This window comes from Populus alba, chromosome 19 (genome assembly GCF_005239225.2).
Source record: "Populus alba chromosome 19, ASM523922v2, whole genome shotgun sequence".
Classification (NCBI taxonomy): domain Eukaryota; kingdom Viridiplantae; phylum Streptophyta; class Magnoliopsida; order Malpighiales; family Salicaceae; genus Populus; species Populus alba.
In genome coordinates, this window is record NC_133302.1 from 11,681,153 (window position 1) to 11,745,960 (window position 64,808).

The following is a 64,808-nucleotide window of genomic DNA, read 5'->3' on the forward strand; positions in this document are numbered from 1 at the left end:
ATTTATCATTAATAGCTCATTATAAATTATTAACATGATCATATTAATTATCTTATTTTACATAACACCAAACTTTTAAATATTGTCAGGAATTCATGATGCTAACTTATGTTAACAACAAATCAAGTTCCTTTCATAGCATAGGTGTAGGTAATACCATACAGTTGGGCTATAAGAGTGCCAAGCATTTGTTGTACCAAGTGTTATACAACACAAATCTAGATTAACCATTTAACACGCAATATATTAAGAATTAGTAAGATAAAAAGATAAGACATGTTAATATTAAACATTAAGGTCCATGTTGAGTTTACACTATACTTATTCTTACACCATTAGTGTAACTTTTTCACCTTGACATAATAAACTTAGCTAAACATAATGAAGAAGAGAAACATAAATAAACAAAATAAGGAAATGAAAAACATAAACAAGATATTAATGAAAGCAAAACTTAAGAATTACAAAAAAATATATAAAGAAAGAGAGCAAGAGCAAGTTCTTGCTCTGAACAACCAAACCCCTAAATGCATGGCAAATGCCTCCTTTTATAGGCTAAAATTTAGAACTATTGATTCGATGACTAATTATTGAGTGGGTGGCCAACTCTTGACTTGGTGAAAATCCTTATCTTCTTGTCTGAATAAAATATCATTGCTAGCACCAAAACTGGATCCACCTTGCTAACATGATTACATTAATTATCTGATTCGAGTAATGCCAATACTTGTAAATATTATTAGGTATTCATGGTGATAACTTATGTTAACAACAAATCAAGTTCCTTTCATAGCACAGGTGTGGGTTATACCATACGGTTGGGCTATGAAAGTGCCAAGCATTTGTTGTACCAATGGTTGTTCAACACAAATCTAGATTAACCATTTAACAAGCAAGGTATTAAGAGCGAGCAAGATAATAAATATAAAACATGTTAGTATCAAGCATTAAAGTCCATGTTGAGTTTATACTATACTTATTCTTACACCATTAGTGTAACCTTTTCACCTTGACATAATAGATTTAGCTAAACATAATGAAAGAAAGAAACATAAATAAACAGGATAAGAACATAATTATAGAAATAAAGGAAAGTAAAAGAAAAGCATAAACAAGAGATTAATATAACATAAAATAAAACTTAAACTCAAAATACAAAGAAAGAGAGCAAGAGCATGATCTTGATCTGAACACCAAGATGCCTAAATGCATGGCAAATGTCTCCTTTTATAGGCCAAAATTTAGAACTATTGGTTTAGAATTAAGCTTCACCCTCTCTTTATCTTCACAATTTCAGTAGTTGAATTCATCAATCAATCCTTTGATTTATGTGATAGGCCTGCATTTAAGATGAACATTTACCATATATTAAGGCATTTTATAGTATCAGACTTGTTATTATAAAACATGCTTTAGTTAAGGAGTTATTGATACTTCAAGTGCAAAATGATGATATAAAACCTTGATAAACATGCACTTTTAAGTACTAATCAATATAAAATTCTCATACGGGTCAATTCATTGTACAAATTATCTTACAAGCACCTATATATTAGTTATAGGTATCTCTCATATCTGAGCTTATGAGAACAACTGCTTTCTTTCATAAAAGAATATAATATGTATCAGTCTCAATAACTCTAATTAATATCCAGTCCTAGTAGAGCATTTACTAGGAACATTTAGTAACAATACTTTGATGTAATATGAATCTCATAATTATAACAACTTTATAATTTTATTTGTAAAACATTTTTGTCCTAATGACTTCTTTACTTTAGATTCATTAATCAATTATTTGATGAATATTAAAAATAAATAAGCCTTTATTAGTAAAGATAATGCTTTGAAGAATAAACCTACTAAACCAACTGACACTATCAAATAGTTGATGTCTTATCCCAAGTGTAGGAGTATCAAAGTAATAAATAACTTGGCAAGACCGGGATCGATCCACAACGAGGTTAACTATATAAATTATAAATAATATACATAATTTAACAAAGAGATATTCGAGATGTGAGAATTAAAAAAATGATAAAAACAATTGTCAAGGTTAGAGGATCCACTAATGATATTAGAAATAAATATAGTATAAACTCTTTTTTTTTACTCAACTGGAAACCACACACAAAAGAGGTTCCAATCGAATGATTTATCCTTAATAGTTCAGTATAAATTTTTAACACGATCATATTAATTATCTTATTTTAATAACACCATACTTTTCAAATATTGTTAGGAATTCATGATGCTAACTTATGTTAACAACAAATCAAGTTCCTCTCATAACAATGATGTCGGTCGAAGACTATGAAGGATCGAGCATTTATTGTACCAAGTGTTATACAACACAAATCTAGATTAATCATTTAACAAGCAAGGTATTAAGAATTAGTAAGATAAAAAGATAAGACATGAATAACATACTTTCTTGGATATGTTGAAGTCCATGTTGAATTTATATTATACATATTCTAATACCATTAGTGAAACCTTTTGATGCGAATCAGCCCGACACCAAGCATAATCATGTCAGCGACCAATTGGAGGTGCCAATTAAGCCAATCACAAGAGCTAGGGCAAAGAAGCTTAAGGAAGCATTGAATGTGCTTGTTCAAAACATATGGAGCAAAATGAACCTAGAGGGGCTTAAGACATTTGAGGAGCATGAAGGACAACATTTAATTCATCTAGTTCAAATCCAAGAAGAGCCCAATTCATGTGGAACAAGGGATTGACGTGTCCGGCCCAATACCAGCCTTGTTAGGCTTCTTTTTTTCCTTAATGCTACAAGGATAAAAAGTCAACAATTTATTCTCCTAATTAAGCAAAGAAGTTGGCCATATCTTATTCCTAAAGAGGGGAGGACTATTTAATGCTTTTCCTAACTTAGGAAGGAAAGTAATTAAATCAGCAACAAATGAGGAAATTTGTTTTCTTATTTGTCCAAGTTAAACAAGGAAATCCAAGCTAATCAAGGACATCAAATGAGGGCAGTAACACAAATTTTCCAAATCAGATTTTTCCTAGTATATGTAGGATATCTTAAGGGTGACAAGTCCGATTCTAGCATATTTAAAATGGTAATTTTCATATTTTCATATTTTATTATTTTCTTCTTAGTTTTTGGGTTATTATTACTTATTTGGGTCAATTGTAAGTGGGCTTCATATAAGTCCACCTAAGGGGGGGTCCATTAGGGTTTCTTTAAGTCTAGAGTCAATATAAATAAATGCATAACCAAACATGTAAGGTTACACAATTTTCTGATCAATAAACTTCTTTGTTGCACTTGTTGTGTGTTGTGGGATAATCTCCCTTCCTTGGTTCTCTAGAGCACTGAAAATAACTTATCGAAGAACAACTATCTTCGTGGCATCATCCTTATACTTCTCGTTCACGAATCAATATTCGTTGGGTGGGGGTCTCCGTTTCCAATAGTGTTTATGCCTAGGTACAAGTTATCCTTGTGTCATACTCCTATCAAACCTGATTTACTTGGTTTTCCAGGAATTGATGTCTTTGCGTGTGGCTTGTGTGACCATGTGATCATGAGGTTTGCATCATTTGGTTTCAGAGCTTGGCTCCATTAATCAGGTTATATCCTTCTGAGATTTTCGTTTCTTGTTGTTTCCGCAAACAAATTCCTTAGTGTCCAATTTCTTCTTCTCCTTGATTTTTGCAGCATATCAAAAAAAAAAAAGTTATTTTGTTTGGTTACTGTCTAAATATATCAGTAGCATAAACAAAAAGAAAAAAAAAATCATTCAAAGAGACGTTTATTGGTTTTCTGCTGCAGAAAGCTAAATAAGGGAAACTTGGACCAAATCAACTTGGAATTAGCTCAAATTTTACACACTTATTACTGGGGCTCTAATCACATGAAATATTAAGTTTGGGGTCAATTGGATATTGTTTTCTTTGGTTTTGAATTTCGGGTCTAATCACGTCTAATTTATATTGTTTTTGCGTCAGTATATCAAAACTTATCATAAATTGCTCAAACTTCATATTCTATCTATTTGGGTTGATATCGCACTATATCTAAAATTGTAGCTCAATTGGACATCATTGACTTTAGGTTCCAGATTCGGACTTAACTCGTCGTAAACGAGTCTATTTTGCGTCAACTTTTGAAATTCGCTTTCTTTCTATTGTTTTATTTTCTTGCAGTATATGGTCAACATATCCAACATATTTGGGTGTTGTTTCATCATATTTTTCATATTTCATTTCTATTTTTATTCGAGTCTTCAATTTGTTTTGTATTTCGGATAGATTTGCTTGCTACTCGCAAGACTATCATCGCTTTTCTATTTTGTTTTTGCTTGTTTTCTAGTTTTTATTGCTTCTTGAGTCATATATACATATTTGGATTGCGCTGCTAAGATTGATTCTATTTGGTGTTGGTTTCAGTTCTGCAAGAACCACAAGAATGTGAGATAAGAGGTGTAAGCGTGTAAGGATATTAATAGTGTTTGAGTGAAGCACAAGCGATGTAAGGATATTTTTTTAACCATTAACCAATTTTTTGCAGGTACTATCATGTCGGATCAAAAACAACACACCACCCCATCCCGAGGGAGAACTTAAATTCCAAATGCAAGCCATGACGCAGATGATGGAGAGGATGAATTTTATGATGGGAAATGTGTGTGTCAGACTTGATAGGGTGGAGAAACATGGTAACATGGCTGGTACAAGCACCTAAGACATGAGGAAGCTTAGGGCTGAATGGAAAGCAAACAATGGCAGTAGGGTCGAAAGGCCAAGATGGGTTGATTATGATGATTTTAAGGAGGACATTGATGATATTGGTGATGGTGGTTTTGAGGATGAGGCCATAGGCCATCAAGAAGGTTTTCGGCAGCCTAGAAACTGAAGGGATTTTGGGAATAGAACTAAGGGCTAATTTGGCCAAAGGGAAAATTTTTGTGGTGTTGGGGGACATGCTGATTTAGATGGTGATTTGGATGCTATCAAACTGAAAATACCTTCTTTTCAAGGTAAAAAAGATCCCGAGGCATATTTGGAGTGGGAGAAAAAAGTGGATTGGATTTTTTATTGCCATAACTATTCGGAGGCAAAGAAAGTGAAATTGGTTTTCATCGAATTCACGAATTATACACTAATCTGGTGGGATTAGAATGTGATTAGTAGAAGGAGGAGTGGAGAGAGGCCAATAGCGTTGTGGGAGGAGATGAAAGTGTTGATGAGAAGGCAATTCGTGCCTAACCACTATTATAGAGATTTGTATATGAAATTTTAAGGTCTGAATCAGGGTTCTAGGTCCGTGGATAAGTATTTCAAGGAGATGGAGATCGCCATGATTCAGGCCAATGTGATTGAGGATCGGGAAGCTACTATAGCTAGATTTCTAAATGGGTTGAATAGGGGCATTGAGAATGTTATAGAATTACAACATTATGTGGAATTGGAGGACATGGTCCATATGATAACGAAGGTGGAGAGGCAAATAAAAAGAAGGGGCAATACACATTTTCAAACCAATTCGGCTTCATCTTCCTCAACATGGAGGCCAAATTTGAAGAGAGAGGGGGTTGTCCAACCAAAGCCTTATGCGAAGGCCGAACCACCTAAGGCCAAAAAGGATACTCATATGGTGGGAAAGGTAAATCTGAATCTCAACCTACTCGTGAATGTCAACCTAATTTTTATGCAAAAGGATCTCAAATCAAATCTGCGTTTTTCACTAAGAAGTTGATGATCTTACTTATGTATAAGAAAGCTTATTTTAACACTAACGATCTTGATTTTGTTATTCCTAGTGTGGCTGTTTCTTTGATGCAGGAGTTTGATGATGTGTTCCCTAAAGACATCCCTAATGGATTACCACCATTAAGAGGGATTGAACATCAAATTGACCTTGTGCCCAGAGCTTTGATTCCTAACAGTCCAGCTTATAAAAGCAACCCCGATGAGACGAAGGAGCTTCAAAGGCAAGTAGATGAGTTGATGATGAAGGGGCACATTCGTCAGAGTATGAGTCCTTGTGTTGTGCCAATGCTACTTGTGCCCAAAAAGGATGGAATATGGAGGATGTGTGTTGATTCTCATGCTGTTAATAATATAACAGTAAAGTATCGACATCTTATTCCTAGGCTTGATGACATGCTAGATGAGTTACATGGATCATGTATTTTCTCTAAGATTGACCTAAAAAGTGAGTGCCATCAGATTAGGATGAAAGAGGGTGATAAGTGGAAAACTGCATTTAAGACTAATTATGGTTTGTATGAATGATTAGTGACACGACCAAAAGTTTGATGTCTTCTCCTAAGTGCAGGAGTGTCGAAGTAATAAATGAATCATTTTACAAGTTAAGGACTCAAATATTTATGACAATCCTTTTACACTAGGGTTAAAATCAAACCCACCAATCTTATTTGCAGGACAAACATTGAAACCAATTGAAATTACAGTAAGAACAAGGTCAAACCCAATACAATATTTTGTTTTATGGAGATAGACCAAAAACCTATACAAGCTCTCACATAAAGGCTCACAATTGAAACCCAAGTGGTTATAGTGTCACTTAAACTTTAACAAGAAGTTTCACTAAAAAAAAATGAAAACAAATGCTCCTACAAAATATATTATAAAGAAAATGGACTTAAGTTTTTAATGTGTGATCTAACTTTTAGGTGAGGTAGGTTGTGCAATATATACATAGAAGAATAATCAAGAGTAAGCTTAAATAAGAAGATGACAAAAGTTATTTGTGAGGTAGGTTGTGCAATATATACATAGAAGAATAATCAAGAGTAAGCTTAAATAAGAAGATAACAGAAGTTATTTCATGTTATTAAATGAAAAATCATCTCAAATAACAAACATATATAGGCTACCCAATTCATGCTACCAATTAAAATAACATACCAATGAAGACATAATACCAATTAACCTACAAATGTATCTTATTCTTTTGGCATCACAAAAGAATCCATGTAAACTAATATCATATATTGTGTATAAACATGAAAAATCATTAAATACCAAAAAAAAAAATACATGCACAAATAAAGTTGTTTATGATAGACAAAAAATACATGAAATAAAATTGATCAACAATGATAATTGGCAAGCCACACATTAATACTAGGCATTAGTCCAAATATATTAATGAGATATTCTTAATCCATCTGTTCATTTGAACAATACCCATTGTTCATCTAAAGAAAAGGTTTAGTTTCTCAAAATACATAAAAAAAAAAACAATAATTTTAAAATCTTTCAAGAGTTTTAAGAATCAAGTTAGACAATTTAGAATTGTTTAAGATTTATATAAAGATTACTTGGATATCATTCTTTCTTATGGAGTTAAATAAACTATTCAAAGTTGGCTTGTCACAAACCATAAACACTAAAATTATCCTACCTCTAATAGTAATCTAAACGAACCACTTTATCAGAAATCTCCATAACTATGTCATGCCTTGAGTTTTAACTCTCTTTTTTTCTCTCTATTTTGCCTATCTATATAGGTGCATGTAGAGTGTGTTTGTGTGTATGGAAAAATATAAGGCATGGTAACTAGTAGTGAAATAATTGTAATCAATTAACAGAAAAATACCACTTTTCTTTTTGAAAAATATCACATATTATTTTAGGACAATTTTATAAATGTATGCCATTAAGTTCATTCTTGAATTTTCTAGATCTAAAATTATAATCCTCTAAATTAATTGCATTTTAATCCGTAATTTCTAAAATTTATTTACAATTATGTCTTAGTTAATTAATCATCATAGTTTAATTTATTACCAATGATTTGTAATGTGTGTGACTTAATAAGTTTTTAATATAATGACTCAAATATAAATTATAATCTTAATCATAATTTAATTATAAATACTAATTTATTTTTATTTTAATTAAAAATCATCATGAAAAAGTCTTACTTGCTTACTCAATAAAAAAAAAACTCTTTTATATTAGATATATAATAAAATTTATATTTATGACATTAAATATGAAAATGTAAAAAGAAAAATAATTTTAATGTTTTAAATTGTTGAAAAACTCGTAAAGAAAAATTATGAGGAATCTTTTAAATATGTTTTCCAAACTTAGTGTAAATTTAAAGAGTCGTCTAATTTCAACTTTTTCAAATAATTGAAGTCCTACTCTGTTTTTGAAAAATACGCTCCAACATGGAGAAGTGGAAAAAAGCATCAAGTACCGTTTAATAATAAAATAAAATAAAGTACAATCATTGCTAGGTAGATTGATTATAAAATAAAATAAGAAATGAAAGCGAGACATGTGGTTTAACATTTTGGACTCCGCTATGGAGATGGAAAAATTACAATTTAACTGATTAAAATATCAAGTTAACTTTTAAAATTTTATAACTTTACGGTTAACATATATTTAATATTTAATATGCTAAATCAAATTAAAAATTTAAAAACCAGTAAAATTAAACTTAACTCATATAAATTCAGTAAATTTAGTCCAATTTTACAAATTTATTAAATTTATAATATGAACCAAGTCAGCTTCAAATTTAACCTTAAAATATCTATTGATTAATTTTGTGAGATTGAATATATTTTTTAAACCATATATTAGATAAAGCTGAAATTTTACAGGGAAATATTAGATACATGAAAATATATTGTGATAAATTTTGAGGTTAAATGGAGTTAGAGAACAAGGATCAAAATTAATAAACTAATATTATCAAATATGTCAAACACAACCTTCATGTACTGTTTGGGACATATCTAGATTACCAGTGGAAATTTATTTTGATTAAAGTTGGGATAGAAATTAGACATCTAACTTTTCAACTATATATTGTAGGCCCAAAAATTAGAGACGTTTGAAATTATGACTCAAATCTGCCAAGAAATATGCAAAAATTGAAGATTCAGGCTACATAGAGGAATTTTAACATAATTTTTTATTATTATTCTATTTTATTTCTTTAATTTTAAATAATTATTTTTAATTTGAATTTTTTTTCTAGCGCATAAAATATTATTTAAGGGTTTATTTCATTATTGAATTTATATTAGTTAATTATTAATTTAAACTCATTAACTTATAACCCAAACAAGATCTATCAAGACTTATTGTGATGTGAATAACCAGGTTGTCACTAGGTTTATGTGTATTTATTATTTTTCAGTGATTTCTTTATATTAAGAAATTTTGTTTTGAGAAGTTTTATTTCTCATTGTTATTAATTTATTGCTTCATATTATTTATCTCTCTCATTTTATTTAAATCACTTATTAATTATAATATTATTGATTCATTTTATTAGATTTTAATGTAATTTAATTTCTTAGCTAGAATTATTAATATATAATTAGTTAATAAATAATTATTTATGATTTTACAATTTAAGTTTATAATCTAAATTTATGTTAAAAATATTTTTAACATTCTTGACACTAGCAGGGAATTGATGGCAGGATTCTTTTTAGAATCATCTTTTAGTTTATTGATAACACGAACAAGAGAGACAGACCAGGGAGTACAAGGCAGATGCGCCACCTTTTTTCTTGAATTCTCATTGCACGACCACAGCGCATCTAGCCGCTAATTATAACTGCTTCGGGGAAGTCTTGCCCTTGGCGCATGTCTGGCATTCGAGAAAAAAATAGCCAAGAGCAGGAGCCATGGCTATCAGTACGTCTAATGATTGTTAATACCAAACTATATATTCAAAATATTGTCACTGATCTGAGCTTCTCTGACTTCAATAGAAAATGAAAAATAAAAGCCTGAAAAAGCATAAGCTTATATAGAATAAAATATACACATCTATCTGAATTCCAAGCTAGCTTATACCATCTGCAATAAATTTCTAATCTTTTTTTGTGCCTAGTGAAAGCTCCGTTGGTTGAATACCAGGGACACCGGTGCCCAGGATAAGGTGCCACGAACAATACCAAAATAGCAACACTGCAAATAAATGTTTTTCTTGAAAACCACACCATCTAATTCAAGACACATGATCCTCACATTGCCAATTTGACAATGTATTCAGCTTTTTGGTGCAGATATGGTAGTCAGAAAGAGCAATTTAGCAATTGTTGCCTGGACAGTATTAGCTTGCCCATATAACAACGTACATGTTATCTATCAAGGTTCCCTATCCCCATCCCTGTTCAAGACCACCGCCTTAGTAGCTGTGGTTGATGGTGGCCTATTGATATTCTCAAGCAACCTACTGAATGCTAACTTCACAGGTATGCATGCAACTGTAGTTGGCCCAGATGTCTCAGGTTTGATTAGCCCATCCATTTTACCATTACCCGTATCTTGTACAGAATTCCTAACAAAATTCTGCTTAATACCAATTGATGACAGGGTTCTTGTTTTTTGATTAGATGGTAAGCTTACTTTCTTTGGCATCTTTCTAGGGAACTTCTTTTGTGCCGAAGGCTGGGGAACATGAGGTAGGCTCTTCCTTGCCAGGTTTGCCTTGTAACTGAAACTGCCCCCACATGATTTCCTAAATGGAACTCTTTTTTCTTGATCCATAAATTGAATATCCTCAGCAGCAGCATCGGAGCCTGACAATGATAATAAATGTGGGCGTGGTACCCTAGAATTGGTCCTTCTTGCAGTCCGCCATGCTGGTTGAAGTGATGTACTTTCATCTTGGTCAACTGCTTCATTGCTATAATAATCATTTAAAGGAAACTGATCATTTAAAGGAAACTGAGTTTCTGATGAACCATCTTCCACAGCTTCAATTGGTATCGGATGTCCGATTATTGCCTTCCCATCAAACTTGCTGATGAGAGAAACAATAGGTACCCGATCTTTTTGGTAGCTTGATTGGACCTTCAAATCCACATCTACTAACAAAGATCTCGCCCTTCCCCCAAAATGGTGCTGGCCAACAAATATTGGATTGGAATGCTCCCCCATGTCTTCCCAATGTCTCCTGAAAGTATGTTGATCCTCCAAACCCATGCCTTGCCATTTTATCATATTACGACCAGTATTATTTCGATCTCTGGACACGAACCTTGATGGAAAAGAGCAACCTCTATTACCAAGACGATACATTTTGGACCCAAAATATTTTCTGCCCAAATTGGCATCATGGGCACCAAATGCCCTTTGGCTTGAGATACTTCCTTTCATCCCATGGAAGGTTCCATGAGAAGCTCCATTAGAAACTTTTCCATGTTCCATATTGACAGGCTTCTGTGTAAGACATCGAATGTTCCTTTTCCCCTTCAATTTCCATTTGGACACTGCTTCATGTGCAAGAAAATGTTCATCATGGTAAAGGTCATCCATGTCATCAGAAGATATCAATCCATCAGACTCCTCGCTGCTTGTACTAGCATGTTCTAATGTCGCTTCAGGCTGTCCCAGAGCATCATGCTCAGCTTCTATAGGGAAAGCAACATCTAGACAGACAAATAAATAAATAAACACTAATGAGACAAAAACAATAAATAGTGACTTCTGAAGTAGAAGAGATATTATGAGCCATGACTCAGACAACTGAGATTTGACACAAACAATTAAAATTAAACTAAACCATCAATTTCTTGGTCCATAGAGAATCACAATATTTGTGAGAAAGGAATGGTAAATACTTGACCTGAAAAAATAACCATTTCTTTGTCTACATCTGGTTCAGTCTGAGAAGAATCAGACTCAGATTCTGATGAATTAGATCCAGACAAATAAGATTCAACATCTTCCATAAATCCAGATGAAGAGTCTTCTTCATTTGAAGAACCAGGATGGGAATGCAACTCGGCTTCAAAACCAGAAGGAAAGAACTTATTCTGGTTTGGAGGAATGTCCTTATCATCCATAGAATCACTAGAATCAGCTGGCAAGTAAACACATCTAGTCCTCTTTGCCCGGAAAATAGCTCCCATCTTCTCCACTCCTGAAAGAGAAACAAAACTAGTCAAATTGCAATAGCTGAGGGATTCCAAATTTTGCATAGTTTTCCATACTTCAATAAGCAAGAGGGCACCATCACATCCCTCGGCTAAATATCCCCCAACCAACCCTTGTGACTAACTTTATTTTCCTAAAGAATGTTTTACCATTTGCATGAGGGGTTATTTCCACATGAGGGAAGGTGTCAGGAGGATCTTCATATTTGTTGTCTGCTACAGGTCTTCTCCAAGAACCATCTAAATTAACAGAGGGTGAAAATTTTCTCTTTAAGGCAGTCCTCCGCCCAAAGTCTTGCGAACCTCTCATCCGCAGCATTGCCTCACTATGAAATTCCGAGACTGACTGACCTCCATCCTTGGCTTTCAGTGGAATTAGTGGGCTGCCTGGAATCTCTATATCAACTCCTCTCAAACTTTGGTTCAATTTAACATCCTCGGGTTTTCCACTATAATTTATTGAGCCTTCTGAAAATGCACCCAGCTCAGTCTTCACAGACCCAGATGATTTACTTCTTGGGCAATCAGAAGCAACACCTGATGCTCGGTGCTTTCTCAAGAGTTGCTTTTCAAGCTCAAGGGCATGTAGAATTGCATCTTCTCGACGTGCATATTTCTCTCTTTTCTTGATTGGCATGCCCAGGGCAGATTCAGCCCTTTCAATACAATCAGAAAATTCAGCACACCGAAATGTCTTCACACGCTTAGACTTTTCTAAATTGTACCAGTCCCTGAGAAGAAGTAGCAGCATGTTGAAATCAGAATGAAGATGTGACAGATATTGAGAGATGGGAAAATCAAATAACTTGGAATAAGGGCAAGGAACACCTGGTTTGACTAGCAAAACACTTAGAGGAATATCAATAACTTAAATACCAATTGATTGCATTTTTTTTACCAAGCCAAGTTTAAGAATAGTTAAACCTCAATAAGTTATGACTGCATAGAAAAGAAGATAAACACGAAAAAGTTAGCATAATGAAGACCAGATAAACAATGCAATGCTTGTTTTCCAAGAAACAAAATCATGGAAAATTGCAGAATCTATGGACTCTGCACAAAGAGTTATTTTCTGGGACTCAAATCATGTTTGTTTTCTTTAAAGACAGACATTAGAATGCATTTAGAAAATTTGCAAATCATGCAATGACTTTTACTTCATAAAAATACAATGGAGATTGCCTTCGTCTTTTTTCATTTTGGCATCAGCAAGTGACAGATCACGAGAAGCTGAGTTTAAAGGATGGATTTTGACGAACCTTAGATGGAACATCCATGCAAGGTGGCAGGGATGAGTACAGTAATTTCAATACGAATTGATCAAACTAGTACAAGATTAACTATTTTATGGTGGTCGTGACACTGTAAAAAATGAAGCTATCATCAGAACAGAACTCTAATAGGAACAACGATTTTATCAAGATATTCTAACACTCCGTCAGTGCCGGAGTAGCCCAAATATGCTTTAAGATTTTGCAAAAACACAGAATGGGGAATATGCTTTTAAGACTCTGCAAAAGGGTTGTTACGATTAAATTGCACAGAATGGGGAAAGATAACTAAAGGCAAAAGATAGGATTGAAACAATCAGCCCCACTCACAACACCTAATGCAAGAACTCCAACAGAAAATTGCAGCTATTATCTACCCAACTAACTAACTAACTACAATCTTAAGCGAAATGGAATTGTGCACAAATTAGAAGCTAAAGTTTGGACTTCTCAATTATTAATACAACAACAGAGCAAAGCATTTCTCTTGTCTCATTTCAGCAATCATCGTCTAATTAAAACGACAACACGTTACTAGAATTCCAATAAGAAAGACTTACACGCTAGCATCATCCCTTCCAAGGAGTTTCACCGGAGTCCCTGTTCGCGGCGATGTTAGATTATACTCTGCCAGTTCATCCGCCTCCATTATCTGACCAGGCCACCACGACCCGTTTCTTCTCCGCACCCAAACAATCGGACCTATGTTACCATCCGCCGCCGCCGTCGAACTCTCCTCCATCCGCACCCCTTCTCTCTATTTGTAAATGTAAAGTCAGGTTTTTTATTTTTATTTTACAAAAAAAATAGGAAAATCAATCAATCAGCCTCCTGAGAAGAGAGAGAAGCGGTTGATCCGGAAAGATGCGTAAGTGGTTGATCTGGGTAAAGAGAATTGGGTTTCCATTCAGAATTGAATACTTTTCATCTTCTTTTCTATTAGGTTTTTTTTTTTTTGACTGATTTGTTCTAAAAATTCCCCCTTTTTTTCTTTCTAAAAATTAAATATATAAATACTAATGAGTTTGGATGGCTGATTTTGGTTGGTTAGGGAGATCTTTGTTTGGTTTTAGAAGGGAAAAAAATAAAGAACGAACAGACAAGAACTAGAGCAGGAGGAGGAGGAAGAAGAAAAGAGTGAAGTTGAACGACGGGTGGCGTGTACCGGTGGTGGTACCTCACTGATATTTTACGCGGAAAACTCAACGACTCTAGCGATGTCCATGTGATCTCCATCGTTTTGGGCCTTCCATGGTTTTTGATCCATGAATTTTTTTTTTTAATTTGACACTGTTAAACTATTTTTTAAAAAAATAACAATACTGTTTGAAAAATTTTCTAGAAAATAGAATAGTTTAACATGTCTGCTATTTTAAATTGTGGTTTAAATAAAAATCATGATTCAGAATTACAGATTTATTATGACCGTGATTTATAATTGTTGTTATGAAGGGTTATTTAATCTTTCATATATTCTCCATGATAGTTGCTTCTACCAAAAAAAAAAACCCTTAAGATCCACAAAACCCTTGCCTCCAATCGTCCAAACAAGCCTTTAATCATCCATCAAAACACTGGAATCATCTTTTCTTTGTCTCCATAAGTTTGTCTAATTTTTTTTTTTTTTGCAAACCGCTGGCCTCGACAACCTCCTTATCACCTAGATATAAAAAAAATTAAGGTATAATAGTTGTATTGTCTCTTATTTTTATGGGCTTTATTATTGAATTAATAATTTTGAGTTTTGATTTATGATTATTTGTGTTATGTTTTATAATTAGGTATTTTGTTGATGTTGCGAGAATTTTGGGTTTTAAGTGTTGCAATCATGTGTTTTTAATAAAATTGATGTTATTTGTTGAATCAAATATATTTGAATTAGAGAAATTAGATTTTAAATTGATTATTAGGTTGTTTGCATATTTAATGTAATTGTTTGAATTGAGATAAATATTGTTTGAATTGATGTAATTAGATAGATAATTGATTTTTTGATGTTATTAATAAACTCATGATCGAAATCATAGCAACTAGAGTCTGCTTTGAATTTTGATAAAAATTATCATAGCTAAGAATTTTGTTCAATTAAGATCATTTAGATTTTAATTGATGAAATTATATATGTTTTCATTGATATTATTAAGTGATTAGTACTTAAAAGTGCATGTTTATCAAGGTTTTATATTATCATTTTGCACTTGAAGTATCAATAACTCCTTAACTAAAGCATGTTTTATAATAACAAGTTTGATACTATAAGATATCTTAATTTATGGTAAATGCTCATCTTAAATGCAGGCCTATCACATAAATAAAAGGATTGAGTGATGAGTTTAAGTATTGAAAGTGAAAGGACAAAGAGATGGCCAAACTTAGAAAAGAGATGCCGGTGCAGTCCAAACCGAAACATTGCTCGGTAATTGGATCATATCTGGAGCTCTAGATCTCGGATTTAGGTCCATTCTATATGGATGGAAAGGTGAGACAAAGGCCTACAACTTTCATGAGGAGCCCAAGATTTAAAAAGGCCGTTTTGAAGTCCAAACTGAAGGAACAACGAAGAAGTCCGAAGCTGTCCTGCAGCCCAGACACTATTTAGTGTTCAGCCCATATCTTGAGTTCTAGAAGTCCAAATGACCTCATCTTTTTTTGTTGGAAAGCTGAGACAATTTCCTAGAACATTCCTGAGGATTCTGGGCAAATTATGATGTTAGCAATGACGTCTTGTTCAGACAAGAAGATAAGGATCGTCACCAAGTCAAGATGTGGCCACCCACTCATCAATTAATTAACAAATAAATAGTTTCTAATTTTAGCCTATAAAAGGAGGCACTTACCATGTATTGAGGCATCTTGGTTTCCAGATCAAGATCATGCTCTTGCTTTCTCTCTTTGTATTGCTTATTTCTTGCTTTCATTAATATCAAGTTTATGCACTTTATTTCCTTTCCTTTACTTAGTTAACCTCTTTCTTATTTATGTTCTTATCTTGTTCATTTATGTTTCTTTCTTTCATTATGTTCAGCTAAGTTAATTATGTCAAGGTGAAAAGGGTACACTAATGGTGTAAGAATAAGTATAATATAAACTTAACATGGACCTTAACGTTGGATACTAACATGTTTTATATTTGTTATCTTGTTCACTTTTAATACTTTGTTTGTTAAATGGTTAATCTAGATTTATGTTGTATAACACTTGGTACAACAAATACTTGGCACTTTCATAGCCCATACTGTATGGTTTAACCGACACCTGAGCTATGAAAGGAACTTGAATTGTTGTTAACATAAGTTATAATCATGAATGTTTGCCAACATTTACAAGTATTAGCTTTATTCGAATAAGATAACTAATGTAATCATGTTAACAATTTATAATCTGATTGGAACCTCTTTTATGTGTGGTTTCCAATTGAGTAATAAGAGTTTATACTATACTTGTTTGAAGTACCATTAGTGGATCCTCTAACCTTGACATTTGTTTTTATCATTGTTTAATCCTTACGTTAATCTTTCATCTCAAAGTTCTCATTAATTTCTTCATCTTCTCCTTTTATTATTATTATTATTATTATTTTCTGTTTATATTATATAATATATATCTTTGATCTTTTCATAAACTCAGTATATAGGCTGGAAACTTGTGACCCGATCTTTTAGATCATTCTCAGGTATAACAACGCCACGTACTGAGTATTATAATTATTCTTATTGTCATTATTTTTGTTGTTTTTGTTGTTGTTGTTGTTGTTGTTGTTGTTGTTATTTATAATTTATACAATTAACCTCTCTGTGGTTCGACCCCGGTCTTGCCGGGTTATTTATTACTTCGACACTCCTGCACTTGGGAAAAGACATCAAGCTTTTGGTCGTGTCAAGTTTTTGGCGCCGTTGTCGGTGAGGTAAATTCTTGTATAAATTATAATATTTAATTTATTTTCTCTTTTCACTTTTCATTTTATCTAACTTTTGTTTTCTTTGTTTTGTTTTGTTTCTTTTTCTTCTATTTTCTTTTCTTCCTTTTATTCTCTTTTTACACATGCATGCGAGTTTGGTCACGTACATTAAGTGGTTGACTTTGTAGGGTATCCTCATCATTTTCAGAAAATATGGCCGAAGAAGATAATCAATCGCTTCATAATGAGAATAATGAGAATAACCGTATGAGAACACTTAGAGACCACATGAATCCCACAAGAACAAGTGCACCCTCATGCATAGTTTTCCCTCCTGATGCATCTCATTTTAATTTTAAGCTAGACATTATTCAACTTTTACCTTCTTTTCATGGCTTAGACCTAGAAAATCCATACTTGCATTTAAGGGAATTTGAGGAGGTCTTTAATACCTATAATGACTCAAATTGTAGCATTAACACCATTCGATTAAAGCTTTTTCCTTTTTCATTAAAAGATAAAGCTAAAACATGGCTACAAAATTTAAGACCAGGATCCATTCGTGCTTGGGATGAAATGCAACAACAATTTTTAAAGAAGTTTTTTCCATCTCACAGAACAAATTCTTTCAAAAGACAAATCATCACTTTCACTCAAAAACCAGGAGAAACATTTTACCAATGTTGGGATAGGTATCGAGATTTGCTTAATACTTGCCCACATCATGGTTTTGAAACATAAAGATTGGTTTCACATTTTTATGAAGGTTTAACGCCTAGAGATAGGCAAATGGTTGAATTGATGTGCAATGAAACTTTCGAAGATAAAGACCCTAATGAAGCAATGGAGTACCTAGACTTGCTAGCCGAAAATACTCAAAATTGGGACACCACAGATACTTATGAGGCACCAAGTAAAACTCAACCTCATACATCTAGTGGAGGTATGCACAACCTTAGAGAAGATCATGACCTCCAAGCCAAGTTTGCATCTTTAGCTAGAAAAGTCGAAGCACTTGAATTAAAAAAAAGTGGTCAATTAAAATTTGTTCAAGACATTGTGTGTCAAATATGTGAAACCAATGAATGATTGTCCAACTTTGCCTTCTTTTAAGGAATGCCTCCATGAACAAGCCCATGCTTTAAATAGTTTCCAAAGACCCAACCATAACCCATACTCACAAATGTACAACCCTAATTGGAGAAATCACCCAAATTTCAGTTGGAAGAGTGATAGAAACAATGCACAAACTTCACAGCCACCGTTTCAAGCACATCATAATTTTCAAAATTCTCATGGATATGCACCTCCTTATGCTCCACCTCCTAGAAGAAATTTTGAGGAAACATTGCATGCATTCATTGAAAAGCAGGAGACAATCAACACTCAACTTGCTCAAAGCATGACAGATTTTAAAGATGTTCTTGCAAAATTAACATCTGCTCTCAGTTTCCAAGAGAAAGGTAAGTTTCCATCTCAACCACAACAAAATCCAAAGGGGCAATACAATGCAAATGCAAGTGGTTTTGGAAGCCAACACATGGATCAAGTCAAATCAGTCATCACTCTTCGTAGTGGTAAGGTTATTGAAAAACCCATTCTTGAACCTTGTGAGAAAGATGATGAGTCTATCTCTAAGGGTAAGGAAGGGGTTGAACCTGAACATTGCAAAGAAAAGACTGATTCCCCGCCAGCACTTCCATTTCCTCACGCCATGACCAAACAAAGGAAAGTCAATCACAACCCTGAAATCTTTGAAATTTTCAAACAGGTAAGGATCAATATACCTTTGTTGGATGTTATTAAACAGGTTCCTTCCTATGCTAAATTTTTGAAAGATTTGTGCACTGTGAAGAGAAAACTGAATGTGAAAAAGAAAGCCTTTTTAGCCGAACAAGTAAGTGCCATTCTTCAGAACAATAATGTTTTGAAATATAAAGACCCTGGTTGTCCTACAATTTCTTGCTTTATTGGAGAACATAAAATTGAAAGAGCCTTACTTGATCTTGGAGCTAGTGTGAATTTACTTCCATATTCAGTATTTCAAAGTCTCAATCTAGGTGAGTTAAAACCAACCTCTGTAACTCTTTTACTTGCCGATAGATCTGTAAAAGTGCCTAGAGGAATAGTTGAGGATTTGTTAGTACAAGTTGATAAATTCATTTATCCTGTGGATTTTGTTGTCTTGGATACATTACTTGTTGAAGCATGTAATTCAATTCCTGTCATTTTAGGACGTCCATTTCTTGCCACTTCTAATGCATTGATTAATTGTAGGAATGGACTGATGAAGCTATCATTTGGAAACATGACATTGGAGATGAATATTTTCAACATTTACAAGCAACCTGGAGATGATAATGATTTATAGGAAGTGGACTTTATTGAAAAATTAGTTCATGATCAATTTCAAACCACTTCCAGTGAAACTGAGATTGATGAATCTGATGATTTGCAAATGGTCTACTTTCAGGAATCAAAGGCATGCAATTGGAGACCACAAATTGAAGAATTGCCACCACGATCAATTGAGCACATACCCTCAAGTGTTCAACCACCAAAACCTGAATTGAAGCCGTTACCATTTAATCTCAAATACTCATTTTTGGGAGAAAATGAAACTTTTCCGGTAATAATCTCTTCCAAACTTAATGCACATCAAGAAGGTAAGTTATTATAGATTTTGAAAATGCACAAAAATGCATTAGGATGGACCATATCTGACATAAAAGGAATTGGCCCTTTGATTTGCACACACATGATTTATTTAGAGGAAAATGCTAAACCCTCTAGAGAAATGCAACAAAGGCTTAATCCTAATATGAAAGAAGTATTGAAAAATGAAGTCATTAAGCTTCTAGATAATGGAATCATTTATCCTATTTCTGACAGCAAATGGGTAAGTCCTGCCCAAGTTGTACCCAAAAAGTCTGGAGTCACTGTGATAACGAATGAGAAAAATGAGTTAATTCCAACTAGGACTGTTACTGGTTGGCGCATGTGCATTGACTATAGGAAACTTAATTCAATGACTAGAAAAGATCATTTCCCTTTACCTTTCATGGACCAAATCCTAGAAAGAGTTGCAGGTCATGAATTTTATTGTTTCCTAGATGGCTATTCAGGTTACAATCAAATTAAAATTGCATTGGAAGATCAAGAGAAGACTACTTTCACATGTCCATTTGGTACTTTTGCATATCGAATGATGCCTTTTGGATTATGTAATGCACCAGCCACGTTTCAAAGATGCATGCTTAGCATATTCAGTGATATGGTTGAACATTTTCTTGAAATTTTTATGGATGATTTTTCTGTTTTTGGTGATTCATTTGATGATTGTTTGACTAACTTAGAAAAGGTTTTGAGCAGGTGTGAAGAGAAGAATCTTGTATTGAATTGGGAAAAATGTCACTTTATGGTAACAAACGACATTGTACTTGGTCACATTGTTTCATCGAAAGGAATTGAGGTTGACAAATCTAAAATCGAGTTAATTGCCAACTTACCAACACCAAAATCTGTTAAAGATGTTAGATCATTCTTAGGACATGCTGGTTTTTACAGAAGGTTCATCAAAGATTTTAGTGTAATATCTAAGCCTTTGAGTAACCTTCTAACAAAGGATAATATTTTTGAATGGACTGAACATTGTGAAGAAGCCTTTGTTAAACTTAAAAACTTGCTTACTTCTGCTTCTGTCATTCAACCTCCTGATTGGTCATTACCTTTTGAAATAATGTGTGACGCTAGTGATTATGCCGTGGGTGCTGTCTTGGGACAAAGAAAAGATAAGAAACCTTATATGATTTACTATGCAAGTAAAACTTTAAATAGTGCTCAAATGAATTACACCACCACTGAAAAAGAATTACTTGCAGTAGTATTTGCTTGTGATAAATTCAGATCTTATCTTGTTGGCTCACCTGTTGTTGTTTTTAGTGATCATGCAGCATTGAAAATATCTTCTTTCTAAGAAAGATTCTAAGGCTAGATTGGTGTGGTGGATTTTATTACTTCAAGAATTTGATATCACAATCAAAGACAAGAAAGGCACCGAAAATGTTGTTGCAGATCATTTGTCAAGATTGACAACAAATTCGAAATCTGACATCACACCAATCGATGACTACTTTCCCGATGAATCTTTATTTTCCGTTTCTATGATGCCTTGGTTTGCTAATATTGTTAATTTTCTTGTTTCAGGACAATTGCCAGCTCATTGGAGTACCCAAGACAAAAGAAAGTTCTTGAACTAAGTGAAGAACTTTTATTGGGATGACCCTTATTTATTCAAATATTGTCCTGATCAAATATTTCGAAGATGCATTCCTGACAATGAGGTAAGTAGTGTCATTAAATTTTATCATTATGAGGCATGTAGGGGTCATTTCTCATCAAGAAAGACAACTGCAAAAATCTTACAAAGTGGATTTTATTGGCCCACCATGTTCAAAGACTCACATGCATTCTGCAAGACTTGTGAAAATTGTCAAAAGTTGGGATCTATTTCAAAACGTCACATGATGCCTTTAAATCCTATTCTTGTCATTGAGATCTTTGACTGTTGGGGTATAGATTTCATGGGTCCATTTCCTCCATCATTTGGTTTCGTGTACATATTAGTCGCAGTAGATTATGTTTCAAAATGGATAGAGGCAATTCCAAGTCAAAACAATGATCACAAAACAGTGATAAAGTTTTTGAAAGACAATATTTTGAGTCGATTTGGAATTCCTCGAGCCATAATAAGTGATGGTGGAACACATTTCTGCAACAAGCCATTTGCTTCTTTAATGAAGAAATATGGAATCACACACAAAGTCGCCACCCCTTATCACCCTCAGACAAGTGGACAAGTAGAGCTTGCTAATAGGAGATCAAACAGATCTTGGAGAAAACGGTGAACCCTAATCGGAAAGACTGGTCTTTAAAACTTAATGATGCACTTTGGGCTTATCGAACTGCATATAAAACATCATTAGGTATGTCACCTTATAGACTAGTCTATGAAAAACCTTGTCACTTGCCTGTGGAAATTGAACATAAAGCTTATTGGGCTATTAAAACTTTCAATTCAAACATTGATGATGCTAGTCAGCTGCGAAAATTGCAAATAAATGAGCTTGAGGAAATTAGAAATGATGCATATGACAATTCAAGAATTCATAAAGCAAGAATCAAAGAGTTTCATGACAAGAAAATACTAAGAAAAACATTCAATGTTGGTCAAAAAGTCTTGCTTTATAATTCTCGACTCCATTTATTTCCTGGAAAACTAAGATCAAGATGGAGCGGTCCTTTTATTGTGAAACATGTGTATCCATATGGGGCCTGTGATATCGAGAATCCAAAGAATGACAATGTTTTCAAGGTAAATGGGCATCGGTTGAAAGTTTATTTTGAAAAATTTTCAGTTGAAAATGACTCTACTGAATTGAGTGATCCTGTATATAAAGATTGATTCTTTTTCTCACATTGTTTTGTGTTTGTTTTGGTGTATCTTTTGTTTTGCTAGTTTCTCTCACCCCGGTCAAATGACGGATAACGGTACTCCGTGACTCTTAAGTCGGTTCTTTTAGTTTCCCATGATAACTAATATCTGTGTATATAATTGTGCAATTCTCTACTCTTTCTTCTTTCTTTGAATCTCCCATCCAATTCTCATTTAAAAATGGACACCACTCTTGAAAAATTGAAAAAGTATTTTCCCACTCTGCCTCAGAATGCAATTACAAAAATTTACCGTGCTAGGTGTGAAAGATTGAGGTTGTTAATGAACCATGGAATTCCTGAAGATATTCGTTGGCTGATTGAAGCAAAGGTCCGATTATCAGGTGAGTCCAATTCTTTCATTTCACACATGCCTGGAACAGGTAAAAGCACTTTTGCAAAGAAACGTCGTGCAAAACGACTAAAAGTCTGTCACATATGTGCCAGATGGACTTGTAATGCGACATGTCGTTCTTTAGGAATGGTATCTGTAAACCGTGAAGATAAAATACAATTCATTAAGGATGGCCTGAGTAAGGGGTCTTTAGATAATCTTTTATTGACCCTTGAGAGGCATCCTAGTGGAGATGTGCATCGTGTAATTCATGATTTATGGCCATAATTCCATAAAGAACATAATCGACTTAGTCTTGAGAATCTGACTAAAAAAGACCCTGTTTGCCAGTTTTTAAGAAAACTGGATGGGAAGCCTATCCCCGACCCATAGAGGGCGTTTAAGCCGTTCTTGGACGTAAAACCAAGGGAAGATGTGAGCCACAATCACAACTACCTGTACATACATGCTTTGTCAAAATAAATAAATAAAGAGAGAGAGTGTGAGACTACAGCTAGCCTACATGTAGGTGGTATGATTGCATTTTCACTTTTTCATTTATAAATTCTTCTCTTCCTTCCCTTCATTTCTACTCATCCCATACATTCATCAAATATAGAAGTGTGTAGAAATGGCAGGTTCCTCAAGTCATCACATAAGAAATATTTGTGTTTTCGGTGGATCCAGCCCTAGGAAAGAAAAAGAGTTTTTAGAATCAGCAAATCATCTTGGTCAAGTACTAGCTGAGAGAAAGATTCATTTAGTGTATGGGGGAGGCAGCCTTGGGTTAATGGGAGGTGTTTCAATGGCTGCATTTTTAGGAGGCAGTCAAGTTTTGGGGGTTATCCCCAAAGCTTTAGCAAATGGGGACATCATTGGAAAAACAATTGGAGAGGAACTACAGGTCCCAACAATGTCTGACTGACTGAATACCATATTTAACCATGCTGATGCCTTCATTGCCTTACCAGGTGGTCTGGGCACAGTGGAAGAGATCTTTCATATTTCATCTTGGGCCCAACTGCACATTCACCATAAACCTATAGGTTTGTTAAATGTTAATGGTTTTTATGATAAGTTGCTATCTTTTCTTGATCAAGCTGTGGAACATGAATTTCTAACATCTTCGGCACGACAAATCATAATCTCTGCTGCTACTGCTGAACAATTGATTGACCAACTACAATCTTTCATCCCTGTCATTGATCCTTGCATGAGTCGCCTAGATTGGTCAGCTAAGGAAAGCCGTAAAAAGCTTAGATTAGATTTGAGCCTTCATCTGTGAAACCTTGTGTCTTTTGTGTTATTAATAGTATATTATTTTGTTTTGTTACTACTTATATTTGTTTAAGTGTGTTTCAGGTTTGTCATTGTTCGCTGTTTCAGGTGATGTCTTCTATACTCTATCTTTCTACCTTAGGACATTGAGGACAATGTCTCGTTTTGGTTGGGGGGAGAGGGTAGTAGTTTAAAAAAAAAAAAAACTAACCAACTTACTGTTGTTGTTTTTAAAAAACCATTTGGCAAAACTGTTATTACTAGGATGGCAGAGTAAAGAGGAATTATTCTTGAGATGCATCGTAGTAAAAATTTTCTAATGGTTATTTGCAATATTCATAACAAGGCCTATTATAATACTTCTTGAAATATTCAGGTTTACAAACTCTCGCATTGTTATCACTTGATTCTGCTCATATACTCATTTAACAAGTATTATTAAACCTTCATTTTCACACACACACTTTAACATATGATTGTGGGTTGCACATTGGATTATTACATTATTTATGTTCTTTTGTTAAAGGTAAAAACTAAGGGAAAGGGATAGTATATAATTTGCAAAAAAAAAAATGATAATATTGATGATAATAAAAACGTAGATAAGTTTGGTTTCGTAGCCTCCCTAACCTAAGCAATTAAGCCCGAAGGGGTGTTTTAACACCTAATACCCTAAAGTCAACTGACTTGGGAGCTATTGGCCCAAAGCTTGTTACATGGGTTAAGGAGAAAAGCTTAAGGGAATCAAACATTGCACTATCTATGTGTCAGTATCTACAACCCGAGTTGTTAAGCTCGTAGGGGTGTCTCAACACCTAATGCCCTAAGACCAACTGGTCTGGGAGTCATTAGCCTAAAACTCGTTACATGGGTTAAAGATACATTATGTTTTAAGTTGTATGTGTATATAAATAAAAAAAAAAAGAAGAAAAAAAAAGTAATAGTAATAATAATCCCAACCCAAGAAAGTTCACCTTAAACATTTGAACATAATATTATTTTCTTCCAACAAAAGCCCCATCATCTATGTTTTCATATATTGAGCACATAAAAAGAAGGTTTATTAATATCTTGTTTAAGAAGTATGAAGCAGTAATATAAATTTAATGAGAGTTTGTTTATATGGATAGATTAATGGAAGTTGAATGATGAATGCCTTGCTTTGTGAAACTTGCAAATTGTTTCTCTATTTTAACGCTTTAGATTACTAGGGACTAGTAATAAGCTGGTTGGGGGGTGTGATTAATACTTAAAAGTACATGTTTATCAAGGTTTTATATCATCATTTTGCACTTGAAGTATCAATAACTCCTTAACTAAAGCATGTTTTATAATAACAAGTTTGATACTATAAGATACCTTAATTTATGGTAAATGCTCATCTTAAATGCAGGCCTATCACATAAATAAAAGGATTGAGTGATGAGTTTAAGTATTGAAAGTGAAAGGACAAAGAGATGGCCAAACTTAGAAAAGAGATGCCGGTGCAGTCCAAACCGGAACATTGCTCGGTAATTGGATCATATCTGGAGCTCTAGATCTCGGATTTAGGTCCATTTTATATGGATGGAAAGGTGAGACAAAGGCCTACAACTTTCATGAGGAGCCCAAGATTTAAAAAGGCCGTTTTGAAGTCCAAACTGAAGGAACAACGAAGAAGTCCGAAGCTGTCCTGCAGCCCAGACACTATTTAGTGTTCAGCCCATATCTTGAGTTCTAGAAGTCCAAATGACCTCATCTTTTTTTGTTGGAAAGCTGAGACAATTTCCTAGAACATTCCTGAGGATTATGGGCAAATTATGATGTTAGCAATGACGTCTTGTTCAGACAAGAAGATAAGGATTGTCACCAAGTCAAGATGTGGCCACCCACTCATCAATTAATTAACAAATCAATAGTTCCAAATTTTGGCCTATAAAAGGAGGCACTTACCATGTATTGAGGCATCTTGGTTTCCAAATCAAGATCATGCTCTTGCTTTCTCTCTTTGTATTGCTTATGTCTTGCTTTCATTAATATCAAGTTTATGCACTTCATTTCCTTTCCTTTACTTAGTTAACCTCTTTCTCATTTATGTTCTTATCTTGTTCATTTATGTTTCTTTCTTTTATTATGTTCAGCTAAGTTAATTATGTCAAGGTGAAAAGGGTACACTAATGGTGTAAGAATAAGTATAATAAAAATGTATAGAGATTTGAAGGAGAGTTACTGGTGGCCAAACATGAAAAAGGAGATAGCAGAATATGTGGCTAAGTGTGCCATATGTCAGCAGGTGAAAGTAGAGCATCAACGACCTGGTGGACAATTACAGCCTCTTTCGATTCCAGAATAGAAATGGGAGAATATCACTATGGATTTTGTGTCTGGGCTACCCAGAAGCAAGAAAGGACACGATGCTATATGGGTGATTGTGGATAGACTGACAAAGTCTTCTTTGTTTTTGCCTATGAAGATGGGGGATTCGGTTGAAAAACTAGCTCAATTATATATTAAGGAGGTGGTGAGATTGCATGGTGTACCAGTTTCTATAGTTTCCGATAGGGATCCTCGGTTTACATCAAGGTTATGGCCATGTATACAACGGGCTTTGGGTACCAGATTGAATCTAGGCACAACTTTTCATCCACAGACTGATGGGCAATCTAAAAGGACAATACAAATTTTAGAAGATCTGTTGCGGTCTTGTATTCTAGAGTTTGGAGGTCAATGGGAGGATCACTTGCCATTAGTAGAATTTACTTATAACAATAGTTATCAATCTACTATTGGAATGGCACCATATAAAGCATTGTATGGAAGGAAATGTCGAACTTCAGTATGTTGGGATGAAGTTGGGGAAAGAAAATTATTGGGACCTGAACTGGTGTAGATCACGGTTGATAAGGTGAAGGTGATAAAGGAAAGGATGAAAGAAGCTCAAGACCGGCAAAAGAGCTATGTAGATAATCGACGGAGACCTCTAGAGTTTCAAATTGAAGACATGGTATTTTTAAAGGTTGCTCCATGGAAGCATGTGATTCGGTTTGGAATGAAAGGAAAATTAGCACCCAGGTATATCGGGCCTTATAAAATTATAGAAAGAATTGGGACGGTTGCCTATCGTGTACTGCTGCCACCACATTTAGATAGGATACATAATGTGTTTCATGTCTCGATGCTGCGGAAAGCAAATTTGGATCCTACACGAATTTTGCCACAAATTTCGATGGAAGTGCGGGAAGATTTAACTATGGAGGTACAGCCTGTGCAAATTATGGACCAAAGTATAAAGGAATTACGAAATAAAAGAGTACCGTTAGTAAAAGTATTGTGGAGAAACTCTCAAATAGAAGAAGAAACCTGGGAGAGAGAGTCAGAAATGATGAAGAAATATCCTGGATTGATTTCTTACATAGGTATGAATTTAAATTTCGAGGACGAAAATTTTTTTAGGAGGGGAGAATGTAAAACCTCCAGATCAAAAATCATAAATTGACTAGTTTTAAGTAAAACAAAAAAACTCGTAACTCTTGATTGGGTGATCAGAAAATTCTGAAAATTTGCGTAGAGCCTTCTAATATCATTCCTTAGCTTGGGTTAAAATTTCAGAATTTTTAGAGAATTTCGGAAATTTGACGAAAAATCATAAATTGACTAGTTTTAAGTAAAACAAAACAAATTCGTAACTCTTGATTAGGTGATCAAAAAATTCTGAAACTTTGCGTAGGGCCTTCTAATATCATGTCTTAGCTTGGGTTAAAATTTCAGAATTTTTAGAGAAATTCGGAAATTTGACAAAAAATCACAATTTGACTAGTTTTACGTTATTGGACGTAATTTTCAATCCGATCATCGGATTGAGCTGAAATTTTATGAGGAACCTTAAAATATACTGAATAAAATTTGTTTAAAATTTTAAGATGAATGGAGCTTGGAAGTGCTAGCAAAAAAATAAGGACCGTCAAATAGAGGCAAAAAATACCCATTAAGGAGAGAAGGAGAGAAAAGGAAGGAAAAACAATAAGAAAATTGAGAGAATAACATTATAAACTTGCAAGTTCAACCTATAAAACACTAAATCAAGTGAAGGAAGGAGGATTTGAGAAGGGGAATTCAGCTAACCTTGGAAGAGAAGATAAATTGGAAGAAAAGCAATAGGTAAGCATGAGAAGTTTGGATTTAATGTTGATTTAGATGTTTTCCTAAGCTTATTTGATTAAGTTAGGAAGTAATTTCATGGAACTTTACCTTAGTTTCCCTTAAATCCTAGATTTTTGAACTTAGGGTTCTTATGTGAATTTGGGGGAATTAGGATGGGAAGGGAAAATGATGAAATTGAAATGGAATAGAATGAAAACAAGTTGAAATAACAAGTAAATGAAGAAAGATTTGGGAGAGCAAAAAGAAATACCACATTCGGCCAATGAAGGAAAAATAAATGGGAGAATGAGTTTTGATGTTAATGTTTAGAAAAACCATGTTTAATAATGATAAATGAAAATGTAAGAAAGACTAAATAAAGAGATAGCATTTAAGTTGAGAGAATAATAATAATAATAATAATAATAATAAGTAAATTCAAATTAAAAGAGAAATAAACTAGTTAAAAGAAAATATGAAGACAAGATGCCTAGATTGTATTTGAATATAGTATTTAGATTAAATAAATAATATGATGTGAGGGTATAAAGAAAAGAAGAATTATTTGATGGAGGAATTATGAACATAAAGTAAGCAAATAAGTAACTTGAGTTAAATATCAGGTTGTATGTAAAATAATGATGTTGTATTTGAGAATGAATTTTTATTAGAACAAATTACAAATAAAAATAGTACGTGCTTTGTGTTTCGGCACGTAAGAAAAATGTTGATGGACTAATGATATAATGACACTTGATTGATTCAGGAGCTGTGCCTAGAGCTGGTTATCAGACAGGAGGAGCTGGGTCATCCCGAGCAGAAGGTAGCTGCTTATTTAATTGATATTACATAAATGGAGCAAATGAATAATTTGAGTTATGATTATGTGAAATTACCGGTTTTATTGGCTAACAAAGAGGTTAACTGGATATGCGGTAATTCGTATGGAATTACCGGATTGTTTGGCTAATAAAAGAGATTAGCCGGATGCAGGGTAATTCGAATGGAATTACCGGATTGATTGGCTAACCAAAGAGATTAACCAGATACTAGGTGATTCATATGGAATTACCGGATTGATTTTGCTAACCGAAATGGGTTAGCCGAATTTTGGGTATAAAGAGAATTACCGGGTTTATTGGTTAACAAAGAAGTTAACCGGATAAGGAGTAATTCATATGGAATTACCAGATTGATTGGCTAACAAAAGAGGTTAGCTGGATAATAGATAATTCGAATGGAATTATTGGGTCTATTGGTAACCGAGGAAGGAAAAATGAATTTTTGAGTAATTATATGGAAGTGTTTGATTTATTTGATAATTAAGAGGAATTAACTGGATTTTTTTTAAGTCTTAAAAAGATTATGTAAATTATGGGATTAAGTTAGATTGAAGTAGAAGTACTAAATTTCAAAGGTTAAGAGTAATTGATTAATATTAGATTAATATAGTGAGAAAGTTAATTAATATGGTTGTTGTTGAAACAGGTACACCTCGAGGTGATGCAGATCGTTAGATGTAGGAATTCTCTTGTGTATGAATTACCATTTTGGAATGTAATTTTCATGTCTTTACTTTCAGTGTAAATCCTTTTGTGTTGCAAAAATCAAGTAGAAAGTGTAATAGGTAGTGGTGTATTATATATATGTATAGTTATTAGTATGATCAAATCACTTTTCAAAATGATAAGATCTTAATGTTGTATTTATGTAGTTTAAAGGCATAGATGTAGTTAGTAAGCATTTATTATGTTTGTGATGAATTTGTTATCTTTTCGGTTGTTTTGGGAGTGCATTTATGTTGATTTACTAATTGATAAGTATAAGTATTGCGTTATTGTTTGATGACTGGAATGTGATCCAGGATGATTGGATCAAGATGGAAGTCATAATGACATATAATATAAGTGTTGTCGATAACTTGGTACCAACAAAAATAGAGGAAACTCTGCCGAAATTTTCAAAAAAAAAAAATCCCATAAATTTAGACATATTACCCAATACTTGACATTGGTAAAGAAATGTTTGAAGATTTCATGACATTATGTTTTGATGGTGTTGCACCCATAATAACTGATATCTGTATATATTTGTACAATTGTTTGCTCTTTCTCCCTTCTTTAAATCTTTTCCCCAATTCTCATTTGAAAATGGACACCACTCTTGAAAAATTGAAAAGGTATTTTCCTACTTTGCCTCCAAATGTGATTACAAAAATTTACCGTGCTAGGTGTGCAAGATTGAGGTTGTTAATGAATCATGAATTCCTGAAGATATTCGCTGGCTAATTGAAGCAAAGGTTCGATTATCATGTGAGTCCTCCAATTCTTTCATTTCACACATGCCTGGAATAGGTAAAAGCACTTTTGCAAAGAAACGTCGTGCAAAACAACTGAAAGTCTGTCACAGATGTGCCAGATGGACTCTTAATGCAACATATCGTTCTTTAGGAATGATACTATAAATCGTGAAGATAAAATACAATTCATTAAGGATGGTCTCAGTAAGGGGTCTTTAGATAATCTCCACGCATCCTAATGGAGATGTGCATCGTGCAATTCATGATTTATAGCCACAATTCCATAAAGAACATGCTCGACTTAGTCTTGGGAATCTAACTAAAAAAGACCCTGTTTGCCAGTTTTTAAGAAAACTGGATGGAAAGCCTATCCCTAACCCATAGAGGGTGTTTAAGCCATTTTTGGACGTAAAATCAAGGGAAGATACGAGCCACAATCACAACTACTTGTACATACACATGATTTTTCAAAATTATAAATAATTAATAGAGAGAGAGAGAGAGAGACTACAGCTGGCCTACATATAGGTGGTATGATTGCACTTTCAATTTCTCATCTATAAATTCTTCTTTTACTTCCCTTCATTTCTACCCAACCCATACATTCATCAAATATAAAAGTGTGTAGAAATGGCAGGTTCCTCAAGTCATCACATAAGAAATATTTGTGTTTTTGGTGGATCCAGTCCTAGGAAAGAAAAAGAGTTTTTAGAATCAGCAAATCATCTTGGTCAGGTACTAGCTAAGAGAAAGATTCATTTAGTGTATGGGGGAGGCAACCTTGGTTTAATGAGGGGTGTGTCAATGGATGCTTTTTTAGGAGGTAGTCAAGTTTTGGGGGTTGTCCCCAAAGCTTTAGCAAATTGGAACATCATTGGAAAAACAATTGGAGATGATCTACAGGTCCCCACAATGGTGAAACCTTGTGTCTTTTGGTTTTATTAATAGCATATTATTTTGTTTTGTTACTTCTTATATTTGTTTAAGTGTGTTTCAGGTTTGTCATTGTTCGCTGTTTCAGGTGATGTCTTCTATACTCTATCTAAACCTTAGGACATTGAGGACAATGTCTCGTTTTGGTTGGGGGGAGACGGTAGTAGTTGACATAAAAAAAAACTAACTTACTAACTGTTTTTGCTATTATTAAAACCATTTGACAAAATTGTTATTAGGATGGCAGAGTAAGGAGAAATTTTATTGACTCTTGAGGAGTATTTTAGTAAGTATCATCACCAAGGTCTATCAGAATACTTCTTGAAGTATTCAGGTTTACAAACTCTCACATTGTTATCACTTGATCCTGCTCATATACTCATTTAACAAGTATTCTTAAATCTTCATTTTCACACACACTTTAACATATGATTATGGGTTGCACATTAGATTATTACAATATTTATGTTCTTTTGTTAAAGGTAACAACTAAGGGAAATGAATAGTATATAATTTACAAAATTTTTTTTTTTGATAATACTGATGATAATAAAAATATAGATAAATTTGGTTTTGTAGCCTCCCTAACCTAAGCAATTAAGACCGAAGGGGTGTTTTAACACCTAATACCCTAAAGTCAACTGACTTGGGAGCTATTGGCCCAAAGCTTGTGGGTTAAAAAGAAAAGCTTAAGAGAATCAAACATTGCACTATCTACGTATTAGTATCTGCAACCCGAGTTACTAAGCTCGTAGGGGTGTCTCAACACCTAATGCCCTAAAACCAACTAGTCTGGGAGTCATTAGCAGAAAACTCATTACATGGGTTAAAGATGCATTGTGTGTTAAGTTGTATGTATATACAAATAAATAATAAAAAAAAAAGAAGAAAGAAATAATAATAATAATAATAATAATAATAATAATAATAATAATAATAATAATAATAATCTCAACCCAAGGAAGTTAACCTTAAACATTAGAACATATTATTGTTTTCTTCCAACAAAATCCCTATCATCTATGTTTTCATATATTGAGCACATAAAATGAAGGTTTATTAATATCTTGTTTAAGAAATATGAAGCAGAAATATAAATTTAATGAGAGTTTGTTTATCTGGATAGATTAATAGAAGTTGAATGACGAATGCCCTGCTTTATGGAATTTGCAAATTATTTTTCTATTTTAACGCTTTGATTACTAGGGACTAGTAATAAGCTGGTTGAGGGATGTGATTGGTACTTAAAAGTGAATTTTTATCAAGGTTATATCATCATTTTGCAGTTGAAGTATCAATAACTTCTTAACTAAAGCATGTTTTATAATAACATACCTAATAATATAAGATACATTTAATTTATGGTAAATGTTCATCTTAAATGCAGGTCTGTAACATAAATGAAAGGATTGATTGATGAGTTCAAGTATTGAAATTGAAAGGACAAAAAGAGGGTCAAACTTAAAAAAGAGATGTTAGTGCAGTCCAAACTAGAACACTATTCGGTAATTCAGTCATATCTCAAGTTCTAGATGTTCAAATGACCTTGATGTTTTGGAAAGATTCGGTAAGACATAGGCCTACAACTTTCATGTGGAGTCTAAGATTTAAAAAGGCCGTTTTCAAGTCCAAATTATAGCAACAACGGAGAAGTCTGAATCTGTCCTTGTGGAGTCCAAGATTTAAAAAGGCCGTTTTCAAGTCCAAATTATAGCAACAACGGAGAAGTCTGAATCTGTCCTGCAGCCCAGACACTGTTTAGTGTTCAACCCATATCTCAAGCTCTAGAAGTCCAAATGACCTCAATTTTTTTTTCCTGGAAAGATAAGACAATTTCCTAGAACTTTCATGTGTATAAGTGGTTCTAATTTTGATGTTAGCAATGACTTTTTATTCAGAAAAGAAGATAAGGATTTTCACCAAGTCAAGAGGTGGCCACCCACTCAACAATTAGTCATCAAATCAATAGTTCCAAATTTTGGCCTATAAAAGGAGGAATTTTCCATGCATTTAGGCATCTTGGTGTTCAGATCAAGATCATGTTCTTGCTCTATTTTTTTGTATTTTGTAATGTTTAAGTTTTATTTTATGTTATATTAATCTCTTGTTTATGCCTTTAATTTCCTACTATACTTATATAATCAAGATGCATGATTTAAGGTTTCTTAAAGGAAAGGGGTGTTTTTATTCTCTTGGCTGGCTCCCCCCCTTATTTTCTCTCATTCTTTTTATATCCTAGGAAACCCTAGTCTCTATTTTACGAATAGGTCCTCCCTTAAGTAGACTGTTTACATTTAAGTACTTCAATAACTATTTTTCTAAAAAGGAAGAATTAGCCTTACATGAAATTTCAAGCTTTGACTTATAGTAGCTAAATTGCTAAAATAAAAATTTGGATATCGGTTTAGATGCTTCATAACATAATTTGAACTCGTTTCTTCACGAAACCTGTTTGCTGGCAGAATTTAGTTGTCATCTTCGAAAAATCATATCTCCATCATATGACATCATTTTTTTCTTAAATGTGAAGCGTTTATAGGCCTTTGAGTCAGGAATCCAACACAATTGAGCTTACATCAATTGGACTTTTGTAGCTCCAGATATTCAAATCGGAATGGCCGAAGGTCAACATTGGCAGATTGTGAAATTTGACTTTGAAGGCTACGATTTCCATGCTCTTCCTTATTTTATTTTCTTGCCTTACATGTCCAGAAAGGTATGGATGTTAGCTTTTTAATGCCACCGGAACACTTCATTTTGACCTCTAGAGCTCATGTTTTGCATAAAACATCGACTGATGGTCAAATATGCCAATTACCTCCAATTTACTCTTTTTTGCATCTTTCATCCAAAAGTGCCTTCAAAACATAAAACAAAGAATATCAAGGCATTTTATATATAAAACATAGGCAAAACACTAGTTAAATATGGGTGAAACTATTGAATAATATGGTTGGATCATTGGGATAGGTATAGAGACTTGCTTAATACTTGTTCTCATCATGGTTTTGAAACATGGAGATTGGTTTCATATTTTAATGCAAGGCTAACACCTAAAGATAAACAAATGGTGGAATTGATGTGCAATGAAACTTTTAAAAATAAAGACCCTGATGAACCAATGGAGTACCTAGACTTATTAGCTAAAAATGCTCAAAATTCAAACACTACAGGCACTTGTGAGGCATCAGGTAAAACCCAACCTCATACATCTAATGGAGGAATGTACAACCTTAGGGAAGATCATGACCTCCAAGCCAACTTTGCATATTTACCTAGAAAAGTTGAGGCACTTGAAAAAGAGTGGTCAATTAAAATTTGTTCAAGACATTGAGTGTCAAATTTGTGAAACGAATAAACATTCAACCAATTATTATCCAACTTTGCCTTCTTTTAAGGAATGTATCCATGAACAAGCCAATGCTTTAAACAGTTTTCAAAGGCCAAATCATAATCCATACTTGCAAATATACAACCCTGGTTAGAGAAATCATCCAAATTTCAGTTAGAAGAGTGGTAACAATAATGCATAAACTTCACAACCACCATTTCAAGCAAACCATAATTTTCAAAATTCTCTAGGATATTCACCTCCTTATGCTCCCCATCCTAGAAGAAATCTTGAGGAAACAGTGCATGCATTCATTAAAAAGCAAGAGACAATTAACACTCAATATGCTCAAACCATAGCAGATTTAAAAGATACTCTTACAAAATTCACATCTGCTCTTAGCTTTTAGGAGAAATGTAAGTTTCCATCTCAACCACAGTAAAATCTCAAAGGGCAATATAATTCAAGTGCAAGTAGCTCTAGAAGCCAACACATGGATCAAGTCAAATCTGTCATTACTCTCTACAGTGGTAAGGTTATTGAAAAACCCATTCTTGAACCTTATAAGAAAGAAGATGAGTTATTCTCTGAGGGTAAGGAAATGGTTGAACCTAAACATTGCAAAGAATAGGAAAGTCAATCACAATTCTGAAATCTTTAAAACTTTCAAACAAGGATCAATATACCTTTGTTGGATGCTATTAAACAAGTACCTTCTTATGCTAATTTTTTGAAAGACTTGTGCATTGTGAAGAGAAAAATGAATGTGAAAAAGAAAGCCTTTTTAGCTAAACAAGTAGTGTTATTCTTCAAAAAAATAATGCTTTGAAATATAAAGACCCTGGTTGTCCTATAATTTCATGCTTTATTGGAGAACATAAAATGTAAAGAGCTTTACTTGATCTTGGAGCTAGTGTGAATTTACTTCCATATTTGGTTTTTCAAAGTCTCAATCTAGGTGAGTTAAAACCAAATTTTGTGACTCTTTTACTTGCTGATAGATATGTAAAGGTGCCTAGAAGAATAGTTGAAGACGTGTTAGTACAAATTGATAAATTCATTTATCTTGTGGATTTTGTTATCTTGGATACACAACCTGTTGAAGCATGTAATTCAACTCCTGTTATTTTAGGACGTCAATTTCTTGTAACTTCTAATGCATTTGACTAATTGTAGGAATGGACTGATGAAGTTATCTTTTGAAAACATGATATTAGAGATGAACGTTTTAAACATTTGCAAGCAACCTAGAGATGATAATGATTTACAAAAAGTAGATCTTATTGAAGAATTAGTTTATTATAAATTTGAATCTACTTTGAATAAAACTGACTTCAATGAATTTGAAGATTTGCAAATGATTTATTCTTAGGAAACAATCAAGGACAAGAAAGGCATTGAAAATGTTGTCGTGGATCATTTGTCAAGATTAACAATAGATTCGACATCTGACATCACACCAATTGATGATTATTTTCCTAACGAATCCTTACTTTTTCTTAGTTTTATGCCTTGGTTTGGTGATATTATCAATTTTCTTGCTTCAGAATATCTGTCAGTTCATTGGAGTACCCAAGATAAAAGAAAGTTTTTGAATAAAGTAAGGAACTTTTATTGGGATGACCCTTACTTATTCAAATATTTTCCTGATCAAATATTTTAAAAATACATTCCCGATAATGAGATAAGTAATGTCATTAAATTTTATCATTCTGAGGCATGTGGGAGTCATTTCTCGTCGAAAAGGATGATTGAAAAAATCTTACATTGTGAATTCTATTGCCCAGCCATATTCAAGGACACATATGCGTTCTGCAAAACCTATGAAAATTGTTAAAAGTTAGGATTTATTTTAAAACATAAGGAGTCTTTAGACAATATTTTATTGACTCTTGAGACATATCCTAATGAAGATGTGCATCGTGCAATTCATGATTTATGGCCCTATTTTCATAAAGAATATGCTCGACATAGTCTTGAGAATCTAACTATAAAAGACCATGTTTGCTAGTTTTTAAGAAAATTGGATGGGAAGCCTATCCCCAACCCATAAAGAGTGTTTAAGCTGTTTTTGGACGTAACACCAAGGGAAGATGTGAGCCACAATCACAATTACGATTTGAGTCTTAGTTTGTGAAAATTTGTGTCTTTTAGCATAATATTTCATGTTTTTGTTATTTCTTATATATACTCTATCTTTTTACCTTTAGAACATTGAGGACAATGTTTCATTTTGGTTGGGGGAAGAGGGTAGTAGTTAACAAAAAAAAAAACCTAACTTTGTTGTTATTAAAACCATTTGACGAAACTGTTATTGTTAGGATGGCAAAGTAAGGAGGAATTTGACATGACCAAAAGCTTGATGTCTTCTCCCAAGTGCAGGGGTGTCGAAGTAATAAATAACCCGATAAGACTGGGGTTGAACCGCAGGAAGGTTAACTATATAAATTATAAATAACAACACAACAACAATAATAACAACAACAACAATAGCAACAACAACAAGAATAATAATAATAATAATAATAATAATAATAATAATAATAATTAGTAGTAGTAGTAGTAGTAACAATAATAATAGTAATACTAATACCAATAATAACAATAGTAGTAGCAGCAGCAGCAGTAGTAGTAGTAATGATATTAATAATAGTAATAGTAATAGATGTAAGATTGATGTAAGGATTAAACAATAATAAAAACAAATGTCAATGTTAGAGGATCCATTAATGGTACTTCAAACAAGTATATTATAAACTCTTATTACTCAACTGGAAATCATACACAAAGGAGGTTCCAATCAGATTATAATTGTTAACATGATTACATTAATTATCTTATTCGAGTAATGCCAATACTTGTAAATATTATCAGGTATTCATGGTGATAACTTATGTTAACAACAAATCAAGTTCCTTTCATAACTCAAGTGTAGGTTATATCATACGATTGGGCTATGAAAGTGCTAAGTATTTATTGTACCAAGGGTTGTTGAACACAAATCTAGATTTACCATTTAACAAGCAAGGTATTAAGAGTGAGCAAGATAATAAATATAAAACATGTTAGTATCAAGCATTGAAGTTCATATTGAGTTTATACTATACTTATTCTTACACCATTAGTGTAACCTTTTCACCTTGACATAATAAATTTAGCCAAACATAATGAAAGAAAGAAACATAAATAAACAAGATAAGAACATAATTATACAAATAAATGAAAGGAAATGAAAAGCATAAACAAGAGATTAATATAACATCAAATAAAACTTAAACATTACAAAATACAAAGAAAGAGAGCAAGAGCATGATCTTGATTTGAACACCAAGATGCCGAAATGCATGGCAAATGCCTCCTTTTATAAGCCAAATTTTGGAACTATTGATTTGATAAATAATTGTTGAGTGGGTGGCCACATCTTGACTTGGAGAAAATCCTTATCTTCTTGTTTGAATAAAACATCATTGCTAACATCAGAATTGGAACCACCTGTACCATGAAAGTTCTAGGAAATTCTCTTAGCTTTCTAGGAAAAAAAATTGTGGTCATTTGTACTTCTATAACTCGAGATATGCGCTGAACACTGAACAGTGTTCGGGCTGCAACACAAATTAGGACTTCTCCGTTGTTGCTATAATTTGGACTTGAAAACGACCTTTTTAAATCCTAGCCTCCACATGAAAGTTGTAGGCCTATGTCTTACCAAATATGTGTAAAACTTTGAGATCATTTGGACATCTAGAACTCGAGATATGACCCAATTACCGAATTGTGTTCCAGTTTGGACTACACCAACATTTCTTTTCTAAGCTTCACCCTCTCTTTATCTTCACAATTTCAGTAGTTGAATTCCTCAATAAATCCTTTGATTTATGTGATAGACCTGCATTTAAGATGAACATTTACCATATATTAAGGTATCTTATAGTATTAGACTTGTTATTACAAAACATGCTTTTATTAAGGAGTTATTGATACTTCAAGTGTAAAATGATGATATAAAACCTTGATAAACATGTACTTTTAAGTACTAATCACCCCCCCAACCAGCTTATTACTAGTCCCTAGTAATCAAAGTGTTAAAATAATAAAACAATTTGCAAGTTCCACAAAACAAGGCATTCATCATTCAACTTCCATTAATCTATCCAGATAAACAAACTCTCATTAAATTTATATTCCTGCTTCATATTTCTTAAACAAGATATTAATAAACCTTCTTTTTATGTGCTCAATGAAAACATAGATGATGGGGCTTTTGTTGGAAGAAAACAATATTATGTTTGAATGTTTAAGGTTAACTTCCTTTGGTTGGGATTATTATTATTATTTTCTTTCTTTTTTGTTTTTTTCTTTTTCTTTTTTGTTTTTTTTATTATTTATATACATATACAACTTAAAATACAATGCATCTTTAACCCATGTAACGAGTTTTTGGCTAATGACTCTCAAACCAATTGGTCTTAAGGCATTAGGTGTTGAGACACCCCTACGAGCATAGTAACTCGGGTTGCAGATACTGATACATAGATAGTTTAATGTTTGATTCCCTTAAGCTTTTCTCCTTAACACATGTAACAAGCTTTGGGCCAATAGCTCCCAAGTCAGCTGACTTTAGGGTATTAGATGTTAAAACACCCCTTTGAGCTTAATTGCTTAGGTTAGGGAGGCTACGAAACCAAACTTATCTATGTTTTTATTATCATCAATATTATCAATTTTTTTTTTTGCAAATTATATACCATCACTTTTCCTTAGTTGTTACCTTCAACAAAAGAACATAAATAATGTAATAATCCAATGTGCAACCCACAATCATATGTTAAAGTGTGTGTGTGAAAATGAAGGTTTAAGAATACTTGTTAAATGAGTATATGAGCAGGATCAAGTGATAACAATATGAGAGTTTGTAAACCTGAATATTTCAAGAAGTATTCTGATAGACCTTGGTGATGATACTTACTAAGATGCGTCTTAAGAGTCAATAAAATTTCCTCCTTACTCTGCCATCCTAATAAGGATACTTACTAAGATGCGTCTCAAGAGTTAATAAAACTGACTCCTTACTCTACCATCCTAATATCAATTTTGTCAAATGGTTTTAATAATAGCAAAAACAGTTAGTAAGTTAGTTTTTTTTTTTAACTACTACCCTCTCCCCTTAACCAAAACGAGACATTGTTCTCAATGTCCTAAGGTAGAAAGATAGAGTATAGAAGACATCACCTGAAACAACAAACAATGACGAACCTGAAACACACTTAAATAAATATAAGACATAACAAAATAATATGTTATTAATAAAACCAAAAGACTTAAGGTTTCACAAATGAAGGATCAAGTCTAATCTAAGCTTTTTACGGCTTTCCTTAGTTGACCAATTTAGGCGGCTCATGTAGGGATCAATGACAGGGATGAAAGATTGTAGTTGGTCAATAAATTGTTCAGCAGTAGCAGTAGAGATTATGATTTGTCGTGTCGAAGATGTTATAAATTCTTGTTCCACAACTTGATCAAGAAAAGACAACAAATTATCATAAAAACCATTAATATTTAACAAACTTATAGGTTTATGGTGAATGTGCAGTTGGGCCCAAGAGGAAATATGAAAGATCTTTTCCAATGTGCCTAGACCACATGGTAAAGCAATGAAGGTATCAATATGGTTAAACATGGCATTCAATCGATCCCACATCAACATTGTGGGGACCTGTAGTTCCTCTCCAATTGTTTTTCCAATGATGTCCCCATTTGCTAAAGCTTTGAGGACAACCCCTAAAATTTGACTGCCTCCTAAAAATACAGCTATTGACACCCCCCCCATTAACCCAAGGCTGCCTCCCCCATACACTAAAGGAATCTTTCTCTCATCTAGTACCTGACCAAGATGATTTGCTAATTCTAAAAACTCTTTTTCTTTCCCACGACTGGATCCACCGAAAACACTAATATTTCTTATGTGATGACTTGAGGAACCTGCCATTTCTACACACTTCTATATTTGATGAATGTATGGGTTGAGTAGAAATGAAGGGAAGGAAGAGAAGAATTTATAGATAAGAAATTGAAAATGCAATCATACCACCTATAAACCTAAAGTGCATCATTAAGTCTTAAAGACCAGTCTTTCCTATTAGGGTTCACTGTTTTCTCTAAGATTTGTTTGATCTCCCTATTAGCAAGCTCTACTTGTCCACTTGTCTGAGGGTGATAAGGGGTGACAACTTTGTATGTGATTCCATATTTCTTCATTAAAGAATCAAATGGCTTGTTGCAGAAATGTGTTCCACCATTACTTATCATGGCTCGAGGGATTCCAAATCGACTCAAAATATTATTTTTCAAAAACTTTATCACTATTTTGTGATCATTGTTTTGACTTGGAATTGCCTCTATCCATTTTCAAACATAATCTACTGCGACTAATATGTACATGAAACCAAATGATGGAGGAAATGGACCCATGAAATCTATACCCCAACAGTCAAAGATCTCAATGACAAGAATAGGATTTAAAGGCATCATATGATGTTTTGAAATAGATCCCAACTTTTGACAATTTTGACAAGTCTTATAGAATGCATGTGAGTCCTTGAACATGGTTGACCAATAAATTCCACTTTGTAAGATTTTTGCAGTTGTCTTTTTTTACGAGAAATGACCCCCCCACATGCCTCAGAATGACAAAATTTAATGACACTACTTACCTCATTGTCAAGAATGCATCTCAAAATATTTGATTAGGACAATATTTAAATAAATACGGGTCATCCCAATAAAAGTTCTTCACTTCATTTAAGAACTTTCTTTTATCTTGGGTACTCCAATGAGCTGGCAATTGTCCTGAAACAAGAAAATTAACAATATTAGCAAATCAAGGCATCGTAGAAATGGAAAATAAAGATTCATTAAGAAAGTAGTCATCGATTGGTGTGATGTCAGATTTTGAATTTATTATCAATCTTGACAAATAATTTGCGATAACATTTTCGGTGCCTTTCTTGTCTTTGATTGTGATATCAAATTCTTGAAGTAACAAAATCCACCGCATCAATCTAGCCTTAGAATCTTACTTAGAAAGAAGATATTTCAATGTTACATGATCACTAAAAACAACAACAAGTGAGCCAACAAGATAAGACCTGAATTTATCATATGCAAATACTACAACAAGTAATTCTTTTTCAGTGATGGTGTAATTCATTTGAGCACTATTTAAATTTTTACTTGCATAGTAAATCACATAAGGTTTCTTATCTTTTCTTTATCCTAAGACAGCGCCCACGACATAATCACTAGCGTTACACATTATTTCAAAAGGTAATGATCAATCAGGAGGTTGAATGACACACAATGTCTTGAACAAAATTTAATTGACCACTCTTTTTCAATTCAAGTGCTTCAACTTTTCTAGCTAATGATGCAAACTTGGCTTGGAGGTCGTGATCTAACCTAAGGTTATGCATACTTCCACTAGATGTATGAGGTTGAGTTTTACTTGGTGCCTTATAAGTACCTGTGGTGTCCTAATTTAAGCATTTTCGGCTAGCAAGTCTAGGTACTCCATTGCTTCATTAGGATCTTTATCTTCAAAAGTTCCATTGCACATCAATTCAACCATTTGCCTATCTCTAGGTGTTAACCCTTCATAAAAATGTGAAACCAATCTCCATGTTTCAAAACCATAATGAGGGCAAGTATTAAGCAAGTCTCTATACCTATCCCAACATTATTAAAATGTTTGTCCTGACTTTTGAGTGAAAGTGATGATTTTTCTTTTGAAAGAGTTTGTTCTGTGAGACGGAAAAAACTTCTTTAAAAATTGTTGTTGCATTTCATCCCAAACACGAATAGATCTTGGTCTCAAATTTTGTAGCCATTTTTTAGCTTTATCTTTTAATGAAAAATGAAAAAGCTTTAATCTAATGGTGTCATGCTACAATTTAAGTCATTATAGATGTTACAGACCTCCTTAAATTCCCTTAAATGCAAGTATGGATTTTCTAGGTCTAAGCCATGAAAAGAAGGTAAAAGTTGAATAATGCTTGACTTAAATTAAAATGAGATGCATCAGGAGGGAAAACTATGCATGAGGGTGCACTTATTCTTGTGGGATTCATGTGGTCTCTAAGTGTTCTCATACGGTTATTCTCATTATGAAGAGATTGATTATCTTCTTCTGCCATATTTTCTGAAAATGATGAGGATACCCTACAAAGCCTACCACTTAATATATGTGATCAAACTCTCATGCACGTATAAGAGGAGAATAAAGGAAGAACAAAGAAGAAAAAGAAACAAAAGAAATAAAAGTTAGATAAAATGAAAATGAAAAGAGAAAATAAATAAATATTATAATTTATACAAGAATTTACCTCCCTGGTAACGGCACCAAAAACTTGACACGACCAAAAGATTGATGTCTTCTCCCAAGTGCAAGAGTGTCGAAGTAATAAATTACCCGGCAAGACCGAGGTCAAACTACAGGAAGGTTAACTATATAAATTATAAATAACAACAATAACAATAACAATAACAATAACAATAACAATAACAATAACAATAACAATAACAATAACAATAACAATAACAATACCAATAATAATACTAATAATAACAATAATAGTAATAATAGTAGTTGTATTGGTAATTATATTAATAATAGTAATAGTAATAATAAATAGGACTTTGAGACGTAAGATTAATGTGAGGATTAAACAATAATAAAAACAAATGTCAAGGTTAGAGGATCCACTAATGGTACTTTAAACAAATATAGTATAAACTCTTATTACTCAACTGGAAACCACAAACAAAGGAGGTTCCAATCAGATTATAATTGTTAACATGATTACATTAATTATCTTATTCGAGTAATGCCAATACTTGTAAATGTTATCAGGTATTCATGGTGATAACTTATGTTAACAACAAGTGAAGTTCTTTTCATAACACAAGTGTAGGTTATACCATACGGTTGGGCTATGAAAGTGCCAAGCATTTGTTGTACCAAGGGTTGTTCAACACAAATCTAGATTAACCATTTAACAAGCAAGGTATTAAGAGTGAGCAAGATAATAACTATAAAACATGTTAATATCAAGCATTAAAGTCCATATTGAGTTTATACTATACTTATTCTTACACCATTAGTGTAACCTTTTCACCTTGACATAATAGATTTAGCTAAACATAATGAAAGAAAGAAACATAATTATATAAATAAAGGAAAGGAAATGAAAAGCATAAACAAGAGATTAATATAACATAAAATAAAACTTAAACATTACAAAATACAAAGAAAGAGAGCAAGAGCATGATCTTGATCTGAACACCAAGATGCCTAAATGCATGGAAAATGCCTCCTTTTATAGGCCAAAATTTGGAACTATTGATTTGATGACTAATTGTTGAGTGGGTGGCCAACTCTTGACTTGGTGAAAATCTTTATCTTCTTGTCTGAATAAAACATCATTGCTAGCATCAGAACTGGAACCACCTGTACTCATGAAAGTTCTAGGAAATTATCTTACTTGGTTAGGATTCTTTTCCTGCAAGGATGGGGCAACTGATTTTGGAAATTTTTTAGTTCCACAAGGATCTTTAATGAGCTGCAATATAATCTACAAGTGTGGCAATGATTCATTAATGTTTCAGAATCCTTTTTTTATAAGGATTCCTTATTCATCCTAGCTACACAAGGAAAGAAGGGCTTGTGGTATTTAATGACACATTAGTTATTTTTATTATTTTCTTTCGTGTTTGGGCTTAATTAAAACTTTGTTTTGAGCTAGGGTCCAAGGCTTGTTTGGATCAAGTTATGGGCCTTTTAAGTTTAGGATTTTTGGGTCAGTTTTGTATGGGGTCGGTTCAGCCCACAAGGGTAGATCCATTAGGGTTACTTTTAAGAACTATTTAAACATATGTAACCAAAAATTTGGCAGCTTTGATGATGATTATTCTGAATTTTTCAGTTTTAACGTGTGAGAGTGATTCTTGCATTCTTCAGTTCTTGAACGAACTAAATCTGACTCATTGAAGATTAACTAGCTTCGTGGCATCATTCTAATCATTCCAATAGTGTTGGTGCCTTGGGGAACTAGATAGGTTGATAAATCTAGATAACATAACTATAAGTTGTCTGTGTTCGATTTAATTGAATGTTTTTCCTAAGATTAACAACTTAGATTCGCCATAATTATTAAACTTAGTCACTTTACAAATTTAAATATCACAACTCCAAATAGCAAACCCAGTAGTAGATTGGCTTAGAATAATAACTTTGAGTCCGCTTTAAACAATCACAGGAAACAATTATAGGAACTGTCAGGTTTGTATCCAAATCTAAACAAAAGTGACATCTTTTTGAGTGGTCTATTAGATGCCGAGAGAGATCAAATCAATTGTATTCTTGGGTTTAGAGAGGGGGGGCTTCCTATGAAGTATTTGGGAGTGCCTTTTATCTCATCAAGGCTTAATGATGCGAACCTCGTGGTCACATGGTCACGCAACCCACAATCAAGATTGAGATCCGATCTCGGAAACATGAAAGAAAATAATAAAAATAACTAATCTGTCATTAAATACCACCAGCCCTTCTTTCCTTGTGTAGCTAGGATGAAAAAGGAATCCTTATAAGAAAAGGATTCTGAAACATTAATGAATCATTGCCACACTTGTAGATTATATTGCAGCTCATTAAAGATCCTTGTGGAACTAAGAAATTCCCAAAACTAGCTGCCGAATCCTTGTAGGAAAAGAATCCTAATCAAATAGGAAGTCCACAAGTCAAATGGAAGTAAATAACAAAATTCGTACAACCTCTATTGACAAGTATTGCGATTCCTTCCCAAACTTTGATTGACCTGAATTTTTAACCCAAGATATTAAAACATGTTTGGAGAGTCCACATAAAATATTAGCCCGATCCAACGGTCAGATTGAGAATTATGACTGTTGCCATAAACCAAGATTGTTGCGCTTTTTACGCCAAAATCTGAATCTGACCTTACTTAGGTCGTATCTTAGGGCTGAACCGTATCATTCCCTCCCTCTTCAAGAAAATTCACCCTCGAATCTTGAATAGGATTAATAGCAACTTCAGTAGCCTCTTGTTTAAGCCTTCGGAATCCCCTTATTGCTAACATCTTTCTCCAACAACACTGTATAGAAGTAGTGACTGACAAGAATTTCAAATAAGCACGCCGTACTAACCACTTGCGTGTACATACTTTTGAATGATAACCATAGTGACTCTTTTTTTTTGGTAAGCATAACCACAGTGACTCTCCTTCGTCTTTAATCCTTTTGGCGCTGTACCTCTTTTTCCCATAAAGCTTGAAGATCATAGAATAATTTTCTACGCTTATCAACTTCTCGTTCTAAAACCCCTAAACCATGGCTTAGTTTAGCCTAATGCTTGCCCCTTTAGGATTTTTTTTTAAATCACCCAAGCTTTTTAGCCTGGATTTAAAGTGTGGGGGCTCTATACATCTTATCCTTGTAGAGATGGGTATTCTTTGACTTATTGCATATAATGCATGAACTTACTTAGAAAGTCTATATCTACACCTTTATGTGTACAAGAGTCTTATATGACCTAGTAATTTTTCATCTTATTAATGTGTTTGTAATGAATATTTGTTCTTCATTAATATTTATGTAAGAGATATTTGTCCCTCATCAATGGTACAATAGTGAAATGACTCTTTAACTCCTTTATTCAAGCAAAAGGACAAGGTTTATGAAGTATAAATACCCCCAAACTATTTAGGTAAAATATTCATAAATTCTACATTATCAACATATTACACCTATTATTTATATAGAAACGCCATTTTCATTTAAAGAGTACTTAGTGATTAGTAATACAATTCAGGTTTAGCCTTGGATTACTTATAGTAAGCATTCAATTATGTGTTTGACATTAGTTGTTGATGTGGTTCAGTAAATATGGTTTAGCCTTATGATACGATTCAAGTAAGGTCAGATTCGGATTTTGACGTAAAACTTTCTATTGTCCAATTTTATACTATTATGCTTAACTCCAAATTCAACTATTGAATCGAGCTGAAACTTTACCAGATGATTTTAGAAGCATTTTTTTATATTAGGGTAAAGTTTCAGGTGAATCAGAGTTCAGAAAGGACTTGCGATATAGGTCAGAACAGGCTGTATGAATTTTGTTAGTTACTTCCTTTCGACTTGTGGACCTTCTATTTGGCAATTATCCTTTTTGTAAAAGGATGTTATAGCTTGTTTTGGGAATTTTCTAGTTCCACGAGAATCTTTAATGAGCTGCAACATAATTTTCAAGAGTGGCAAGGATTCCGTATTATTTCCATAATCCTTTTCTTACAGGAATTCCTTATCTATCCTAGCTACACAAAGAAATAAGAGTTGGCGCTATTTAATGACATATTAGTTATTTTTATTATTTTCTTTCATTTTTTGACTTAATTAAAACTTTGTCTTGAGCTAAGATCCTAGGCTTGTTTGGATCAGGTTATGGGTTTTTCAGTTTAGGGTTTCTAGGTCAATTTTGTATGTAGGTCAATTCAGCCTCTAAGGGCATATTCATTAAGGTTAATTTTTATGAACTATTTAAAAATATGAAACCTCAATTTTGGTAGCCATTGATGAATATTACTTCTAAATTTTTTAGTTTTAACGTGTAAGAGTGACTTATCAAAGATTAACTAGTTTCATGGTGTCATTCTATTCATTCCAATAGTGTTGGTGCTTTGGGGTAGGTTTTCATTGTATCACACTCCTATCAAACCTATTTTGGCTTTCTGGGATCAAATCGTAGGCCCCGTTTATTTTTTGAAAAGTAGTTTCTTTTCGGAAAGTGGTTTTATTAGAAGGTAAATTCCTGAAAAGTGAATTATTTTTTGATGTTTGTTAGTGTCATGGAAAATAAGTTGGAAAACAATTTTCAGTGTTTGGTTATATTATAGAAAATGAGTTGGAAAATAGCTTATTAATGTTTTTTTTCAAGTTTATTAAAATAATGAGGAACAAATCTTACAAATTAAAAAGTTGAATGAGAATGAAATTGAAAAAAAATCTAATTTCATAAATTATCTCAAATAAAATATATAAGAATCAAAATAATGGAGATCAAATTGAAGAAATAAAAAAATTGAAAGATGATGAAATTAAAATAATAATAATTACAATTTCATAAATTATTTCAAATAAAATAAGTAACAATAAAAAAAAATAAAGACCAAATTTGATAGATAAAAAATTTCAATTAAAAAAATGATAAGAGAAAAGCAAATAACAATCAAAAGTTAATATAAAAATCAAATTTTAAGGGATGAAATTAAAAAAAAAAGATTCAAACAAAATATATATCAATCAAAAGTTTGAGGACCAAATTTGATATAATCAGCAAATAATATGATATTTCTAAATTTTTCACAACTTCTGGAAAGTGTTTTCCGCCCAAAATAAAAGAAAAACACTTTTATGAAAATCAAGCTAAATTTTCCTTTGACTAGAAAGTATTTTCCGTTGACCACCTTTCTTAATGACAAACAAACAGAGAAAAGTTTAGAAGGTGGTTTCCAGGAAACAACTTTCCAAGCAAACAAACACCCCCTTAATCATGATTGTGGGTTGCGTGACCACGTGATCACAAGGTTCGCATCAGTTAGTATCACTAGGCTCGGAAACAAGGTCATATCTTTCTTTTATTTTTGGTTTTTTTAGTGTTTGCGTCATTCATCTTCTTGTTCTTTGTGTTCATGTCATCTAAAAAAAAAGGGTTATATTGCATATATAAAAAAAGAGAGATTAGATGAAATTTAAAGGATGATTCAATTCTGCCGCAGAAACATAACTCTTAGTGAACCATAAGCAAACCACCTCAGAATTAATTAAAACTTCATATTTTGTCTGTAGGGGGTGAGATCAGATCATATAATAAATTTGGGCTTATGTTGATATCTTTTGCTTGAGATTTTAATTTGAGATTCAATTCTGCCGCAAATTGATCATACAAGGGGTTTGGGTAACTAGACATATAAGAGAACGACCTATAAACATAGATTTTTTGTTTGTTTGGTATTAGAATACTATATATTAAATTTGAGGTCATTTGGAAAGTGTTTTGTTTGCTTACCAAAAAAAAAGAGAAAGTGTTTTGTTTAGTTCCATAATGAGATTTTGTCTTGCCATAACTGGTTTGTTTTGTGTTATCTCCCAAAACTTGTTTTGTTTTTGTTGATTCCATTATTGCTAGTATATTATCATCATATTTGGGATATCTCACTGTTTGTTTTTGGTTAGTTGACATATGTATAAAAGAAAAGAAGGTACAAAGATTATAAGGGGCATACCCCAGATTTACAATGTAAACAAATATCTTAAAAACAACAAATGGCCACAAGAAGGCCACCAAACAGAAAACCAAAACCTAGCTAGACTAGCTAGAGACAAGAATAAAACCAACCAAACATTAGTTTAAGATTCTACATTATTCACCTTTCAAGCTGTTTGGATCCTAATCTTTTCATATGTTGCTGGAATGTTTCTCATCAAATCGAGCTTGTTGCAAATGATCCCTTCAATTTGCTTGAAGACCAAATTCATATTTCTAGACATACCTGCAAAATCCTTGCATTCTGTTGCCAAACTCAATACACCATAGCTGCGAAACCTAGTTTACAAGAAAAATTTCTAAAAGTTTTACCATTCCAAGTGATAGTAACTAATGCGAATCTCGTGATCGTGTGGTCATAAAACCCACACGCAAAGACACCAATTCCCGGAAAGCCAAGTAAAATAGGTTTGATAGAAGTGTGACATAAAGATAACTTGTACCTAAGCACCAGTACTATTGAAAATGGAAAAACCCCCACCCAACAAATATTGATTCGCAAACGAGAAGTATTAGGATGACACGACAAAGCCAGTTGTTCTTCGATAAGTAATTTTTTGTTCTTTAGAGAACCAAGAAAGGGAGATTATCCCACCAACACACAAGTGTGGCAAAGAAGTTTATTGATTTGAAAATTATGTAACCTTACATGTTTGGTTATGCCTTTATTTATATTGACTCTAGACTTAAAGAAACCCTAATGGACCCCCTTAGGTGGACTTATATGAAGCCCACTAACAATTGACCCAAATAAATAAAAATAACCCAAAGACTAAGAAGAAAATAATAAAAACCCGAAAATTACCATCCTAAATATGTTAGAATCAAATTTGTCACCCTTTAAAACTCCCAAATAAATTAGGAGAAATCTGATTTGGAAAATTTATGTTGTTGCCCCCTTTGATGTCCTTGATTAGCTTGGATTTCCTTTTTTATCTTGGACAAATAAGAAAACAAATTCTCTTTTTTGTTTATGATTTAATTACTTTCATTTCTAAGTTTGGAAAAGCATTAAATAATCCTCCCCTTTTTAGGAATAAGATCTGGCCAACTTCCTTACTTAATTAGGAGAATAAATTGTTGGCTTTCTATCCTTCTAGCATTAGGAAAAAACAAGCCTAGCAAGGCTGGTATTAGGTCGGACACATCAGCCCTTTGTTCCACATGAATTGTGCTCTTCTTGGACCTCAATTAGATGAATTAAAGGTTGTTCTTCATGCTCCTTAAATGTCTCAAGCCTCTCTAGGTCCATTTTTCTCCATATGTTCTGAATAAGCTCATTCAATGCTTCTTTGCCCTATCTATCTCTTGTAATTGGCCCAATTGGCACGTCCAATAAGTTGTTGGCATGATTACGCTTGGTGTTGGGCTGATCCTTATCGGTAACTCATCCAATCCATTCATCCTAGTTTTTCCTCATTCTAGGAATGTCGCATTTGTCACAAACATCCCACCATATCGCTTTAAAATAAGAGCATTCAATAAACAAGTGGTTGTGATCTTCATTGTTAAGAAGACATAGTGAGCACTAGCTGGGACCATAGAGACCAAATTGATGTAGTTTATCCTAAGTTGTGAGCTTTTGTTGGACAACCAACCATAGAAGAAAAGAATGTCTTGGAATAGCATTCTTGAACCACACAATATCATGCCAATCAACCATCTAATTACGGATTCTGAGTTGCTCCTAAGCTACTTTGATTGAGAACCTCAGATTTGGCGAATCAAACCAAACAATCTTGTCCCTCTTCCCTATCTTAGGATAAATATTGGAAGGAATAATGTCTATAATGGGGTACCAGCCAATAGCTTGAGTGGTAGGAATTCTCCATTCTAAGTTACTAACCAGCATACTCACCATCACGTTTTTTCACATACCTGAATCGTAGATGAATCTCTTGCCGTAAGAATCCACAAGTGGGTTGTGAGGATGCTAATTTTCAAACCATAGAGAAGTTTCCCTTCCATCTCCTATGGTGTACTTCATCTTAGGTCATGTTAAAGATCTGAGCTTAAGGATCTTTCTCCAAGCTCAAGAGCAATTCTCTAGGGCCTTGATTTTCCAGAAATTTCTACCTCGCAACATATTGGATCTGATCCAAGTAAACCAGATTGAGCCATCTGAGTCATTGTACAAATTCCAAATGTGTTTCACCAAAGCAATCTAGTTCCATTCTATTATCCTTTTGATTGCTAGCCCCTCTTCTTTTTTAGAAGACACACCGAATCCCAAGCCACTTTCGCACCAGTACTCATATCCGAACTTGACCAAAGAAAGGATCTTATAATTTGCTCAACATTTTTAATTACTTACTCAGGTAAAAGAAAGAGAGGTGCCCAATAGACCAAAATGGAAAATAAAACTGAGTTAAGTAGTTGTGTTCGTCCTGCGTATAAGAGTGTTCTACAAGTCCAACGCTGAACTTTAAAGGTGATTCGATCCACGAGGCCCTTACAACAAATAGCCTTAAGCCTTGACAAGATAAAAGGTGATTCGATCCCCTTACAACAAATAGCCTTAAGCCTTGACAAGATAAAAGGTGATTCGATCCACGAGGCCCTTACAACAAATAGCCTTAAGCCTTAACAAGATAAAAGGCATTCCCAAATACTTCATAGGAAGCTCACCCTCTCTAAACCTAAGAATACGAATAATCTGATTTCTCTCGGCATCTAAAATACCACTCAAGAAGATGTCACTTTTGTTTGGATTTAGATACAGACTCATTAAAAATTCATGAGCACATTTCTGATCATTCGAACTGAGTTTACATCCCCTTTGCTGAAAATCATCTAGTCATCTGCAAAACAAAGATGGGAAATTCTATCCTTATTGCATCTCTGGTGGAACTTGAAGTTTCGATTGTCACTCATCTTGTGGAACAACCCTCTCTCCCTTTGGAAGTAACCTACAAGCTCACCATTGATGTTAATAGAGAATCAGCATGATGTAACACAAACCATGATCCAATCAATGACTATTTTAGGGAATCCTATTTTTGTTAAAGCTATGAAGATGGCAGAATTGATAAGAGAGTTTTAAGAAGAGAAATAAAGAATGTAGAGAAAGCAGAACAGATGACAAAGAAGATGAAATTAATCACTGTATTTTCTTAATGCCATAGTACATTATTGAAGCTGTATTTATAACTATTCTACAGACGTAAAGCAGTGGCTTTCTTCAATATGTAATAGCTTTCTCTAACTGTTTCTAACTGCCTAACAATATTAACTGCTAACAATATTAACTATCTAACAGAATGTTAACCACTTCATCCTATAATCTTATGACATGTGTCATGATCATGTTGATTGATATCTTCACATTCCCCCGCAATCGTATGCATGGAGGAACCAAGCATAAGATTGGAGCAATGGTGACGAGATAATGGAGAAGAAATACCCTTAGTGAGGATGTCTGCAAACTGATATGTAGAGGAAACATGTTGAACTGATCTGCAGAGGAAACATGTTGAACAAGCAAGTCATCTTTGATAACACGCTCTCTAACAACGAGGTAATCAATCTGAAGATGCTTCATCCTGGAATGAAAGATTGGATTGGAAGCGAGAGAAATGGCAGAGATGTTATCATAATGAATTAGAGGAATAAGCAATGGAACATGCATATCACAGAAAAGTTGACAAAGCCATGCGAGCTCAGCAGCAGCAATGGCAAGAGCTCTATATTCAGCCTCAGCAGACGAGCGTGAGACAGTGTGTTGCTTCTTAGAAGCCTAGGAAATAGGACTGGATCCTAAGTAAACAACAAAGCCAAAAACAGAATGACGATCATTGGGATCACCAGCCCAATCAGCATCACTGTATGCTTGTAAATTAAGGGTCTCGGGCTGAAAATGAATGCCATAATCAATAGTACCCCTGAGATATCTTAAGATTCCTTTAACTGCAACAACATGAGATTCCATGGGATTATGCATGAATTGGCAAGCCTGATTAACAAAAAAGGCAATGTCAGGACGTGTGAAGGTTAGATACTACAGAGCTCCAACAATACTTTTATACTGTTGTGGATGAGAGTAAGGCTTCCCATCATCCTTGAGTAGATGATGATAGGGAATACAAGGAGTGGCACAGGACTTGGAATGTTGTAATTCAACCCGATCAAGCAATTCCTGGATATACTTAGACTGTGATATAAACAAGCCTGAGGAAGAATAAGAGACCTGCAGTCCCAAAAAATATGTCAACGGGCCTAAATCCTTCATATCAAACTCCTGAGTTAAGGCATCAATAACTGATGTAAAAAGAGATGAATGACTGCCTGTGAGAAGAATATCATCCACATAAAGTAGTAATATCACAGTGCCAGTTGAAGAATGTTGGACAAATAAAGAAGGATCAGCAAGAGACGCCTGAAAACCCAAGCTAGGTAGAAAACTTGTAAACCTGTCATTCTAGGCACGAGGAGCCTGTTTTAACCCATATAAGGACTTGCGGAGTCTGCAAACAAAGTCAGGATAAAGCTTGTTTGTAAAACCTTGAGGCTGAGTCATATACACCTCCTCTTGAAGAAGGCCATGCAGAAATGCATTTTTAACATCAAGTTGTCATAAAGGCCAATGAAACTGAGCTGCAAGGGCCAACACTAACCGAACAATAGTTGGTTTCTCTACAGGACTAAATGTTTCATTATAATCAATGCCCTCTTCTTGACTGAAACCTTTGGCAACAAGACATGCCTTATACCGAGCAATAGAGCCATCTGCATTTTTCTTGATGCGATAAACCCATTTGCAACCTACAAGATTCTTGGCATGTGGCAGGGGAACTAAATCCCAAGTTCCTTGGGCATGAAGAGCATCAATTTCTTCTTGCATAGTAGACTGCCATGCAACAACTTTAGAGGCAATCCTGAAGGAGCTTGGTTCAACTAGAGAAACATCAAGAGACTGAACTATAGTGGAAAAAGCTTTCTTTTTGGAGATACCATTCTTGGACCTGGTTGTCATGGGGTGAAGATTTATAGGGGACAAAGGCAAGACAACACAAAGATTCTCTTGATGAAAATCAGGATCTGCAGGGGTAGAGAACTGTGTAGCAGGATCCAATGTGGATGAGGAAGACAATGTGTCCAAAGTGGCAGTAGTGCTCATAGTGGATTGGGAAGGAGAGCACACAGGCAAAACAACGTTGTGTAATGAAATAGAAGGTGGAACAAGAGGGGATGAATGAAGCTGTATTTTAGCAGAGGATGAATGAGAAGGAGAAGATGAAGCTGTAGGCATAGAGGTGTATGGGAATGCAGACTCATCAAAGATGCCATGACGAGTCACAAAACACCTATGAGTAAGAAGAGAAAAACATATATAGCCCTTGTATTGACCTACATATCCCAGAAAAAGGCAGGTGGAAGTTTTAGGCTGAGGTTTGTGAGTATTGTAAGGTTTGAGCAGAGGGAAACATGCACAACCAAAGATCTTTAAATAAGTAAGAACAGGTAGAGAACCATAGAGTAAAAGATAAGGAGATTTGAGCTGAAGAATTGGACAAGGCATCCTGTTAATCAAGTAAATGGAGGTACACAAGCATGAAACCAAAATTGAGAAGGGAGATGAGTAGTCTGTAATAAAGTGATTGTTGTTTCTAGAATGTGGCAATGCTTCCTTTCAGCAAGACCATTCTGTTCAGGGGTGTATGGATAAGAAATGTGATGAATAATGCCTTTAGTAAGGAGATACTTTTTGAAGGAATGATTGAGGTACTCACCACCACCATCACTTTGAAAAATTTAGAGATTAGCAGAGAATTGAGTGACCAAGAAAGCATGAAACGAAAGAAAGATGGAATAAACTTCGCCTTTATTTTTCATTGGAAAAATCCATGTGAACTGAGTACATTCATATATGAAGCTAATATAGTAACGAAAACCATCAATAGAAACAGTAGGAGAAGGACCCCACACATCATTATGAATAACTGCTAAAGGTGTTTGGAAAATTTTCTTTCCAAACAAGTAGTGCAGACAGATTTGGAATGGTCTGAGGTAAAAGGAATGTTAGACTGATGTAAAAGGGCTGAAGTGATTTTGTTAGAAGGATGGCCAAGACACTGGTGCCAGAGACTGGTGTTTACTTGGCGACCAAGATAGCAAAACTGATGTTTAGAAGAAGAGAAGGACTATGAGAGTTGAGAATGTGGGACGGATAAAGGGATATGATATAAACCATCTCTACACAGTCCCTGGAGAAGAACCCTCCCTGTAAGCTTGTCCTGAATGCAAAAACCAAAGGTATCACAAATAAAACGGCAATTGTTGTCTGTACATAGCCTATGAACTGATAGTAAGTGTTGTGATAGCTTAGGCACATGCAGAACTTGTGATAATTTGAAGGAGCACTGTGGGACATTCAAAATAGAAGAGCCAACATTAGAAATACTCAAACCTGAACCATCTGTAGTAGCAAAAGTTTCTGATCCGGTGAAAGGAGTGGCTAGATTGAGGTGAGCTAAATCAGAAGTCATATGAGTAGTTGCTCCAGTATCAGCAACCCAAAATTGCTCAGTAGAATCAGAAGAAAGGAAATTTGCATGCATTGCACTAAGATTAGAGGAAGGTGGTTTGCCTTGATAAGAAAAGTTGCCTCTGTGATAGCACTGGATAGCCGAATAACCACATTTCCAACAAATATGACATTGGATTGAAGAGGTAGAAGAAGGGGACTGATTATGCCGCTGATAGCAATCAGCAGCTACATGGCCTTTCTTGCTGTAAATTTGACAAATGGGAAGATCACTACCTGGACCAAGAATACCAGGACTAGAAAAAGGAAATTGATGACGTCTTGGACCCGATTGATAATGCCCACGGCTTCGTCCATGTCATGATGCGGACCAGCCTAGAAACACCAGCAAGGTTACATGTTCCAAATGGACCAGTGACTCGGTCCAAGACAAAGACATTGAAAGACACATTGAATGCATTGGTTTTAAAGGTTTCCACCAAGTCAGAATTGGAAGGTCCATTGGAGTATCAAGAGGAGATCCTAGTATATCTTATCCATGTGCAAGAGGGGTCCAATACAACCTTATTTGGGCTATGAGATGAGGACAATAAAGGAAACAAAAGAATCCTACTACAACTTGGAAACAACATGGTGGCTACCTTTTCCTTTTATTTCTAGGATTAAGGGCTACATGGGCTATAAATAAGCCTTCAATAAGTTCTGTACTATTTTAGTTCATTCTCTTCTTCTCATGGCAGAACATGGATTTAATATTAGGGGCTTTATTTTATTTTGTTAGCTACAGCCCAAGGCTTGTTTGGGCTTAATTAATACTTTGTTTTAAGCTAGGATCCAAGGCTTGTTTGGATTAAGTTATGGGCTTATCAGTTTAGGTTTTTGGGCCAGTTTTGAGTGGACCTCATATAAGTCCACATAAGGGGTCCATTAGGGTTAACTTTTCAAGAACTATTTAAACTCATGTAGGCCAAAATTTCAGCAGCTTTGATGAATATTATTCTGAATGTTTCAGTTTTAACGTGTGAGAGTGATTCTTGCATTCTTCAGTTCTTGAACGAACTAAATCTGACTTATTCTTCAATTGTACGTGGGCTAGTCATATGGACAGATTGGAAACATGTATACGTGAAGCGAAAGTGGATGATCTTCGGTATTCAGGTATGCATTATACTTGGACGAACCAATGTCCTGAGAATATGATTATGCGAAAACTAGATAAAGTGCTTGTGAATGAGAAGTGGAATATGCGCTTCCCATTGTCGGAAGCGAGATTCTTGCCTGCTGGTATGTCAGATCATTCTCCCATAGCAAAAGTTTCGTCCATGTTATTGACCCTCCAAAGTCTTTGGATCCTTATGTTTTCATCAGTTTGTTGAACATTCCTCATCAAAACAAGCTTATCGCGAATGATACATTCGATTTGATCAAAAACCAAATTCAAAGCTTTAGACACATCTGCAAAGATCCTTGCGTTCCGTTCTTGCCAGATACAATACACTGTAGCTGCGAAACCCAGTTTACGAGAAAAGTTGACGAAACTTTTGCCATGCCAAGAGACAGTGGCCAATCGAATCCATTCATCCAAGCTTTTTGTCATTCTTGGAATGTCGCATCTGTCACAAACATTCCACCATAATGCTTTCGTAAAGGAGCATTCAAAGAAATCTGCCAAATTGTTAGAGAGGTTAGAGAGGAAAGATACAAAGGGGCGGTGCTCCGACAGCCATATCTCTGGCGACCATCGTTGGATCAAGCCAAGATTTGGTTATGTTGTGCACTGAACTATTGTCTACATTCTGACCGGAGGGATCTTCTAAAGGTGCTGCCGTTTAAGAAATTTGGACAATTGAAATTTTCTGGAAAACCCCCTAGTGCTGTCAGAGTCGCCAGCCGATTTTGCCTTGTTATACCGTTGGATCCAGACTATGTTTTGGTATGTTGTGAACATCTAAATTCATGGTTGTTAAAAATGCGTTTTAACTCGTAAAATCGTCCGATTTTACGAGTTCAAACACCAAAAACGTTTAGAATCGGGGTTAAAACTCGAAAACCAGCAAAATCGGGTTGACTCGGTCAAACTCGCATAAAAACGGTCTGACTCGGAAAAAACATTAAAATCGGACCGTGTTAACGAGTTAAGAAAATTTTTCACTTTCTCAGTTTCTCCACTGTTTCACCATGACTTTGACAAAGACACAGAGTAACTACAACTCTCACACAGTCACACTCTCCCAATCCCAGAATCCCTTTCTCCCCTTTTCCCTTTCCCCTTTCCCCAGCAAATTAAAAAATCACTCCCCCGATCCGGAGCGTCTCGCTAAGGACGAAGGTAAGAATTGATTCCCAATCCCAAGCTTTGTTTTTTCTATGTAATGGTGCTGATTAGAGACAAATTATATAGGAATTATGTGCTGCATTATCTAGGATTATCTAGATTCTAGGCTTCTGGGCATTCTACATTTCTACGATACTTTGTTTGTTGCTGGAGTGCTGGGTATTTTTTCGGAAGGGGATTATCTAGGATTCTGAATCTGTGTTTGATCTTACTGCTTTGGTGTTGTAGATTCTGCAATTTTGTATAGACAACGAAGCATTCCAGCCAAGAAAAGTCTGCTGCATTCTTGTATGAACGTGGAAACTCCTTGTAAGTTGTAAGTTCACTACCAAGGCACTTCCATGGATCTGGTTTTCTTTTTCCATCAGTAGCTTTTTTCCTGTTTGTGTTTTTAATTTATCCAGTCAAGTTCATTGTTTTACTAGCTAGTAGGGCCTTGAAATATTATATTCTCGTTGAAATTTGAGAGTCCAAGACGTGTTGATGAAATGCATGTATCTGTTGATAAGCATGAAAATTTTCAAATGTGAATGAAAGAAAAGAGAGTGTGTGTGTGGCACCTGCCTTTTGTAGTGCTTCTGTTGCAGTCTTGGATTGGAAATTTGGAATGCCTTTTGTACTAAAGGAAAGAAGGATTAAAAAGCAAGATATCTCTACTGTTAATTATATTAAAATTTTCAAGGCATCCCATTTTCTCATCCTTCGAGAAGTTGAAATCCCGACTGCTAGCCCTTACAGTTTCATCTTTACCACTAACTATTTATGGCATTTTTTTTATTAATTTCAATGCAAAAAAGAGGATTACAAATTTACAATACTGCATTTTCCTTTACCTCTGCTACTTTAAGAGTATTTTCAATCCTGTTATGATCATCTTTCGAATCATGCGGTACTTTGTGCTGACCTTTATTCCCCATGAAGAACTGGCTTTTCTGTGGCACTATGAACTAATTCTCTGTGTTCATGAACCATGACATCCAAGAAGTGTAATTAGCTTCGTCATACACGGCATCAGCTATCACCATTTTAGATTTTACAACAGAACTATTTTAATACATATATATGTTTGGCCTTCTGGAATTAAGCACGAGGAATTATCATTTGATCTATGCATTCAAGCAAGATAAGGATGAATCCTGAATGGGTTAAATAATAGGAAAAGACCATGGAAATTTTCATTATTGTAGGATACAATGATTGTATAGAAAGACAATAGGAAAAGACCATGGAAATTTTCATTTTTTTTACTCGTCAAATAAGTTCTGCTAACATTTAAAATTCCTTTCCAGCATCATTCATGCCCTCGTGAAACACATCATCTCTTGTTTTCGGCTTCTGTGAAACATGGAGTCCCGGGGCCTTGTAGCTTCAGGCTGGCAACTATTGTCCACGTGAATTCTATTTGCAAGTTGTGCTGAATAGTTGCTTCTTTTTTTTTTATTATTATTCTTGAACTGCAGGTTTCATGGCATCTAAAAAAACTAACAGTGGCAATAGACTTGATGTGGGATGGCAATATGGTATAGATGTTGATAAGAATTCAAGAAGGGTGCAGTGCAAGTATTGTCAGAAAATTATCAGTGAAGGTATTTACCGTTTCAAGCATCATTTGGCTTGCACTCGAAAGGATGTTGATCCATGCCAACAAGTACCGGAAGATGTAAAGAAGATGATGTTGAATGTTTTGGTGAAAAATCAAGAAGCAGCTGAGAAAAAAAGAAAGGCTTTCCAATATATTGGAAAAGATGAAGATAATGATGAAGGGAATGAAATTACCTCAGTGGACAAAGGAAAAAGAGTAGTAAGTGGGAGTGGAAGTACACAAACCACCATCAATCAGCTGCTAAAAAGGGATGTTAGAGAAGAAGCATGTCGACAAATTGCAAGATTTTTCTACACCAGTGCAATTCCATTTAACTGTGTGAAAAACCCTGAATTTGTTAAGGCACTTGAATTGGTTGCAAAGCATGGGCCAGGTTTTAAGCCTCCGTCTTACCATGATATTAGAGAAAAGTATTTGAAGCAAGAAGTAGATCACACAATCAACTTGCTTGAGGAGTACAAGGTAGAATGGAAAAAAATAGGTTGCTCAATAATGTCTGATGGATGGACTGATAAGAAAAGGCGTTCTATTTGCAACTTCTTGGTTAATAGTCCTAAAGGGACAATTTTTTTATCATCGGTAGATACCTCAAATATATCCAAGACTGCTGATAAGGTATTTGAGATGTTGGATGCTATTGTGGAGAGGATTGGAGAGGAAAATGTGGTGCAAGTAGTCACTGACAATGCTGCAAATTATAAGGCAGCAGAGCAATTGTTGATGGGAAAAAGAAAAAGATTGTTTTGGACACCATGTGCTGCCCATTGTATTGACTTGATATTGGAAGATTTTGAGAAGAAACTAGAGGTCCATCAAGTAACTATTGCTAATGGGAGGAGAATCACCTCATACATATATTCAAGAACTATTCTCATTTCCATGCTCAGACACTTTACAAAAGGAAAGGATTTGATTAGGCCTGCTGCCACTAGATTTGCTACTGCATACTTAACTCTTGGATGTTTGAGTGATTGAAAGATACAATTGATGACAATGTTTACTTCCACCCAATGGAGGTCATGTAGGTTTTCAAAAACAGAAGAAGGGAAGCGAATTCAAAGTTGTATTTTGGACAACAAGTTTTGGCATGATGTTACTACATGTATTAAAGCAGCATATCCTTTGATAAAAGTTCTTCGATTAGTTGATTCAGATGAAAAACCAGCTATGGGTTTTATATATGAAGCAATGGATCAAGCAAAAGAGAAGATACAAGTGAATTTTGGTTCTGTGAAAAAAAGGTATTGATTATATATATTGCTAATTATTTATTTACTACTATCAGTTGATTATAATGTTTATCAGCTAGGTCATATAATGTTGATGATAATATTCTTATTTTTATTTTGTAGTTATATGCCTATATGGAATATCATTGATGCAAGATGAGAGCTTCAACTTCATAGACCTTTACATGCAGCAACATATTATTTGAATCCTCATTATCATTATAATTCTAATTTTAAAGTTAATGCCAACATTAAAATTGGATTATATCAATGCTTAGAAAAGATGGTGCCCAATGCAAGTGAAAGGTGTAAAATTGACTTGCAACTTGATTCATTCAAGGATGCAAGTGGGTTGTTCGGTATCGAGGCTGCCAAGATAACAAGGGATAAAAAGACTCCAGCTAAATGGTGGGATTCTTATGGGGATGAATGTCCAGAGCTACAAAAATTTGCAATTCGAGTTTTAAGCTTGACTTGTAGTTCATCTGGATGCGAGCGAAACTAGAGTGCATTTGAGATGGTAAGTTTTTTCCTTTTTAATTTTAATGTTTTTATATTTTATAAGAATCTTATATGGTATTAATTTGAATTTCTTACATAGGTTCATACAAAACGAAGAAATCGTTTACACCAGAAAAAAATGAATGACTTGGTATTTGTAATGTGCAATCTGAAATTAAATGATAACCAAGTCAAAAGGCAAGCTAATGATTTTGGTGAAGTTTTTGATCATCTCTCATCTGATGATGATTGGATAATCGAGGGAGAGAAACATGATGGTTCATCCAACTTTGACTTGCTTGGTGTCATTGATAGTGCAACACGAAGGAAAAACAGCAAAGAAGATGAAAGTGATGATGAAGAAAATCTTAATGATGCTGGGATGGAGTGTCATGGAACTGAAGATGATTTAGAGATTCAGAATGATGTCAATCCAAATCATTCAAGGAGCTTGGAGTTAAATATTGTTGACAATATTGGTGTTGGTCCTGGTACTAGTAGTAGCACTAATGTTCCTAATATAGGTGCTGGTACTAGTAGTAGCAGTAATAATCCTTTAGATGGTAATGATTTTGATGACTGTTTTAGGAATAATGAGGGAGACAAAGGTAATGAGGGTGTGTTTAGTTTACATGACACACCTACAGACTGTTTGTTTTAGATGTGTTAACTTTTAGTTATTGAAATACTATGGACATGTATGAATTATGTATTTTAAGATGTTTGGATATTTGTATTGTTTATTTTACTTTTATTTGAATTATGTATTTTAAGATGTTTGGATATTTGTATTGTTTATTTTACTTGTATTGTATTTGAATTATGTATTTTAAGATGTTTGGATGTTTATTTTGCGATTTTATGATTTTAGTTAAAATATTTTACTTGCAATTTTACGATTTTTAGTTAAAAAATTTTACTTTCGATTTTACGATTCGAGTTTACGAGTCGAGTTTATATTGTATGTTCCGTGTCGTGTCAAAAAAGCGTTTTTGACAACCTTGTCTATATTTCCTACATTATGTCCAGATAACCAGATCGTCCATACTGGATTCCTCCTGCGGAAGCTAGCCATTTGAATATTTCTGGAAAAATCCTTCTCGGAACAGTCAGAGCCGCCGGCATATTTCTCCTTCTTCCACCGTTGGATCAAGCTTATTTTTGGATATGTGATGCATCTGGTTATGATACACATTCTGAACGGTGGAGATTAGAAATTAAGCCTCCAACAACGTTTTCTACATGTTCAACAGAAGGTCATCATTCTCAGGTCAGTTTCGGTATAATTAAGATCTGCGGAGATCCAACCGTTAAACTGTGCTGATTTTAGAATATGTTATACATAACATGTGCATCTACCTTTGAACCGTTGGGAGTTTTTACTGAACGGATCGTTGTTCTAATCAAAGTGCTGGTCGCTTATTAGTGCTTCTTGGACTGAGTTTTTGTCCTTAGAACATTCTATCTAGTATTTGTATGCTGCCAAATTGTCTTTGTGTTCAGCTGTCGAATTTGTTCCAATGGTTAGCTCTGACATTGAACAACACAATGGAGTTAAATCTGGACATACCTTACAATTAGAGCTCCAAGATATGCTAAATAGTCATGACATGAATCCTGTGTTGGGTTCTAAAGTTGATGAGTTGAAGATTGGGTCTAAGCAACAAGAACAACTACACCTTAGCCCTAAATTGAATTTTTTAAATGCTTTGAAGGGCTCTGATGTTGATGACAATAAGGGTAGGATGTCCCTTGATATGAATCCAGTCCGTAACTTGCATTTTTCTCCCCCCGCAATAACTGATGGTCGTGTGACAATAGCTCCTCCATTTGATGTGTTTGAGGATGGCTATAAACTTTGGGAATCCACTCTAGTTGGTCATTTCGTGGGTCAGAAATTACCCTATCCTGTTGTTAATTCTATTGCCAAAAGAATATGGGGCTCCCGCGGTCTATCCGAAGTTTTATCTTCTGATAATGGTTTCTTTCTCTTCACTTTTGATTCTGTTGATCGCGCCACAAATGTTCTGGAGAGAGCCCCATGGCACATGGCCAACAGACCTTCGGTGCTTAAACGTTGGCATCCGAGCATGCAATTTTTGAAAGATGATCTGGATAGAGTTCCGGTATGGGTTAAGCTCTATAATGGTCCTCTCGAGTATTGGACTGTTAAGGGGTTGAGTTGTGTAGCGAGTGTTATTGGGGTTCCCCTTCATGCTGACCTTACTACATTGTTGAGATAGAAGCTTCAAAAACGCTGGTGAAGGAATACGAACTTCGCTGTCCAAATGGGTTATTCATAACAATTTCAGTGGATTATGAATGTATACCTTCAAGGTGCAATAATTGCAATGTCTTTGGACATACCACAACGATATGTGCTACCAGTAAAGTTGATGATCGTACAATGGGGGCAGAGGGCAAAAGGAAAATAGGAGCTGTGAACTCTAAACCTACAGAAAATAAGCAGAATCATCTTTAATGGCAGGTAGTTGGTAAATGAAATAAGGGTGTTACGATTGGTGAGAATGATTGTTTGGCATCTAAAGAGCTTAATTGTAATGAGAATGGTTGTTTAGCATCTGCTTTACATATTGCTGATTGTCATATGAATGAAACTGCGACATCAGAGGTGCCCAATGCTGGTTGTTATGAAGATGAAAATCCTACCTCTCCTCTTGTTTTGAAGAGTTTACGAGCAGACATGGTGCCGGAGGAAGGGGCTGCATGTACTTTTTTAGATCAAAGTTTAAATACAATTGCTTATGCAACCATGAACCCTGTTAGTCATGAGGTGAATGTTGATATTGGAGCTATGGCAGTTGATACAGGTAAGGAAGACGATGATAAGGAGTCGACGTCACTGATCCCAACAAGTCCGCAAAGTCCGATTTCTTCTGACGGGGAAACTTTTATTAATCAGTTAGCTAGCAAGGCTAGAGACTCTCTAGAGAAAAAGAAAGCGGGTTCTCCAGGCTTTTCAAAGAAGAGTAAGAAATCTGGCTCCTCGAGGGGGGGCAAGTCAAGGTAATCAGTGATAAACTCTATTCTTTTCATCGTCTTCTTGTTTTCTTTTCCCTATTTGTGTCATGTATTCACTAAGGGGGAGGGAACAGAGAAGGATTGTAGATCAACGATGTGAAAAACTAAGCCATGGTTTGGGGGTTCTAGAACAACAAGTTGATAAGTGTAGAAGATTAGTCTATGATCTTCAAGCTTCATGGGAAAAAGAGGTACAACGCCAAAAGGATGAAAGACGAAGGAGAGTTGTTGTGGTTATCATTCAAAAGTATGTACGCAAGTGGTTAGTACGGCGTGCTTATTTGAAATTCTTGTCAGTCACTACTTCTATACAGTGTTGTTGGAGAAAGGTGTTAGCAAGAAGGGGATTCC

The 64,808-nt window shown here is 34.3% G+C and overlaps 2 protein-coding genes and 1 long non-coding RNA gene across 3 annotated transcripts; 2 read left to right on the top strand and 1 right to left on the bottom strand.

Annotated features, from left to right (window-relative positions):
* Positions 1-9,747: 9,747 nt before the first annotated feature.
* On the bottom strand, positions 9,748-14,420 carry LOC118037014 (uncharacterized protein At1g51745). The gene is made up of 4 exons (XM_035042891.2): positions 13,747-14,420; positions 12,066-12,646; positions 11,606-11,902; positions 9,748-11,408 (listed from the first exon to the last, which is right to left on the bottom strand). The coding sequence occupies exons 1-4, from the start codon at positions 13,926-13,928 to the stop codon at positions 10,123-10,125; spliced, it is 2,346 nt and encodes a 781-aa protein (XP_034898782.1). The 5' UTR covers positions 13,929-14,420; the 3' UTR covers positions 9,748-10,122.
* Positions 14,421-28,167: 13,747 nt separating this feature from the next.
* On the top strand, positions 28,168-29,935 carry LOC140955121 (uncharacterized). Its single transcript, XR_012168853.1, has 3 exons — positions 28,168-28,326; positions 29,075-29,131; positions 29,797-29,935. It is a non-coding gene; the product is annotated as an uncharacterized lncRNA (long non-coding RNA).
* A 27,990-nt stretch (positions 29,936-57,925) lies between these two features.
* On the top strand, positions 57,926-60,660 carry LOC118037018 (uncharacterized). The gene is made up of 4 exons (XM_073406580.1): positions 57,926-58,076; positions 58,311-58,391; positions 59,543-59,668; positions 59,864-60,660. Exons 1-4 carry the CDS (start codon positions 57,926-57,928, stop codon positions 60,658-60,660), a joined length of 1,155 nt encoding a protein of 384 aa, XP_073262681.1.
* Positions 60,661-64,808: the final 4,148 nt, after the last annotated feature.

Coding starts and splice junctions, on each gene's coding strand:
- LOC118037014 (XM_035042891.2), bottom strand. CDS start 13,928: ATGGAGGAGAGTTCGACGGCGGCGGCGGATGGTAACATAGGTCCGATT. Junction 12,647..13,746: donor GGAAGGGATGATGCTAGCGT/GTAAGTCTTTCT, acceptor ACTTCTTCTCAG/GGACTGGTACAATTTAGAAA. Junction 11,409..11,605: donor AGAAATGGTTATTTTTTCAG/GTCAAGTATTTA, acceptor TTGTCTGTCTAG/ATGTTGCTTTCCCTATAGAA.
- LOC118037018 (XM_073406580.1), top strand. CDS start 57,926: ATGACTTTGACAAAGACACAGAGTAACTACAACTCTCACACAGTCACA. Junction 58,077..58,310: donor GCGTCTCGCTAAGGACGAAG/GTAAGAATTGAT, acceptor TTGGTGTTGTAG/ATTCTGCAATTTTGTATAGA. Junction 58,392..59,542: donor TATGAACGTGGAAACTCCTT/GTAAGTTGTAAG, acceptor CTTGAACTGCAG/GTTTCATGGCATCTAAAAAA.